The 72,089-nt window shown below is 34.9% G+C and overlaps 2 protein-coding genes across 7 annotated transcripts; one reads left to right on the top strand and one right to left on the bottom strand.

Annotated features, from left to right (window-relative positions):
* Positions 1-24,069: 24,069 nt before the first annotated feature.
* On the top strand, positions 24,070-32,224 carry LOC110093344 (mitogen-activated protein kinase 10). 5 transcript variants are annotated; one of them, XM_020818201.2, is made up of 11 exons: positions 24,071-24,450; positions 24,539-24,653; positions 27,048-27,456; positions 28,297-28,424; positions 28,539-28,598; positions 29,699-29,848; positions 29,934-30,089; positions 30,234-30,445; positions 30,539-30,640; positions 31,413-31,534; positions 31,610-32,224. In XM_020818201.2, exons 2-11 carry the CDS (start codon positions 24,594-24,596, stop codon positions 31,936-31,938), a joined length of 1,728 nt encoding a protein of 575 aa, XP_020673860.1. In that variant the 5' UTR covers positions 24,071-24,450; positions 24,539-24,593; the 3' UTR covers positions 31,939-32,224. The 5 variants fall into 5 exon arrangements, with proteins under 5 accessions (XP_020673872.1, XP_020673866.1, XP_020673860.1 ...); XM_020818213.2 differs by lacking the exon at positions 24,539-24,653 and having other exon boundaries at positions 24,070-24,357; XM_020818207.2 differs by lacking the exon at positions 24,539-24,653 and having other exon boundaries at positions 24,070-24,450.
* Positions 32,225-33,372: 1,148 nt separating this feature from the next.
* Positions 33,373-69,134, bottom strand: LOC110093368. Of its 2 annotated transcripts, XM_028697398.1 has the most exons (10): positions 68,907-69,133; positions 68,654-68,817; positions 68,445-68,579; positions 65,170-65,280; positions 63,523-63,813; positions 56,347-56,546; positions 53,478-53,739; positions 45,667-45,780; positions 41,226-41,408; positions 33,373-33,966 (listed from the first exon to the last, which is right to left on the bottom strand). In XM_028697398.1, the coding sequence occupies exons 1-10, from the start codon at positions 69,067-69,069 to the stop codon at positions 33,622-33,624; spliced, it is 1,968 nt and encodes a 655-aa protein (XP_028553231.1). In that variant the 5' UTR covers positions 69,070-69,133; the 3' UTR covers positions 33,373-33,621. The 2 variants fall into 2 exon arrangements, with proteins under 2 accessions (XP_028553231.1, XP_020673910.2); XM_020818251.2 differs by lacking the exon at positions 65,170-65,280 and having other exon boundaries at positions 68,907-69,134.
* Between the last annotated feature and the right edge of the window lie 2,955 nt (positions 69,135-72,089).

Genomic DNA, 72,089 nt, shown 5'->3' with positions numbered 1-72,089 from the left:
TAGAAGAAAATTATAATTGAATAAATTATAAAACTTCGGCTAGAAGAACTTGAAGTCCTTAAAGAGCATTGTCTTCATGCTCATTAGAGTCTAGAGTTGTATAAAGCCTTAATGGTTCAAGCTTACGATAAGTTAGTGCAACCTAGAACCTTCCAAGAAGAAGACATGGTCTTGGTTCTTTGGAGGCCTATCTTAGCTCTCCAAAAGATCAGTGGGAAGTTTAAACCAACATAGGAAGGACCCTTTGTCATGGAAACAGTTTACAAAGGGAGCTTATATCAGCTAGTGGATTGTAAAGGAAATCACCCAATGTTACATATCAATGGGAATTTCCTTAAGAACTATTCTGCTTGATGTAGCTCAAATTTTTAATTAATGAAATATTTTGATGTCCTGAATTAACTTTGGTTAATCATGTTTTCACTACCAAAGCAATTTTTGAAAAGATCAATATCATCAATCAATCATTTTGTGTTCTCTTTTCCTTAAGGTTAGATGCTACTTTCCCTTAAGATTTGATCCTTTGTGATGAGCATATTCAACCCCATCATATAGTTATCTAGCCTCGATCCTCTATGATGAGCATATTTCGACCCCATCATATGATCATTCAATCTTGATTCTCTATGATAGGCATATTTCAACCCCATTAAAATATCATTCAACCTCAATCCTCTATGATGGGAATATTTTGACCCCATCATACAATCATTTAACCTTGATCATCTGTGATTGGTAAATCTAGACCCCATCATATGATTTTTCAACCTCGATCCTCTATGATGGGCATATTTCGACCCCATCATATGATCATTCAATCTTGGTTCTTAGTGTTTGTCATATTTTAACCCCATCACATGATCATTCAACCTCAATCCTTTGTGATGGGCATATCTTGACCCCATCATATGATCATCTAGACTCAATCCTCTATGATGGGCATATTTTGACCCCATCATAAAATCATTCAACCTCAATCCTCTATATTGGTCATATTTTGAACCACCACATGATCATTCAACCTCAATCCTCTATGTTGGACATATTTTGATCCCACCACATGATCATTCAACCTCGATCCTCTGAGTTTGGCATATCTCGACCCCACCACATGATCACTCAGCTTCAATCCTTTGTGTTAGTAATATTTCGACCCCACCACGATCATATACTAGTGGTAGATAATTCCCTTTGTGGCACTGCCCTAGTACCAACTCAGCTTTAATTCTCTAAGATTTGGTCCTCCCATTCCTTAGAATCAAAGTCCCAAATTTCACCTTTTTATTCGATCAATGCCAATATATGCACTAGAAATTCGTTCTTCTACACAAATTGGGGGTAAATTTGTTGATCTCATTTATGTGTGAGGTCACTAAGACCTACCTGGATATTTTTTTTGGTGACCAAATGATTGGCATGTGCCCACTTGTCAATCACATAGGTCTCAATCAAATCGTAATTCAACTCTTAATTAAATCCTAGTCCATCTTCCAATCCAACCTTTAGTCTAATGTTCATACTTCTAAGCTCTAGTCTGACTTTCAACCAACTTTCAATCAACCATCAAATCATATATAATTAATTTCAATCATTCATTTGACTGTTATTGATGTGGATAATTCAAAATCAACCATTCAAATCCAAAATCAATTCCAAACCCAAGATTCTAAACCAAACCTTATGATTAAGGACCTAGGTCCTGAAACCCTTTCTATGTGATTTTTCTATCACCTTGAAATCCATTTAAATAAACTCTGATTTAGGGTCTATCAATTTGAGATCATTCTGAGGCTTCTAGCTCCAAAAACTTAATTGATTCCTAAAGGCTACAAAACTTTCAAATATTTATAGTCTATGCCACTAAACTTGCCATTTAATGGAACTTAACTTTGGGAATCTTCTCAAAACTTCTAATCACATCCATGACCTTTTTTATGAATTGTTGATCAGTAATCCACACTTTGTTGGACTCAGTTTGACCCAATGTTAACCAAGAGTCAAAATAACCAAAATGCTCTTTTAAGGGGATTTTTTATCTTTTCCCCAAAATTCAACATGGCCTAGCCTTATCTGTCACGACCCGACCCGATCCGGGACGGACCCCGCTCGCACCGGGCCGCGACAAAACCTTTTTATCCAGGATCTGGCTTTGGAAATTGGTTACTGAACTGATTCTTCCAAATAATTAAACTCAACAGACACACAAACACAGAGCTACTATGAATCATCAAACACAGCGGAACAAAACATCTATCTTTTTTAGAGTCTCACGATGTCCTCAATCGGCCTGGACGATACGTACAGAAAATCACCTGGAGCAATTCTGGGCACATTCTGGAGCAGAATTTCCACTGATCGTCCCAGGACGATCCAGATCGTCCTGGACGATCCTGGAGCAGATTTTTGATATTACATTATCAACCTTCAAAATGTATCCCAGTTAATTCAAAATATCACTAGGAACACATTAGACCTAAACTTACCTTTTGGTTTGACTTGGTTAACAAAGTCAACCATGGTTGAAAAAAATACCCTTTAAGGATTTAAATGGTCATTTTCAACCAAATGGATTCCTTTTGACTTGAAACCTCTTCCATTGTGTTTATATGATCAAATTAAACTCAATGGTCCCAACACTAGACCCTAGGTCAACTTGGTTGACCAAATCAATTAAGTTTGACCAAACTTTTCACACACTTTTATACATTAAATCCTTTGACGAAGTCTACCCAAACCCATGGGGTGACCCATTAAGTCTCTTGTGAAGTCCCCTTAAGACCCTAAAGCTTTGGCCCCACTTGGGTTAGCTGTTTGGCTTGACCCAAGTGTCCAAAGAGGGTCTCCTATGAGCCCAATCTCAACTATGGATAAATTAAATCAAACAAATGATTGCATTGTGTCCCTCTTGACCCAATACACTTACCCTAGTTAACCCAACCCTTAGGTCAGCTCAAGCTGGGAACTAGGCTAACCCAAAGTGGTCAAAACCACTATAGATTGAGCCATTTCTTAACTTAGGCCCCACCAGCCCAATTTATCACTTGCATTGGGTGACCCTAGACCCAAGGCACCTACCATAATCAGCCCAGCCCTTAGGTTGACTTGGGTTAACCTATAGACTAGCCTAAAGTGATCAAAACCACTTTGACCCAAGCTAACTTTCACCACAGACCAAACTAGACCCAATTATGCCTACATTAGATGCTCATTGGCTCAACACACCTACCTCATCAATGCCATAACTTGACTTAACCTAGGTTGTACCCAAGTTAACCCAAATTGTATAGGTTTGAGTAAACTCAAGCCTTTCCATTGATCTAGGCTTTCCTATGCCCAATTCACTCTTCAATCGAGCTCACCAGACCTCCAAACATCTTTCCACCTTAGCATGAACCGGCCCCTGCCGGCGGTAGCCAGGACGAATGAAAAACCAGTTCTGATGGTCCCCCCATCCTCAAGCTCTGCAAGCAATGCTTGAATAGGGAAACTTGATCCACCACACCTCACTCGATTCTAGCTCTTCAAAATCATTCCCCAGAGCTCTCCAGTCTTCCTCTTTCATCCCCAGCATCCAAGCCTCTTCCAGCCATTTGTTCAAGCGAACTCCAGTGAAACCTCTTCACCCTCAGCTCGAAGTCATACTTTCGATGATCCTCCAGCTGAGAAGTTTGAAGGAAAACTGCTCACCTTCATCCCCTGTAGCTTCTCAATAGAAAAACTCATCCATTGGGGCTTTCTGCATTATGAGAACCCTTTCTTTAGCTCCTAGCTAGGTAGTGGTGGTCAAGTGTGAAGTAAACTGTCAATCCACCAAAATCCAACCATTGGATTGACAGTTTATGTTGTCCTAATCCTTCCCATGAATTTTAGTTGAGTTTTGCCGACGGGATCCCTCATATCACATTGAAATAGCCATATAATTTTGGGCACCTATGCGAAGTTAAGGATGTAATCCCAACCGTTTATCCCGATCGATGCTCGTCTTAGTTCCCACAATTTTGAAGGGCATTTAATTGTATATCTTTGATTGATGATCCAATTGCTATGGTTAATTTCACGTTTACACAGTCAGCGCTAATGATTGGCTGCCCAATCAGATGTGTCTACATGTAAAAGAGTCCCTGACTGTGTAATTCCAATTTAATTAATTCTAAATATCATGGGAAGCTTCAAAAATTCATATCTCCCAATCTACTTAATCAATTTAAGTGTTCTTAGGCTCATTGAAAAAATCTAAAGGAGAACTTTAAAAGCCCTATGGTATCAAGCTCTGATTCTAGATGAAACATAGTTAATTTTAGTAACTATCCTAGGGGTATTTTAGGCATTTATCTTAGGATTGAGCTCCTTATAGCTTGAGGCTGTGGGGGACTGAATTTGTGCATGTCTCTCTCATGTCCAAATTTTATCCATTTTGTTTGAATTGTTTAATGGCATAATTTAGCCAATTTAAGATCAAGGATCATGGTTCTGCCCTTGATTTCAAATTGCTCTAATGAACTTTTCAATGGGATTTAGGATCTAAGTTTTGGTGTATTAATTATGTTTAGTCTAAGGAGTTTAGAGACACATATTTCATCCTCCTACAACCCTATGATAGTGACTTAAGAATTTTCTAAGGTAACATAATGGTTACCTTTAGTTGTTTGGTTAACCACCTTAGGGGATTCAACTTGGGCCCAAATTTAGTGTGCTTGGGCCTTGAAATCAAGTGATATCATGACCCATGTTTCACTGGAATTGGTGCCTATTTGGTCTACCACCTAGAAATAAAAAATCTCCTAGAATTGACTCATTATCCGAATTAATTAATGATTAATTCATATTAAATCCTAAAAATCAATATATAGTCTCTAATTTTTTATAATTGGACCCTTAATCCATAAAAAATAAAAGCCCTATGATCAGACCTTTAAATTTAATATTAATTTAATTTTTAAGAAAAATGGATAATTAAATAGATTAATTAATAAAAAATATTTAAAAATCTAAAAAACTTCAAGACACTTGGAAACATCCCCTTAAGTCACTTCTAACCTTTTGTGGTGGTTTTAAGGAGTGTGAGAATGATTTGGATCAAAATATGAAAATCTCTTTAATTAGGCAAATTTAAAAAAAATCCTAATAATTTCGTAACTTTAAGAAATCATTAATTATTCTAGAAAATTCCAATATTATCAAACTCAAAGCCATTCAACTATATTTAAAATTTAGTATTTTCCAAAAATATCAAAGCTCCAAAATTAAGTTAGAGCCAAAAAGTCAACTCTCGGGTCAATCATAGTCCAAAACTAGGTCAAAACTTTAAAAATTCATAATTTAATGTAGAAATTTTAAATTAAGCAAATTTGGAGTCTAATTATTCATCTTATGGTTTGTTATTTAGGAAAAATATTAAGATTCTTAAATTCATTTTAATTTTAAAAGACAACTTTTGACCCCGTTAATTAATGTAATTAAATAATCTTAAAATTTCTAAAAAATACTCTAATTTAATTATTCAAACAAACAATCAACACATTTAATTTATTTTTATCAGCATTTAATCTTTAACCAACTAAATCAAATTAATCAACCCCAATTACTGCTAGGTAACTCGAGCCTACGAGGCTATTAAATTAGCTTCAATGAAGGTGAAATAAATTTCACGACCCTAGTGAAACAAAGGTAGTAACCATTTAACCACTAAAATATGCTTAAATTAAGATTTAAAATATTAATACTTAAATTCAAAAATAAATTTTTTCATCTACCTTTAACCAATACAGGAAAGTCCCCTATTACTGGTAGATTTCTGACGAACTATTATTTGGTGGATTTTCTGGCAGAGTTCCAACGGATCATGTTGAAATCTTTTCGACTAAATTTAGATTGATTTCCCAGCGGGTTCCGCGGGTGTGTGGGCTGTCAGGCCACTGCGGGCTTGCAGTTAGCAGCGCAGGCGAGTTTGCTTGAGTTCGGGCAACTGCGGGCGAGCAGTCATGCGCTTTCAGGCTGCCACGAGTGGCCCGACGTGCCATTTGGGCATCCACAGGAGGGTTGGCTTACGCAATATACTAAGGGGGCTGTCAGCGGGGGGGGGGGGGGGGGGGGGGGGGGGGGGGGGGGGGATGCGAGTTTAACAACCATGAGCAGGTTTTTTTTCGACTTTTTTTTTCCATACAACCGCCAAGAAATTCTTTTATGAAAAAATTAACAAAAAAAAATTTCCGACGAATTTTTTCACTGGAAAAAAATTTTATGCTCATTTTACCTTCAAAAAACTTTTCGCCAAAAATTTTAAAATTCATTGGAAAATTCATAAATTTCTGCCATAAAATCCGCCGATAATACATGATTTTTTTGTAATGGACAAACTCAAACACTTGATTATTGCGACTCGAGCTCACGAGTTTTATGTTTTTGATGATAACAAACATCTTTATATCTCATAGTCTTTTTCATTCTATATTTATTTGTGTGTATATTAACATTTCAAGAATATCATGCAACATCAAACAAAGAATCAGAGCACAAGATTGGGTTAAATAATATTATATTGTAAATGATTTGCAATATTCATTGATATAATTTTGATTTCTTGAGTCAAGTCCTATAAGGGAGTATGCTTGCTTGGGGACCATGTACACACACACTCAGAGGAGTGAGATATAGTCAAAACCAAAAGTTCAAATATTGAACTAATCGTACTAGATGATTTTAGATCGTCTAGGATGATCCTTTATGATCTTAAAAAATAGCTGCTAATGATAATTTAGTCAAGATTTTAAGATTCAATTTTTGTTCTTATCATTTTAGATGATCTCGATCATCCTGGATGATCAATACAAATCATGCCTAAATTAATCATGTGATTAGGGGATTAATTATGGTTAAGTTTTTCAATCAGATCATCCTGTACGATATGTATATCATACAGGACGATGTTTGCCGATATACTTGATTTTTCTAAATCGTGCAAGATGAAATATCATAATTTTTCTTCTAATCATCCAAGACGATCCACAATATCATCCCAGATGATCTGTACAAATTTGTACTGATCGTCCTAGACTATCCTTATATCATTCGGGACTATCAAGTCAAATTATGCACATCGTACTGGACGATTTTTGGCATCGAAATTGAGTTCTTAGGATTTTTAGAAGCTCTCTTTTTAAGCACATAGTACGGGATGATCTAGCGATCGACCTGGATGATATTTGGCATCAGAATTAAGTTTTAGGGTTTTCTGAAGCTCACTTTTAAGCACATCGTACGAGACGATCCTGCGATTATCCTGAATGATTTTTTCTGCCAAGATTAATTTTTAGGATTTTTCAAAGCCTTCTATTTAAGCTTAGTCAAGGCACTTTGTAAGAGCATTTGGCAACCATTGAAGCTTTGTTCTTCTAGAGAAAACTTTAAAAGAGAACTTGAAAGAGAGAGAGGAAAGGGTGGTGTTTGAGAGAGGGAGAAGATCCTTGGAGGGAGTTTCAAGGGAGTGTGGAGGGGGTTTCACACAGTTACTTTGGCAAACTTGTACCTTAGTACCATCGGATTCAAGGTTCATCTTGAGAAAAGTTTTGGGAAGAAGAAGATCTCTTTGGTGTTAAAGGACCTGGCTACTCCGCCACACCGGGGAGGATGGAAGTAATTTTATAAGGGCTTCTCTGCCTAGCTGTGACAGCTAAATGAGACTCACTAAAGGTTTAGTGTAATACTCGGAGGGTGCCTCTAAGAAGTGGACGTATGTCAAGTTAGATCGAACTACTATAAATCTGGTGTGTTCTTTTATTTATTATTTATGTACTTTATTTTTATTATGATTAAGTGCTTAGGTGAAATCTTTGATTAATCTTTTATTAGTGATTTTTTATTTATGCTATAAGATATAAAAAGATTTTTTCTTTTAGTTAAAGAAAATTTAAAACCAATTCACTCCCTCTTGGTTAGCCTCGAGACTAGTTCACAAGGGCTTAACATCCCTGACGAACTTTCAAGTGGCATTAGAGCACTTTCAAGTGGTATCAGAGTGGGATTCATAAAATTAAGTTTGAAAACTTTTTGAATTTTGATCTATAGCCAATTTTTGTAATCATCATATCGTGGAAGGTTATTCAATCACTAGAATACCTTTATTTGAAAATATTACTTTTGATTTTTGGAAATTTTTCATGTCTACTTTCTTGCAATCAATTGATTATCGAATGTGGCATATGATTCTTACTAGTTTTTCTATACCATCATGTGTTATTGATGGAATTAAAATTGATGTTCCTTTCAATCAATGGAGTAAAATAATATTTAAAGTACTATTTGTGTGTTTATTTATTTTGTGTATGCATGTTTTTGTTCATTGTGTTTTTGTTTATTTTTTGTATTTTCTCTAGGTTTATTTTTTCTTCTTACTGTTGTTTTTTTAATTTTTTTATATTTTTTTGCTTTTTATTTCATTAAAATTTTAAATTAGTCTTTTTTTTTTGAAGTTTTCTCTGATCAACAAATACATATCACCTTTTTTGTTTCGTTTAAACTTTAGATAATTAAATCTTTTTTAAAGATCATGTTTTCAAAAAAATGAGAAATTTATATCTTGTTTTTTCATGAATTCTTATGTAAGTTGTGGTTGACTTCTCTAAAAATAGTCGAAGGAAGAAAACTTATAATTTTGTCTCTCTATCTATTTTCTTAAAGAGATTATTTTACTTTTGATTCAAAATATTCATCATATTATAAATTGGATTTTGAAATTGAATTTTTTCATCTCCCTATATTTTTTTATCGTATAGAGATCTTTTGCAAGTTGTTGAATCCACCTCATAATTTTCTTAATCAAGTAGTTCATTTTCGTTAATAGAATGAGTTTACTTTAGTTTTTTAAAAATTATATAAATGAAGCATATTTGTTGGAAAAAAGTGGCCAAAGATGCCAAATTTGGAAAGATACACAAAGTGTATTAAAAATCAAAAGATGCGTAATGATGCTAAATTTAGAAATATATACAAAGTTTATCAAAAATCAAAAGATGTGTAAAGTGCACCAAACAACTAACAAGAGACATAAAATGAGCCCACAAAAAGTAAGCTTACCTTTCTTATATTTCTTAAATCTTAAGAAAACCTTTTTATCTATTGATATTTTTTATACTAGAGCTTGAAAATTATGATTCTTAATTCACTATTTTTTGCATTAATCTTCTATTAAATATATTTCATGAAAGAAGTTTTGAAAAAATTAGTGTTTTATTTTCTAATTTATTCCTTGATTTAGATATTGGCTTAAAAAGTTTTTTAGTATTTAAAAGAACTTGAGCTTGGATTAACAATTTCTGAATTTCTAACCTTTTTAGGTTATGCGTTGTCAATACATTCCTTACTAAGTTTTTGAATAAATTAAAGATGTAACTTTCTCATTTTAAAAAAATTTGAAAATTTAAACTAATAATTCTAAAAATATCATCTTCACCGGATCAGGGATCATTTGATATTATGTTAATCAATTTTTACTATTTTGGTTTTATGTGCTCCTCTTTTTTTTAATAATGTCAAAGGGGAAGAATTTTTGTTTATCTATTTTAGTTTATCTTTAACTAGTTATTTATTTTATTTTTACTTATTTTATTTTCAAAAAATAATAAAAACTAAAAAAGAAAGAAAATTTTTATTTCCCTATTTTTAAATTTTTTATCTTAGTGAGGGGGAGCTTAAGAGAAAATTCTTTTAGTTTGCAACTTTGGAAGTAATGTTTGTCATCATAAAAAATGGAGAGATTGTTTCTACTCGAGCTTACGAGTTTTATGTTTTTTATGATAACAAACATCTTTATATCTCATAGTATTTTTCATTCTATATTTGTTTGTGTATACTAACATTTTAGAAATATCATGCAACATCAAACAAAGAATCAGAGCATAAGATTGGGTTGAATAATATTATGTTGTAAATGGTCTGTAATATTCATTGATATAATTTTGATTTCTTGAGTCATGTCCTGTAAGGGAGTATGCTTGTTTGGTGGCCATGCACACACACACACACTCAAGGGAGTGAGATATAATCAAAACTAGAAGTTCAAGTTTTGAACTAATCATACTGGATGATCCTTTATGATCTTAAAAAATAGCCACCAATGATAATTTAAGCAAGATTTTAAGATTCAATTTTTATTCTAATCATTTCAGATGATCTCAATCGTCCTAGACGATCAATACAAATCATGACTAAATTGATCATGTGATTAGGAGATTAATTATGGTTAAATTTTTTAATCAGATCATCATGGACGATCTATATATCATATAGGACGATGTTTGCCGACATATTTGATTTTCCTAAATTGTGCAAGATGAAATATCATAATTTTTTTCTAATCATCCAGGATGATCCACAATATTGTCCCAGAAGATATGTATAAATTTGTACTAATCATCCTGGATTATCCTGATATCATCCGGGAGTATTAGGTCAAATTCGACACATCATACTGGATGATCCTGTGATCATCCATGATGATTTTTAGCACTAGAATTGAGTTTTTAGGATTTTTAGATGCCCTTTTTTTAAGCACATCCTACGGGACGATCTGATGATCATCTTGGACAATATTTGGCTATGAAATTGAGTTTTATAGTTTTTTTAAGCCCTCTTTGTAAGCACATCGTACGGGACAATCATGCGATAGTCCTGAATCATTTTTACCGCTAAGATTAATTTTTAGGGTTTTTCAAAGCCCTCTATTTAAGCTTTGTCAAGGCACTTAGTAAGAGTCTTTGGAAGTCATTGAAGCCTCATTCTTCTAGAGAAAACTTAAAGAGAAAACTTGAAAGGGAGAGAAGAAAGGGTGGAGTTTTAGAGAGAGACAAGATCCTTGGAGGGGGTTTCAAGGGAGTGTGGATGGGTTTTCACATGGTTTCTCCAACAAGCGTGCACCTTAGTACCATCGGATTCAAGGTTCATCTTGAGGGAAGTTTTGGGAAGAAGAAGATCTCTTTTGTGTGAGAGGGCTCGGCTACTCCGCCGCACTGGGGAAGATGGAAGTGATTTTATAAGGGCTTCTTTACCTAGCTGTAGGGGCTAAAGAGAGTCACTAAAATTTTAGTGCAATACTCGGAGGGTGCCTCCGGTGAGTGGACATAGGTTAAAGTTTGACCGAACCACTATAAATCTGGTGTGTTCTTTCTAATTATTTTTCACACTTTATTTTTACTACGATTAACTACTTGGGTGAAATCTCTGATTAATCTTTTTATTATTGATTTAATTCATTTTTGCTGTAAGATTTAAAAATATTTTTCTTTTAGTTAAAGAAGTTTTAAATATCCAATTTACCCCCTATTGGTTAGCCTTGAGACTAGTTCATAAGGGCTTAACATCCCTGTCGAACTTTCATAGATAACTTCAATAAATTGCCTAATTCAGGACATACCCAAGTTATACGGCATACCTTATGTTACAACTTGAGCTCCCGAGTTTATGATTTTTATGATAACAAACATTATTGGATTACCTCTCTATTTCTCCTAGTATTTGTAATGCATATTTATTTATGTGTTAACAAATATTTTAGGTACAACATGCACTATTATTTGAATATTCATGGCTCAAGATAAGGTAAAATAGGTTATGCTGAAAGAGTCTATAATTTTCATTGATTTATTTTTTTTATTTCCTGAGTCAAATCTTATAAGGGTTTATGCCAGCCTAGAGATCGTGCACATACACAAGAGGAGAAAAAGTAATTTTAAATATTTTAATTTTTATGTACATCGTACTATACGATATGATTCATACTGTATAATCTGGTGTTATAGAAATTAGTTAAAATATTTATTTTTCTAAAAAAAATAATTTTAAAATATAACTATTTGTACATTACAAATGCCACAAAGTACTTAAATTAGTCAAAATTTTGAATTTGAAAAATTATTCTATTCGTATTATATGAACCTAAGCATATTGTATGATGTTTAAAATATTACTTAATTTAATCCTATGATTAATTAATTAAATCTGTTTAATTTTGATGTCTTAATTATACTGTATGAACTATATTGTATTATACAATCAATATAGACAATATATGATCATCCAATAGTTCATCCTGAATAAACTATATTTTGGTTGAACAAATCGTACTGTATGATTGGTCATTCGTACTAATGATCGTATAGTACTAACATGTCAAATTTTGCACATCATATTAAACGATCATGCGATCATACTGTATGAGTTTTAACGACTGAATTGAATTATTAGGGTTTTTGAATCCCTCTATTTAAGCTTTCTCATAAGACTTTATAAGTGTCTTTTTGTCATTCATTGAGTTAATTTTTTATGGAGAAATCTTAAAGAGTGAGCATTGAGCCAGAGAGAGACAGGGTGAGGTTTGTGAGAAAGGGAGAATATCATTGTGGGTTTCAAGGGATTGTGAGAGAGAGTTCTATATAGTTGTTACATTAAACTTGCACGAGAGTTCCTCCATGTGTCAAGGTTTTCCTAGACAGAAGTTTTGGGAAGAAAATCTCTTTGGTGTCAAAGGACCTAGCTACTCTGTCATACCGGGAAGGGTGAAAGGGATTAAAGGTTCTCTGTCTATGAAGGATTCTGGTTCTTTGCCATCTCCAGGAGGGAGAAAAAGGATTCAAGGTTCTTTACCTATGAAAGGATTTTGGTTCTTTGTCATATCCACGAGGGAGAAAAAAGATTCAATATTCTCTACTTGTGAAATGATTACGGTCCTCTACCTCATCAGGTTGGTGGAAAAGATTTTTAATGTCTTTTCTACCTAGCTGTGGAGGCTAAAGGAGAGACACTATAGTGATAGTGTAATATCCAAAGAGAAGGACTTCGGGGAGTGGACGTAGACCGAACCACAATAAATCTAGTGTGCTCATTCTAATTTTTACTATTTGTACTTTATTTTTTCACATTTTATTTTATGTTATAACTGCTTGATGAAAATTTGTTATTGATATTGTGTTGTATTGATTAGACTATCATTACCATATTTATAACTTTTGATAAGTGTACTAGCTTCTATATCAAGTGATAGTATTGCTTTCATCTTTGTGTGCCTTAGGGATAGTTCATTAAGGTCTTACAACCTTATCAAACTTTTATCTCACATACTTTAGATGGTTTGCTAGGACAACCAACTCTAGTCTAGTTTAGACCAGTGTTTACTTTTTACCACTATATGCCAAGTTTTCCAAATTTTCATTGTATATTGTGATTAAAAATAGATTGATGTGAGTGTTTACTTATTTTAAATTATAATCTATGAACTGATGTGATGGGTGATAGAATACTCTTATATTAGAATGATCTGGTTACTCACTAAGTTTTCTACATGTGGCCACTCTCATATAGGGCTATGAATCAATGGGAAAAAGTTAATGATTTAACTGGTGAATTCTTATGCAGGGGATAAAATTACTCAAGTCCCCATTGAAAATAAAAGAGTGTAGCTAAGTGTGGTTGAGTTTTCAATTTAATGCATATATATAAACTGCTTGGGATTTATTTGATTTTAAATATTTAGGATAACCTTGCATGAGCATCTAGATTTTTTATTTTAATATTGATGCAATTTATTTAAAGTTAAGAGTTGTGAAAGTTAGGCATTTGAGTTAGGATATATAGATCCAAACTTGAATTCCATAGAGAAAAGAACATCCCTCAAGGGAGGGTCCTTTTTAATTTAGAAGCCCAAATTTAGATCATTTCAATACCTAAAATGAAAAGAATAACCTCCCCTTCAGGGGAAGAGTTTTCTTTTTCATTTTGGTATTCAAAATGTCGAATCCAAGAAGCCCGAAGAAGAGGAGGATGAGGAGTTAATGATAAAGAGTATCACACTCAAAGTCAACTTCCATATGACCCTAGCACTCTATCTTAAAAATGATCAGACTATTGAATTTTAAACGACTAGGTGGTTAATTGGCTCCCTAATCCAGCTCAGGGTAAGTCCATATTTTACACTACATTACATAGGTTCGGGCTACAATGGTTCAATGCCAAATTTAGATTTTGGATCTTGAATAGATTTGGAATCATAAGACCCCAACCTCCAGGAATATAGTCCCAACTTTCTAATAAAATGATTAACTCAAATTAAAAAATTTCTCAGTCCAAAACTTAAAGCCCAACACATAGCTTAGGTTGAGGCACTTCTGAATTATTTTAGAATCCTGAAAGTGCCTCTTACCCCTTATCTGTTGGCCCCTAGGTGCTTCCTTCTTTTTTGCCCCCCCCCCCCCCCCCCCCATAAATAAGTGTTCAAAATTTGATTTAATTCACGTTAAAACTCCAAATTCACCTCTTTTTGATACCACTCCTAAAAAATATCTAAATAGAATTTCTATTATTATTTTAATCGAGTGTATTCGTAGACAATTCAACCTTCCTACGATGTAATTAATTACAAGGGTTTGCACTCATTGAAGATTTATAACCCACACCCACCTTTTCAAAAAAAAAAAAAGATTTTCAAAACTAAATTAGTCTTCTTTGAGAAAGTTAAATCTATAGTGATCATTATCATCATATTTAGATGATCGATTAGTAAATAGTATTTTCTTTTCTTGAAAAGATATATTATTTCTTATCAAGACCCTTGATATGAAATTAATGATCTCTCATCAAGACTATTATAGTTAGATACTTAATAAAACGTCATGTTAACCCCTCGGGGTTATATGTCATACTTCCTTGAATTTAACTATTATATCCCAGATGAAATTTTTAGCTTCATTATCTGAACCCATTGAGGAATAATATCGTAACCTTCCGAGGCTATATATCATTCATAATGACGTGTTCAATTTTGAGACTGAAATTTTAGTTAAAATTCTCAAAGAAAATTAAAATTTTCAAAATCCTCTCTTCAAAACACTTACAACCCAAACACTTCATTATTTTATATTTTTTTCATTATTTAATAATTTTACTAACAAACTCAGATAGATGAAAATGTATAAGAGATGTCAAATTAACATATATATTTTAATATACACTAAGATAATTCATAGTAGCAGGAAAATACTCGATCTCCAAAAAATATCTCTAACAAAATGCTTAACATTTCATAAGCTCTATGAATTGTAATAAATAAATATTCAATACATGACACTGTTCATTACTTAATACAACAACATACACAGTAACTCCTAGTTCCTACAACCAAGCCTAATTAGACATGTTGCTCGATTATGTCTGGCATGATGACAAGCTTCACAAATTCTTCTACTCCTTGGCCGTGAATCATCCATTGTATTATGATAGCGAGCAGTCCTTGGTCTACCAGACCGCCTTTTATAGTTTGGAGGGAGAAGAGGATAAAGGCCCAAGGTGGGGTCATGTTGTCCCCATTCTTCCTTGTTGGGGATGTAGAGGAATTCGGCGTGATAAGTCAATTTATAATTTGTAATGGTATAGTACGGAAAAACATAATCTAAGTGGCTTCTTCTTAGCATTACAATATAAGATATGACATGTGCACAAGGCATGTGATATAATAATGGTTTACCACAACTGCACATGCATCCTCTTCAATCAACAAAGTCGACATGATACAATCTGGAGGATATGTCAAGAACTTGGAATTCATGTATGTTAAATTGTATTGGTTCTAGTAACCTTCTTGCCTCTTCCTCAATCCTTTTAAGTGAAGTTTGAACATGTGGGGCTAAACAGCTTCTATATTGTTACTCATCACTTGTAATGAATTCCAAATGCCTTATGAACATTATAACAATGTTATAGTAGATGGCCGTGATCAATGTTTGAATTATTAATCCTTGAGCTCTTTTAATACACCATTAAAGGACTCAGTCGTATTTTTTATCATTACACTGTATCTAAATCCACCAACATGTGTTAAATACCATCGGGTCTCATCTAGGTCCATAAGCCACTGGTGGATATCAACCTTTATTTTTTTTAATATATGTCATGCATCTATTATAAACACGTAGATTATCAGTATTGCTAGCTGCATACATTTCTGACACAAAAACTCAACATCACCTAACCCCATCTATCATATTGCTTTCTTAAAGTTCTCACATAGATGCCTTAAGCAATGCCTGTGAGCTACACCAATAAAAATTTTCCTACATCCTCGGACTAAACTGGCATGCCTGTTAAAGATTATACATAAATTTTGCCTATTTGTAACAATTGGATTTCTATAGTTGCTTGAAGAACCAAACCCATGATTCAGTATAATATGACTAAACAATAGTGAAGGCAAATATATAAACCATTATTAGCATCCAATCCAATCACAATTAATAATGTCCCTCGATATTTATCAAGTAAGAATGTCTCATCAAGATTAAAAATAGGCTGACAATATATCCACTAGTAACAGAAGGACCAAATGCCCAAAAAACTCTTTGAAACCAATTACTCTGATTACTTTGAATCCTATATATAATTTGTGGCATTATAGAGGCTACAACATCCATGAACAAATTCAAGGTCTGGTAAGACTCCTCCCAACTCCTAAAAGTAACCTTAATAGCCTTTCGTCGAGCATCCCAAGCATTTATGTATGAAACTTTAATGTTAAACTTAGCCTCCATGCGACCAATTATCTCTCTAGGCTTCAAGTCCATCTATTTTTTAATTATGGGTAGAATGAAGAAACTTATAAACTGTGAGTTACACTAACGGCGGTCACTATCAAGAATTCGAGTGACACAAATATGTTGGTATTTTATTGATGATATATTTCATATATCACCTGAGAGTTTGCTCTGAGACACAAGGCAATCATGTTTGGGTAATACTAGGCAATCATGTTTTGCACATGCAACTGTAAATTTCCTAGTATTATATGTGAGGATTATATATTGAACATTATTCTAGATTGACCATCCTTGCAATGCAAATTGCATATCAGCCTTGCTTGTGAAGCACACCCCTTCAATTAATTTAGTAGAAATCGAAAAGTCATCATCCACTATCACCTCATCGGATATTATCAAACTCAATTTCTTGATCCCATTGTTGTGTAGTCCTACGGGTATCGATATAAATATTATTTGCCACCATTGCATCCTCATTGGCAATAGATCTAGAGCAATAATCTTGGATGGCATTTCAAATATCTTCATTACTAATTGCAACTCCATCATTAAACACTTGTGAAAGAACATCAACATCATCATCAGAGCACTGCTGGCTAGAATCGCTACTCATAGTCTCATAACCAAAAAGATCAAAAGGGATTGATTGTGTAGAAGGGCCTAGAGGTTCCGACATATGTTGGTTCTCTATATCACTACATTGAAAATATTATTCTTTATTTATTAATCAATAAGAAAATATTATGTTAGATAATTACTAATATATAATATAGGAAACTCATTAGTCATAAGGTTCTTCTACTGGTTCAAGCCTTGAAGGACCAACAATCACATCAACCCTCTCCGTTTGGGTTTAAGTTTTGTATCTTTGTGAATTTGGAGGTTCACTATTGTCTCCAGCCAAACTAATTTCTTCGACTTCAACGTACACTATAAGAAATTCTATTGTAACTTGGCATAATATAACTTCACAAACATCATGTGAAGCGACAAAGTCATTCCCCACAGGCCTTCGACATACTAAATTTAATGAAAACTTTGAAGTATCATACTTCAGGGCTTTGAGAACCTTTAACTTAAGTTGTTCTAAGTTGATATTTCTTAGCACTTCCATGGGATGATTCCTACCTCCATAATAAGTTGGGGCAAAATTGGCATCTACTTGTAATTCACCTCCTTACATTAGAATGAACATTGTACCACGTCCACTCATTATTGAAATCGCTCATTTCGCTATATAAGATCGACATATCACATATAATTAATATACGTTAATTATTAATTAACACGACCATAATTCAACTCATAACACGACCATAATTCAACTCATTATAAAATATCATAATTACAATACATACTATTTCTATGAAAAATAAATTTATAAATTAACAAAAAAATTATTTTAATACAATATAAAAAATTACCCTCTTAATATTATATATAACTTGATAATACCAAAAATTAAATTCAAATTAATGCATTATATATAAAAAACTTCAAACCAAAAATTAACAAAAACAACACCATAAAAAAAAAATTAAACTAACTCTAAATGTTTCCAAAAAAATTAGTTTTAACCAAATTTACTCTAAAAAATACAACACAAAAAATACTCTTATATTTATTTCAGGGTTTTTATCAAAAAGTTGTTATCAGATTTTCCACAAAATTTTGAAAGTTAATAAGATTAGAAAATATAAACTTATAAGTAAGATTTTTTAATAGTTCTAAGAAAATGTGATTAAAAAAAGTGTGTTTATAGCTGAAATGCATTGTGGATTTTTGAAAATATAGAAGGCAAGTTAAGACATCTTTCAAAAGTAGTAAGAAACATTGAATAACTCGAATTGATTTAATTCAATTTTCGTCTTACTTATTTCTTCCTAAAATTAATAATATATATAGATATCTCTAATCTTGCAATTGATCTAAGATAAGATTTTATAGAAAGTTTCAAATTTTAATTCAGTTTTGAAGAAATCTAAGTGCAACAAAAACAAAAAATACAAATCATCCCAACGGAAAAAAAAAAATACACAAAAAAAATGAAAAAATATATATATGAACAAGATAAACACAAAAGTGCATATTTCTCCAAATTTTTTAAATGTAAACATTTTCCCCTAACTAAAACACAAAATATATCAAAAAGTTTTGACAAAAAATCCCAAAATATTTAAATCTACACTTCTCTCTTAAACTTTAACTTATTTAAGTAAAAAAAAATGTTATACATGAATCATCTAACTTAAATCACACTAAAAATTAAAAGATCATTTACCTCAAGACTCCAAATAGCGGCGAGAAGCAGATATCAGCGACGAGAAGTGGAGATCGGCGGCGTAGGGCTCGGGAAAGGAAAGTTTTCCGACTTTGTGAGGGAGATGTCACAAAAGAGAAAGTCGTTTTCTTATTAAGACCAAAGTCACCCGTTTGACGGGCAACTTATGTCACTCCCTATTTACGTCCTATTTTGTCTATAGATAATGGCTAGCTGACTCATCTATGCCAACTCAGCATAAGACGCCATGATAATGGGCGACTTTGACTTAATCAAAGTTATCAACCATCAAATTATTATAATTAACATCATGTAATAAAGTATTATCTTGCTTTTAACTTTTCGAAGTTTACAATTTAGTGAATTAAAGTGTTATAATCATAAGTGTATTGAAATTACTTGAGGACAAGCAATGACTCAAGTTTGGGGGAATTTGTTAGTAAAAATTTTTATTATAGTTTTTTGTATCTATTTTCCTATAAAAATTCTTGTTATGATTATTGTTGTGCAGGAAATTTTAATAAAAAAGGATAAAAAATGTGGAAAAGTACCAAACATCGCGCGCTATTTTGTCAAGTGTTGCAGTGTTGCATGCACCACTCATGCACTGCAACACCAATCCAGAGCGTCGGAGAACCTATATGCTCTTGGATTTTTTTTCCAATTTAATTTAGCACCCTGACACCATAACCCCAAGTGTCGCCATGCTACCAGCGCCCTAGCGCCTAGAATTTAGTGCTGCAATGGATATGCTCTCAAAAAAATTTAGAATTAATTTAGCACCCTAATGTCGTATCTTGGAGCGCCCTAGTGCCTGTGAGCACTATAGCTCCAACTATGCCACACCGCAACGCTAAATTGCCATTATGTCGCACGAAGAAGTTAGAATAGTCCTTGGTGAAACATTGCTTTAGGCTAGACCAGTCGTGATGGAGACATGCAAACTATGCCACTACACTAAGCGCCATGACACCAACTTTTATAGAGCTTTTACGCTAGTAATAGCTTATGTACTTAGTACGAATAGATTTTTGGTCAAATTTGTGAGTGTTGGCTATTTATTTCATAAAAAATAGTGTGAGTGCTAAGGGAGTGTGCAGAGATGGAGTGCTTAAGGGTGAATGATCTATAGTGTAAAAAGTGTTTGCAATTTATTGTAAAAGTGCTTCCTAGTGACATCCCACACAACTCCTTTATTGTATTTTGTTTTAAATTGTATCAATGGAAATTGTTTTGTGTATTTTTAATTATATGGCCAACTAAATTATTTGTTTTGAATTTGTGATATGCAAGATAGTATGATATACTCAAATAGACTCTACTTCTTGCAAAGTTTTAATGTTGTTTTCAAATTCTCTCGTTCTTCATTTAATTACTACATCAGTCGTGCTCTAATTTAGAATCTAGAGTGACTTATTATCTCGAAGGAGCAATGGAACAATTAGAATAATTGAAATACTATACTTCCATACCTAGACATAAGATGGCTACGGTTTTAAATTCCAAGGAAATAGAATAACTATTGTGAAGTGAAAAGTTTACATTAAACCCTTACATGCTTGATAGAAATCTAAGAGTGCATGCTCTAATTCACATCATACATTAGAGGGTCAAACTTAGGTAAATATGCCTTTCATCACCATCATATATTTAAAGCACTTTCATGTATTAAATATTTCATTTCAACAAATTGCAGTAGAATTTATTAAAAAAAAAACACTTTTTCAAACAGGTTGGTCGAAGAAACTTGCAATTCATATAGACAGTACAAGGGTACTTTTAGAATAATTTAGTTCTCTATGGGATCGACACTCAACTCTAAACTTTATTACTTGAACGATACATGCACTTGTGTTTAATTTAGTCTTTACTTCACTCCGAGCCTAGCATATCTTTTATTGCATGCAAAGAGATTGTGTGTGCTTGTATGTATCATGCATGCATCCATCCATGTGTGTATAAGAGGCTTTTCATTGATTTTCTATTTGTGGTTATCTTTTATTTGTCCGATCTTTATATTCTAATTAAGCCATTTCTATTCAGCTTTTAATTTCTAGACAACACTCACCCACCCTAGCTCACTCGACTGACCAGCTCTTATGATCTCTGTAAATATTCTCCTATGATAATAAAAGAAGGCATTTAATCTATTCACCTTCATAATTAAAATTTATTAGTATTTGTTCACCCTTTTGAATTTTCATCATAAATAAGCAAATAAATAAATAAATAAATATTGATATAAATGTAAATTTTCTTAGAAACCAAGTGGCCAAATGGCCCAATTACTTGGTCTTGTTGCATGGAATGAAAGCCACAACTTGCTTAACGCAGAGGATAAGCAATAAGTGGTTAGTAAATAGGGATAGAACCAATCAATATTTTGCAGTGTGGTCCATTGCATTCAGCGAGCTGAGCCACCACCATCTTTGTATATATAAATGGCTTTAAATATGCATGTCTTATCAAGATGCTTATGATATGAGGCCACAAATTGGGATCCATTATTTCATTTCGTAGTATGATTTGATTATTTATCCTTTATAATAATTTTATATTTTCACTTTGGAATATTTGTTGTTTTTTTTAAATAATAATTATTTTTGTTTTAAGAATGCCAAAAAAATAAAAAATAAAACTACTTAGTTTTTTAACTAATGCATGCTCTGATATCTAATATGTCAAACTCTTGGATGACTCTTGCCTAAAATCTAATTCATTACTTTTTCCTTCTCGTCCCTTTTTTATTTCTCCGAAGTAACAACAACAAGTTATGTAATATAAAAAATTGACCGTAATAAAAGGCTCTTATTTTGGTCTAATCATAGTGAATGTAGATCAAGATGATCAAATTACTCTGAAATTAATGATTCTCAATTCTCTACTCTTTTTACTTTTGTTTCTTATGTTCTCTCTCTCTCTCTCTCTCTCTCTCTCTCTCAATATTGGGCAATTAATTATAATTAAAGTGAGTTCTTCTCATCCCTATCTTGAGCTATTGTTTATCTCTTTCCCTATCTTGTAGGGCAAGGTCATTTTTTTATGTTAACAGATGGGGTGAGGTATTAATAAGAGAGACAAATGTGATTATGAGAGAGAAGTAGCCAAGGAAAGCATCATAAATACAATCATTAACCAATAAGTATGACTTGTCCTTCAACTAAATCATTATTGAGTTTAATACAACCTATTTCTATCCATTACAATGCCCTTTAAATCTTATTTACATAGCATCTTTAAATGAAGTGATGACCACAATGAATTAAAGATATGCCATTTTAATGAGAAATGAGTAAGATAAGCTCAACTTATTAAGGTCAGGATTTTGTAATTTGGGTTTTGAGCTTAATTTCTTTCAAATTTTGATAGGAGAGAGAAGGGTGATGCTATGTCAATGATATAATGGATCAAGTGAGGTATTAAAGAACGAGATAAATAGGATCATGAGAGAAAAGTAGTCAAACAAAGCATCAAGCATAATCTTTAACCATTAAATTTGAAATTCTCATTCAACCAAACCATTATTGATACTGAGGGCATAGTTATATTGGTAAAATATTGCCCCTTAAATCCTAATTACATGTCATACTTGTTTAACTAATTTTGATTTAAAAATAGGTTGAAATTCAAATAAAGTAATATAAATTAAATAACGTAATAGTTTTATTCCTAAATCCAATACTTTTAGGGCTCTATTTTTCTTATTTGATCATGCCTAAAATGGAGACTGCTATAATATTAGTAATGCATTATGTTTATATGGTTTCAATGTTTATGACTATGATATTTATATTATTTACACGATTCTCAAATTATAATGCTACATTATATTATAATTATGATGTTATGTGAATTATTGTTCTATAACACTAATCATTAGTCACTAATGATCTGATTATTATGCCATATGATTTATTATGATAAGAATATTATGATTGTGATGGAATATTCTCCTTATCAACTTAGCAACTTTCTTGTTGCTATGATATAGATAAACACGATTTTGTTGGTTTTAATGATTTAGACAGCGACATTTTCACTATTGTTAATATATTTATGTTTGACATATCTCTCTCAAAGAGAGATCTTTAGAGAATATTAATCCATAAGCAAAATTAGTCTTTTATTTTTTTTGATTGTGTATTATAATATTAATTATGATTTAATTAAGTATGTTACAAATTATATAAATATTAAATAATTATAGAAAGTCAAGACATGTAGGATGATTGAAGTTGGTCACTAAAAGCTCATGGGTTTTGAACAACGTCTAAGCTTCAAAATTGTGAATATTTTATTAATATACTTATCCAAAGTACATTTTATGACTTTTCTCAATTATTGAAACTAACTTGTATTACCCATATTCTCTTCCAATAGACGATTAGCCTTTAAATACATATTAAAATTTTGATTTTACGCTCTTATTAAGATTTTATTTAGGACGGATTTCTTACTATTTTTTAAAGCAGGTTTCTAATGCAAAACTATTTAGTTCTAAAATTTTTTGACCTTAAAAGATCACCTACTCTGCCCTAAAATTTTTTGACCTTAAAAGATCTACGTTCAAGTTTCATTTCTATAGTCTCAAGAGCTGGTATAACACTTTCATTGTTTTCTCGCCTATGAATTCAATCATGACAATAACAAGAAAGCTTGAGAGTTTAAGGCATCGTTTGGGATGTTTTTTTTTTTTTGCTTCTGAAAGCAGAGTTTTAGTACAAAAAATTTAGTACTAAAACTCTGTTTTAAATAGTAATAAAAAAGTCATCCCAAACGAAGTCTAGATTTCAAGTTAAATTTGGGTCCATGTAAGATTTAAAAAATTTCAAATTTAAATAAGTAGAATAAGAAAAAAAAATAGGTCAAATTTTTTAGAATAGTAATAAATAATTAATATTATAATTATCCCAAAATAAATAATTTTGAAAAAAAATTGAGACCCATTCTATAACTTTTTAGCATATATCTTTCTGAAAAAAAAAAATTAAGAAAAATTTAGAAAGTATAAAATTTAAAAATGCCATTTAAAGAATTTAAATCGAATTCTGACTAAAGCCTATCTAAATCTTTACGAGACTGAAATTCCGTATGCGGACTTCCATACATTTTCCAGGCTTTCAAATGCAAGTGAAGGATCCCCAAAAATTGCGTGTTATATTTCAAAAATATTACCGAATATGCCACTGTCGTATTAACAACGGAGACCGACAGAGGAACGGGGTTCCATTATAAAATCTGCTGAATTCACCCGACGAGGTTCTCCGTCTCTCTCTCTCTCTCTCTCCGGCTTCCGTTTAGGTTTTGATCGGTTCTCTCTGCTTTCTCACGTACCTCAGCGGCGGATCCTGGTTAATATCTGGGGGGACCGGTGGTCGGCGTGATCGGATTACGGCGGTGGCGATGCAGGAGGCTAGAGGGATGCTTGTCTGCTGCTTTTCTTATCTATGATCGTGTGGAGCGGTGCTTTCGTGAGAAGTGGGTGCAAAGCTTGGAGTTTGGGTGAGTGCATGAGGGATCTGTTTGCTTCTTTGTGCCCCTTGGTGGTCTGGAGGAGCGGAGGAAGGGAGAGCGAGCTTGTGATTAGAAGCCGAGGTAGATGGGGCAAATGTGGATGATTTCTCTTTAGGTCGATCTTGGTTTTGTCTGATCTTGATTTGGGTTTGTAACGATTTTTGTGAAGGAGGGAGGTTTGAGGGTTGGGAATCTGGAGCTTCGTGTACGAGTTCATATTGTGCATGCTTTGGATGCTGAGATCTGCGAAAATAATCGAAGTTCAGCAGGATCAGCGGAAGAAGGTGTGCTATTCCTTGATCCGTGCATGTCATCGCTTTGCTATGATCCTTTATTTTGCGTTAGAATGGACTCGTTTGACGCTCTCATTTGGTTAGGAAATTGTCGCCGATTTAATTTCTGACTGCGGTATAGGATATTTAGATTTCATGATTAGGGGCTGTTTGGTTGCAAGATTTAGGCTGAATGTTATCGAACAGTGTTTTTGAGTCACCTAACTTTTATGATCATATTAAAGTCCTTTTTTCGTTTAAGAGTAAATTTAGGATTTAGAAAATCCTAAGAAAGTAAGATTTAAGAGTTTAAATCACTTATCTTCATTGCGCCTCTTATTCTCTTTTATTTGAATCTTAAATATCAAAAATATCTGCAAAAAATATTAAATTTAATATCTATTTTTTGTCATACGGCCTAATTGGATTTTTGTGATTGCTTCAAAAAACGGACTCATACCGTTTTTTAAGATTTTAAGCTTTCAGGATTATTTACTGAATCTGTAAGTAGAAGATTTACTAAATTCTACTAGAAGCCAAACGGCCTAATTGGACTTTTGTGATTGCTTTTGGCCTGCATCCCCTTCTTCATCTTGGATTATTCTATTTCTCTTTTTGAAGTTTGGACTTAATACAGTTTAGCTTTGATACATCATCTTCAAAATGATGGCACAAAATCTCGAGGTAAAATCAAGTTGGAAACTTCCGAAATTAAAATTGGGACCATCCGAACTTCGATTTCAGTAAACTTATAGTCTAATTGAACGTCTCGTAAATACGAACCCAACGACACCAAATTTGACTCAATTTGAGCCCAAATGGGTCCAAATCAAGGACCCGAAATGCTTTGGAAGCTTCAAACCACAATTTGGATTACCAAACGATTTCCAAACATGACATGCTTATAGTCGAATCGAGCGGCTCGACGAGACGAATCCAATGAGCCCAAGATCACATAATTCCGACATCATTAAGACCTTCAAATGTCTAACGAACGATCCACGATCAAAGGATTCAACATCGGCTGTCCATCCAAACCACTCCTCATTTAACTTTGACCTTCCTCTTATTTACGGGCCACACCACTCTAGGAAATTTATAAATAGACCCCTCCTTCCTCTTCAAAATAGACCCATAAGCCTAAGGAGAAAAGAGAGAGATTAGATATCGCTCTTGCCTCCTCGCCCACCCCCTGGAGTTTCGTCGGACCACCACCTGAGCCCCGGAGTTTCGCTGGACCACCACTTGAGGCCTTGAGCTCTACCTCACCACCACCTGAGGCTCAGAGTTCCGCCGGACCATCACTTGATACTCTGAGCTCCGCCAAATCACGACCAGAGGCCCAGAGTCTGCTAGACCACCACTTGAGGCCCTGAGCTCTGCTGATTCACCACCTAACGTCCGGAGTTTTGTCGGACTACCACCTGAGGCTCGGACTTCTGTCGGACCACCACCTAAGGCCCGGACTTCTGCCGAACCACCACCTAAGGCCCGGATTTTTGCTGGACCACCACCTGAGGCCCGAAGGCTTGGATTTTTACTGGATCACCACCTGAGACTCGAACTTTTTCCGAACCACCGCCAAAAGCCATAGTTCTGTCCGACGTTGAAGTACTGCCAAACCACTTCCAGGCTACCAAATGACGCCCGAATTTTCAAGTAACGTTGGACTTCCACCAGACCATCAAGTGATACCAGACTTTCATCCCCATTTTTCGCTAGATTTCAACCATACGGTTGATATTTGTAATCTGATCACCCTCAGTGACGAGTCAGCCCATTGTAATCTACCCAAACACTAGTGGAATCATTTAGACTAGGCTAGGCCCCTTAATTTTTCTCCTTTCTAGGGTTCTTCACTCAAAAAATCTCGTGTTCTCTATGTGTAAGCTGGATATCCGTGCAAATGCTAAGACATAGGATTTTAACTCTATTTCCGCGTATATTCTAGCCCGCAACAAGCTTATTGCTTTCTTCGGTGTTTCCGACCCATCATGATGCGTGGGTTGTTTTGAGACTTCTCAAACCAAATTTGCACCACATAATTTCTTCATTTCTGCTTTCCACGCTCTTTTTCTCAATGTTCTTGTAATCTACATCAAAACAAAAATAATATGATTGCTTTCATTATCCGTCTATGAAGCGCTTTCTCCACCGAAAACTTCAAATTTTGTTCATTATTCTTCTACCATCACTATCACCATAGAAGCCCACTTTATATGCATATTGACCATTCTTACTCGACCTGGAAAACATTTCATGGCAATGAGTTTTGTTCTTAATCTGTAAGGTTTTAATAGGCTTATAAAGTTTTAATAGGCTATTATATCTTCAATAATTTGTTTCTGCGCTTATTCAATTTAATCATGTACTGTAATAACAATGGTTTTTGTTTATACAATTCAGAGTGCACCTGAGATGGACTTCTTCTCTGAATATGGGGATGCCAACAGATTCAAAATTCTTGAGGTCATTGGAAAAGGAAGTTATGGAGTTGTATGCTCTGCCATTGACACACTTACAGGAGAAAAAGTGGCTATCAAGAAGATACATGATATTTTTGAGCACATCTCCGATGCTGCTAGAATTCTTCGTGAGATCAAGCTTCTTAGGCTTCTTAGACATCCTGACATTGTAGATATAAAGCACATCATGCTGCCCCCATCAAGAAAGGATTTTAAAGATATTTATGTTGTTTTTGAACTTATGGAGTCTGATCTTCATCAAGTTATTAAGGCTAATGATGACTTAACAAAAGAGCATTACCAGTTCTTTCTTTATCAACTTCTACGTGCTTTGAAATATATCCATACTGGTTAGTTCTACTTTTATATGATATATGGTTGAATTTGACCAGTAAGGGCATTGATGTAATTTTTTTCTTGGTGCTTTAAAATATGATGTGTTTAATTTGTTTATTGCTTTTTAAATCCCCCGAAGTAGTTTTTTTGATTCAGTAATTATCAGTTTAGGATTCATGATGCTAATATGACTGTAGGTTTGACTTACTAGTCATTTTTTCTTCAAACAAACATTTGTTGCATGATTTCATGCATTGAATAATAACAATAGTTAGAATTTCGATAGTCTTTTAGTTTGTTGGTTTTTCATATTTGATGCTGGTATTCTTGTTTATCATTGTCATCTTCTACATCATCCTTATTCTAGCAATCTTCACTTACCATTCACCTAATGATTAAAAAGGAACTTCTGTGTTGTACACGCATTTGCATGATAACAGAATGAGGCCTTTTTGCCTTCCAACCTTTTAGGCCTTTTTAAATATGAAAAAAATTGTTCTGTATGCTGTGATTCATAGAATTTTGATAGATTGAAGCCTTTTTACTTTCAACCTTTTAGGCATTTTTAAATATTTTAAAAAAAATCTGTATGCTGTGATTCATAGAATTTTTATAGATTTTTTTTTTACTTTTTATTCAGTTATATGTTATTTAGCAATCTTTTTGGTTAAAATTTTATAATCTAAACCCAGTTTTTTTTTTCTGTTATATTGATTCAGGTTTCTTTTTTCTTAATTTTGGATTACTCATTATGCTGCACAATCTGTACTTTTGATTCATACAAAATGACCATTTTGATTATTGCAAAGCTTTTTATTCTTTGTGTATACTGAAGTTGGGCAATGCTAACGCAGCTAATGTTTATCATCGAGATTTGAAGCCAAAGAATATATTAGCAAATGCAAATTGCAAGCTCAAAATTTGTGATTTTGGATTAGCCAGGGTTGCATTTAGTGATACACCCATGACAATATTTTGGACGGTATGTTTTTACTTGTTTAGTTATTATCTTGGATTCTTGGTTACTTATTTTTTTTTAAATTTTTTAATATGTGACTAAGAGACTTATTATTTTCTTTGAAAATGTGATATGTAGGATTATGTTGCTACAAGATGGTATCGAGCACCTGAGCTATGTGGCTCATTCTTCTCTAAGGTAATCTTTTCGACCATGAAAATTATCGGACAAGTTCTAATCATGAATGCTATTGCGAAATAAATTTGGATTGTTTTAGGGTTTGTTATATTGGATGTTTTCAAAGTATATGCATTTTAGAAATACGAAGTAACTAGAATGCTTACATTTTAGAAATGCAATGATTTGGTTGGATACAATTTCATTGTGTTGATTTTTTATTTTTTTAATATTTGTTATGATACATTTCAAATGTGTTGAAATGCTGAGCGAGTGGGCATGGGCAAAGGGAGGGAGGCTGAGGGGGTCATGTCCAGGGGGAATCTCAAGCGAAATTTTGCCCAATTTGGATGATTTCTAAATATAGTGTAAATTCAAATTCTGGGGTATTTCAAATCGTCCTAATTTTTACTTTATATTTCATTTGCTTCAACGGAAGACCAAAAATGTTGAAATGCAAGAAAATTGAATCAATGCACCAGTAATGCTGGCAACCAAATAACCTCTTAAGCATTTGACTTCACTTTTGTTCTTTATAATAAACCGACAAGATAAAATCATAATTTCTTGTCATGTTTGATTATTTGTTCCGCTACTGAGATATGGGCATTGTTTGGTAGTTGTAATTTATGCGTATAGGTTCTTGTTGTGCCATTGATAAGTGCCTCATAGATTTAGTACGTAAATCATAATAGCCTAATTTTCTTAATTGAGGAGGCATCTAATCTCTTGTTGAAAGGAAGCCTTCCTCTCTTTGCTTTATTTAACTAGTGTCCTCCCTTATGTTTTATTTGCTCTGCTAAAGATCCGGCTGTAGCCATGTTAGATGTTTGGGTGTTGATAAACCTTCTGATGATTTAGGCTTAAACGTAGTACTAATTGTACATTATGATGATGGAACTTAGCACGTTATCTGATTGCTTTTCTAAACTATCATTGCACGGTCATTTCTAGTGATTAAAAAACTGCTTGGTCAGGAATTATTTTGAACCCCATGCAAGCTGAAATTTTGCACCTCAGGTACCTTTATATTGATTTCATTTACATAAACCTGTTTGCAACCATCTTTCTTTTAAAATCCTGATCAGAATATAATCAAATGATTTATTCTGCATTTGCAGTACACGCCTGCCATTGACATTTGGAGCATAGGTTGCATTTTTGCCGAGGTTTTAACGGGGAAGCCCTTATTTCCTGGGAAAAATGTGGTCCATCAACTGGATTTGATGACCGATCTTCTTGGAACACCTTCTATGGATACCATTTCTCGGGTATGGTGATTTAGGGTTTTGGTGCAATAGTTCCAAGCTTATTAATCTAAAAGCAAGATCTTATGAATTTCTTGTTTGAGTCTAGGTACGAAATGAGAAGGCAAGGCGGTATCTGAGCAGCATGAGGAAAAAGCAACACATACCATTTTCACGTAAGTTTCCAAATGCAGATCCTTCAGCTCTCAAACTTTTGGAAAGGCTTCTAGCATTTGATCCGAAGGACAGGCCAACAGCTGAAGAGGTATGAATCTGATTATTTGAGGATTTTATGTGATTTCTCTGTTGATTAATGCAATTATGCCTTTTGAGCTTTCACGGGAAAATAAATAAATTTACATGGGACTTGTTGGGAGATGACTTTACTGTTGATATCGTCTGCTTTTAGGCATTGGCGGATCCTTACTTCAAGGGCTTAGCTAAAGTGGAAAGAGAGCCCTCATGCCAACCAATCACAAAAATGGAGTTTGAATTTGAGAGACGAAGAGTGTCGAAAGAGGATATCAGGGAGCTCATCTTTTGTGAGATTTTGGAGTATCACCCTCAACTTTTCAAAGATTACGTGAATGGAACCGAGAGAACAAATTTCCTTTATCCAAGGTTGATTTTGCTATTTTGTTTGATTATTTTACTCTCCAGTTAAATGATTTATTCCATGCTTATCACTGTTGGTACGTTCTCTCATTTGCGCAGTGCTGTTGATCAATTTAGAAGGCAATTTGCTCACCTTGAAGAAAATGGAGGTAAAAGTGCTCCTGTAACGCCACTTGAGAGGAAGCACGTTTCTCTTCCCAGGTATTTTGGAAATTACTGTAAATTGTTGCAGCTAATTCATAAATAAAATATCTTGACATAATGTGATGCGGGCTAGCCTTCATGATATTTTGGGTTTATTGAACACTTTTTGAGAAAGAGAAGTGAGGAATAATGTTAGGTTCCAATGGCATCAGAGGTTGTTAACCTTAAGAGCTGATATCATAAATAACCAGATTTGTAAGGACTTACGGGCATGGAGTTGTTAATGAATTGAGCTAAACGGTCAAGTTGAAACAAGATAGTGTTGTCCTTTTAAGTAGTGAGTGTGAATAACTTACACCTCTAGGCTTTCCTCCCACTTTTTTTTGTTTATGCACCTATTAAACATAACTATTGAAGGTTGCATTTGATTTTATGAATTTAAGCTAGTGATTTTATATAAAGCAGAGTGCTGATGGTAAAACGGTCATTTATATAAATAAGTTGAATTTGGCAGAATGAGAATGTCAAGATAGATAGGTTTTATTTGAGTAGTCGGAGCTACCCTTAGAGATAGGATACGAAATGAGCATATACGTGAAAAGGTTGGAGTAGCTCCAGTAGAGGATAAGATTAAAATGATTTATGAAGAATATGTTTGATACCTTAGAAAATACATAGTAGGATCGAATGGAAAATAAGGATTGTAAAAGCAACTCCAGATAAATTATTGGGATAAATGATGGAGGATGTATTTACCATTTGAGTTGTAGAGTTCGGGTCTGCAGATTTGTAGGATTCTAAAGCGCATTTTTTGTTGTATTTTTGGCAGAGCAACAATGATCCACTCAACCACAGTACCTCCCAAGGATTCTAATGCTAGTCCTCAACATGCTCAGCGTTTTCCTGGACAAATGGCAAGGTTTTCACAGGCCTCTCAAAAGATCCCACTTGGTTTGTTCTTTTTTCCTTCAGACTCCAGCTTTTCATTTTAGTCCATTCTTATAAAGATGAAAGTTACCTTTTCAGCAAAGCCTGGAAAAGATATAGGACCAGTAATGCCGTTAGAGAACGGAATCATAAAACACCCCTATGACCCTCGACGGCTGATCCGTAATTTGCCGCCTCCACCGCAACCTGGTCCTCCTCCTTCCGGCGGCTTTCACAGAAGACCCACTTTGTCAGAAAACCAGAGAGTAGCTGAGGAAGAACAATCCTCCCATCACTATAAACCACTTAAGTCTTCTTGTATTCCTTTGGGAAACAAGCCAGACATCGCCGCCACCACCGCCACCGTCATCTCAAGTGATCACCGGAAAGTTGTGGCGACCGAGTTTGGCATGCAGAGGATTTGCTAGCTATTTATTAGGCCTTCAGGTTTTACTTTTTTTTGTCTCAATTGACTTATACCGGTTGGTTTGTGTTTAAGACTAATTTTATTTTCCCAGTGGGTGGAATGTTGAAAAGAAGCAAAGCTGGAGAATGGGTGTTTGGTTGGGATGATGGGAACGCTGCCTCAGTCATGTAAATAAAGGGTGATGTCTAGTTGAAAATATTAGAGATGAAAAATGATAAGAATACATTCTGATGTTGGGTTTTAATTTAAATTGATGCAAAATAACGATATATAAGTAGTTTTAAATACATTCTATATTTTTTTTTCTTGATGCATTTCAAATTCATTCAAATCGCATACTATTGTCTGTATTTTTATTTTAAATTATAATTTATTGGCAATGATAATTTTGAAATTCAATATAATTTGTATAAATTTTTAATTTTTTATATGAAAGAAAAGTGTAGCTATTTTTGCATTTATTATAAATTTTAAATTATGAAAAAATTAATTAAACATATCAATTCAATTTTTAAACATCATTTATTACTTTATATGTACCTTTATAAAAATAATTTTGACTTAATTTAAATTTAATTATATAAATTTGAGCTTGCTCGTGAGTTGATTTATTTATTATAAAATAAAATAATTTTCATTCAAATAATTATTATAATAATTTTTTTTTTTAACATTTAAGCCATTTAAAGTAAACTCGCACATACTCTAATCCTAAACCTCTTAATTGGAAGTCATATTGAGTACATCCAACTTTCACTCAAAATAATTTTATAATTTTTAATTTAAACGATCTATTTTTTTTTATAAGAAAATAATCGGTGTTTTACTATACTCTTTTCTTAAACAAGGTATTAATAATTACAAAATTATAACCTAAATAAAAATTGAATATAATCTTACAACATTTATTAGTCACTCCAAAGATATAGCCACCATAAATGATTTTAAAATCATCTATCTATTTACCAACATATTCATTTATATTTTTTCCAATAAAAACTCTTTGTTCGGAAAGTATCTTTTGTATTAATTCTTCTAAGTCATTTCAATATTTTAATTTTAAACACATATCCAAAGCTACTTGAGCAGCATAAACACTTATAATATTAATAATCTTAGCATCAACAATAATCTTTAAAACTATAATTATATATCCAGTTCTATAATTTTTTGCAATATTAACCTTCAATATCTTATTTATAAGCACTCCAACACCATTTCTAATACGACTCATACAAGAATATCATAGTTTAAATCATAAACTATTAATCTTCTTAGCCTTCGCTCCAATCCATTTAGTTTCCTGAATGCATTGAATATTTATCTTCATATAGATCATAATATTTATTAATTTGCCTGTAAGAAAATCTATATCCTAAGTTCATATGCTAATTTTAATTTCAATTCGTAAAAACAAAATATAAATTCATGAAAATATGTACTACACAATCTGATTAAATAATAAAATATTAAGACAAACAACTCTTTTTATGATAACCCACATCAAATGTGAAATGTTTTCACATCACTTAAAAATGCATTACCCTTTTTAGAGCTCATCCTAACTATCAAAAATTGGGTAAAAATTGTTGACCCGAAATTTCCCCTAATAAAAATAAAATTTAATATACAAACCTTAATTTACTTGACAAGGAAAGGTCAACATTAAAAATAAAATAAAACCTTATTCCAGTACCTGCATAACACATACCTCATCCACACTACAGAGCTTCAATGCGCTATATATGGAACAGTGAAGCCTGAAGGAGTTGAAAGAGCTTGGTTTAACTTTTGTCCATTCTCCATCAACCTGTTCAACATATTCATGTTGTTCTGGAATAGCCTGGAACGAGAGTGCTTCGATTTGTTTGCAGATCATTCGCAATTTCTCTGCGGAGAAAATGATATCGTAATTATCTTCTTCCTTTGTGTTCATAGGGATTTTGAGTGCCATTTTTGCCTCACAGGAGCTTGCCCAACCAAAAAATAATGGGCTGCCGAAGGCACTTCTTTCACTGAGAGAGCATACCTGTAAAACGGAATGTAGAAAGAAACGAAGTCAGAAATGATTTTTATTAGCGAAGTTTTAAATGTAAAAGAATTTTGATGTATCTATAAACATATACATATATAATATCTTTTTTTATATTTATTTATATAATATATTAATGTGTAAATAAAGACAAAATAGATGGTTTGGTCACATAAAACATCAGCCTTCTGATGATCTAGTTCGGAGAGTAAATGCAATGATGCACAGACACGGACACGGCAACACGGATATGCACGACACGGACACATCAGTTATTGAAAATATAGGACATGAACACTAGTTGGACATGCTATTATAATTTTTATATTTTAAAAATAGTGTAAAAAAATTGAATAATTATAATATTAAAAAATAATTTAGAAATAATAGTCATTTAATTAGAATTTTTTCTTAAAATAATTAATATTAGGATGTCGAGAGTCGGGCATCGATGTCATGTATCAACCATCGAGAGAGGAGACATCAATACTGTCGATACTCAGGCATCAATGTCAAGAGGACATCTATCGTTGACGTTGAGATGATATTAGTCATCGATGTTAAAAAGACGTAGAAAAAAGATGAATTGTCAAGCTTTTGGTGTAGAAATTGCTTGCATTAAGTATCAATGTCAAGACAGTGTCGGACATTAACGTTGAGATGGTTTTAAAATGTCGATGTTGTAATGACACAAAATATCGATGAGATGACATCAGACATTGTTGTGAAACAAAAGTCGCAATCCACAAAAGAGAAATGAAAATGACAATATTCAATGAATGAAGTATTGAGTGCGGGCGATTAATTTAGTGTTGTGGATAGTAAATAAGAAATTTAGTATTTATTATTTAAAAACAAGAAATTATATTTTTTAAAAAATCATAAAACATTTAAAACACACATGTCTAATTTGTATTTTATATTTTTTAATCTAACACATTTTAGACGTGTCTGTATGAATTAGAGGAATGTCAGATGCGTGTCATGTCGAATACTGCATGTCACTTTGAGGAGAAGTGTTGGTTGCATCATAGAGTAGATATTAGATTCGGTCTATGCTAAGACATGATTAGAAAATATTAGAAATGATATTTTTTTTATTAGATTTAAATGAGAATTTGACTCTTAACATGACACAATAGAGAAAAAAAATTCATATACCCGACCTCACATAGTGGGATAAATGTTTAATATTGTTATTTTTTTTTCTGAAATTTTGAAGAACCCCATGTTTAATATTTGTTGTTGTTATATAATCTTACTCTCTAAATAACATAATATTAACTTATCTGCAGCCAAATATAGATATGCATGCATATATTTTGATCTTTTTTTAGAAGTTAAAGTGTTATATAAGTAAATGTAAAAATTTAGATATTATATATGAAAATTCATCAAAATTCAGTGCTATGCATGTAAGTTTCACTTTACAGTAACGTGTAGAATGGATGAAAGCAAGCTGAGAAGTAATTTGAAAACTCAGATGTCTGCGACTTTTCCCTTTTGCTCTCTGGGGTGTGCTAGGGCATATCGCCCTAGCCGCCCGTTCCGGCATCTCCTCCCTTGTGGTGCTGGCTGCTTTTCCTCGCCTGTTCAGGGAAGTTTGTTTTTCCTTTTTCTCTTTCTTCGCACTGCGTTTTATGGCGCCTCCACGTTTTCGTGACCCTATTTTTTTGGATGCTTCGTCTTCTCTTTCGTTTAAAAATGCACTTTTTGGTTCTTCCCCTCTTTCTGGTGGTTTTCCCGAGCTCAAGGTTTCTTCTCATCGGGACTTGCCGGCGTTGTGGATTTCCGAGGCGGAAATCGCGTCGCTGGCTGCCCCGTTTGAACTTGCTCTAGTGGGTAAGTTTCCAGTCCGTAGACCTTGTCTTGAAGCTATTAGGAGTTTCTTCTTCAAGCTTAAGCTTAATGGAGAGGTTTCCGTCACTATTTTAAACTAGTGAAATGTCTTGATCAAACTTTTTAATGACTTAGATTACTGTCAGGTTTTTGCTCATAGATCTTATTTTGTACGTAATTGCTTTATGAAAGTGATTAAATGGTCACCTACTTTGGATGTTGAGGTTGAATCACCTATTATCCCCATCTGGATTTCCTTCCCTAACTTACGGCCTCATTTGTTAGCTACGCGTATTATGCACGGATTACGTCAGATTTTTGGCAAACCCTTGAAGACGGACAATGCGACCTCCTCTAGGTCTCGTCCATCTGTTGCTCGCGTTTTAGTTGAACTGGATGTGTCCAAACAGTATCCGAACAAAATTTGGATCGGCTCGAATAGTCTTGGGTATGTTCAATCTGTTATTTTTGAAGACTTTCCTAAGTATTGTGCGCACTATTTAGCTTTGGGTCATTCAAAAACGAGTTGTAAAATTCTTAATCCTAACCTTGATTCCTCTGCATTGCCTCCCCCTTCTCAATCGTTGGGGGTTGTTTGTCGGGTTGGTAAGGATTTGGTTGTGAATGGCTCTGTTGAGCCTTCTTCTGACCCAGTTATTGTCTCTTTTGCTAAGGAGGGGGTTTTAGGTGTTGACTATGTTGTCACGGGTAGAGTCTCTCCTAACTCTCTCTAGGTCCCGGATTTGGCTGAAGTTGGGCCTGCTGATGCTTTTGTTGGTGAGCCTTTGAGTCCGGTTGTGGCTCAGGTTGGGATTCCCCTTGATAATGCTGTTGTAAATCATGGTGTTGCTCCTAATGTGGTTGGTGCACCTGTTGTTAACCTTACGAGTATGGTGTCTGTGGATGCCCTGGCTATTGCTGAGCAGGGCGTTCGGGGATGTTCTAGTGATGGCGGTTTGCTGGGTTGTGAAGTTAATTCTTTGTCGGTTTTAAGTGACCCATGCGTTTTGACTAAAAATATTGATCATTTAATGGCTGTTGAGCGATCTGATTCCTCTGGATCCATTAAGAAATTGTCCCCTGGTTATCAGGTTGGTTGCTCTTCGGTTAATTTAGAAGTGGACACTTCAGTTAATCTTGATGTTGTTCATAATGCTTGTGTTGATGTGCCGGTGAACTTTATTGAACCTCAAGCCTTGGTTTCTCATGTGGGGAATAATTTCGGTATGGATGTGAGAAAGCATATCGATTGGCTTCATGGTTCGTTTGATTCCGAGTTCGTTTCATCTTTTGAGTCTAGTGGGGCTAACGATCCCGGTAATCCTTTTGCTTTGTTGCATGATACATCAGTTGTTTCTGTTGCTTCTCGTGGTAAGGCGTGGTTGGTAATGGCCATGGATTTTGTGGTGGTTGCCTTTTGGTTGCTATTTTCTGGGTTGCAATTTTCTGGGTTTGTGTTTTGGCTGGTCTGGTTGGTTCTTTGGTGAGGGTGGTTGCCTTTATTTGTTGTTGCTTGATGCCATTGCATAAGTTGGAGCTCTCCGATTTTTTTTCGTTTGGCAGGGCAATGATGTAGCTGGGGCTCGCTTGTCCTTCGGCTGGCTCATGGTAACCTTTGATCATGGCTTGGGTTTTTTTTTTTTTTTTTTTTGAAAAATGCAAATAGCATTAATGAAAGGAAACTAATTACAAGAAATAGAAACCTCACATTCCTTTAACAAGCTAGACAATTTAGAAGGAATGTCGGCAAAAGAGAAACTATCAAAGCAAAAATCATTGCTTAAAGCTAAAGTAACACAACCATCCGCTACTTTATTACAATCTCTATGAACATGATTAAAGAAAACCTTATTAAAATCATTGAGAAATAAGAGATCTTTATCATACCATGTGTTTAAGTGCCATTTAAACTTATTCAAAGAATTTTGAATGAAGTTGATGATATTTTTGTTGTCACCTTCAATGATAACTCCTTTAGCATCAAGCATCCAAGGTTGTATAAATTCCTTTATAGTTAGAACAGCATCTAATTCAAGTTGAGAAATATCCCAACGAATTTTCTTTTTTTCGAAAGCCAACAAAAGCCTTCCTTTGTGGTCTCTAAATACACCTCCAATTGCGGCTTGATTTGTCTTCAATAAAGATGCATCAACATTTATTTTGATCCAATCTAGCGGTGGGGGGTGCCAAGCATTAGTAAACTCCCTTAGGAGATTAGCACCCCAGTTATCTAGATTAGGGAATAAATTCTGCTTTGCCAAAAATTGCACATTAGCTGCTACAAAGGAGCTAGAAGAAACGGAGTTACCATGAACCAAGTCATTTCTATTTTTCCAAGATAGAAAGACTGCTGTAAGATAAATTTTCACCATGTTTGGGAAACGAGAGGAATGTCTTCTTAGTTCTTCAAGGCAATTATCAAGAGATTGGAATAAAGGAATGAAGAAACCCCATTCTCTTAATCTAAGAATGATTTCTTTTATAAATTTGCAATGAACTATTATATGCTCATAGTTCTCAACCATCAGACAATCTCTTGGAAATTGTTCATTTTGGCTTAAATTTCTATATTTGAGAAATTCAAAAGTTGGGATAGCAAATTTGCTCATCCTCCACCAGAAAAGTTCGACTCTCAGGTTCAGTTTTAAGCCTCTAATCCAATCAGTAAAATCACAGTCTTGCTCCTTAGAATGATACTTTAATGATTCTTCATAAGCCATAGCAGTTATAGTCTTACCCTTGTGACTATAAATGGTTTCCAAATAGTCTTCTTCAGCTTCATGATCAATTTTGACTTGTAGAATCAGCTTAATGAGATCTAAGTTGAAGAAATTCTGCAGCAAAATTTTATTCCAAAAGCCATCAGCCAGAATAAACATATGCAGATTAACATTATTTAATTCTACACAAGCAGCAAGTGTTGGCCAAGAGTTGAGGCATTTATCCAAGAGCCAAATGTCATTCATAACATTTATTTTCTTTCCATTAGCAGCTATCCATTTAACAATGGGCCTGAGATGCTTTCCACCATTCAGCAAAATTTTCCATGCTAATGAGCCGGCTTTCTTCCCTTCAAAAATATTATCATCATATTTAGTAATAATGTTCCTATGTAGAAGATTGTCTAGATATTGAATGAATCTCCAAGCAAGCCTTGATCTAAGGGGTCCTATCTGTTGGACAGCTGAATGTAATCCCAAGCCACCTTCAGATTTTGGTTTACATTAAACATCCCATGCAACATAGTGTAATCCCTTTTTGCCCATTCCTTTATGCCATATGAATTCTTTACATAATTGATCAACTTGATGCAAAATTTTCTTTGGAATCAAAGAATGAGTTGATAAAAAACTTGGTAAGGTTAGGAGAGAAGATTTAACCAAAGTGATCTTACCAACCATGAAAAGTTGCTTGCTTCCCCAAGCATTTAGCCTTTGTAAAATAAGGTCTATCATTCGTTGGAAATCAAATGTTCTAAGTCTTCTTAGAGCCATTTTAACACCCAGATAAATCATTTCTTTCACCACATTGAAACCCAACTTCTTCTTTATGTGTTTCTTCATTGGAAGCTTCACCATCTTCCCAAATAAAATCTGAGATTTGGAAGCATTGATTCTCTGTCCAGACCAAGTGCAAAAATCTGAAACAATAGTTTTCAGTTCTTGGGCCGCTGTTGAAGAAGCTTGGGAAAAAATTAATACATCATCTGCAAACAAGAGATGTGTAATTCTCTGGTTTTGGAGTGTTAAATTAACTCCCAAATGCTGGCCTCTTGATCATGGCTTGGATAGGCTGGTGCGTTTCTTCATTAAATTGGATGATCATAGCTTGGCTTAAAGGAAGCTAGAAGTCTCAGCCTTTAACTGAGCCCTCTTACCTTGTATTTTTACTCGCTCTCTTGTCGTGTTGTTTCTTTGAATGATGTATCCTATCCTGTTTTTTTTTTTTTTTTGGAATAAAATTTTTTTTTATAAAAAAATTTGGGTTTTTTTTTTTTTTGAGTAATTTGAAACCAAGGCTGGACTTCTTAAAGGAGATGGTCCTTTGTAGATATCAAGAATTCCAAAGAACAAAATATGCTTAGATGTTCAAGGAAATTTATTTGATAAAAGTGAGTGCTGATGACTACTTCTCATGTATAAACACGGAAACACAAAATGAAATGTATTTTGCCCTCCTAGGAAGACGAGTATTATTTTTTTCTACTAAAAGGAAAGATCTTAAGCCAACACCTTGCAATAGTGACATTTTATGTTGGACACGTAATTTACAACACCTACATCATTTACATGTTTGATTAAAAAAAGTAAAAAAAAAGTGGACGTAGTTGTCCGACAAATGCATCCTCGAAATAAAAAATTTTAATTCTAAAAATTTATTATATGAATAATTAGTCATCTATTTTATTTTATTTTAAAATATATTACTTATATAACTTGATAACTACTTCATACTTATTTTATTTTCTTTATCTAGCTACATCTACCTATGATTTTTTTATAATGTCTCATTTTATTTTTTTTCAAAAGTAATCAATTTTCAAAGTTTCAATATAGCAGTTTATAATACCATGTTTCTATTTTTTTTTTATAATGTCTCTTTTTCTTTTTTTTATCATGCCGCTTTTTTTAGTTTTTTTATAATGTCTCTTTTTTTTTATAATGTAAGTCTTTTTTTTATAATGTCTCTTTTTTTTCAACAGTAATCAATTTTCTAAGTTTGAATATAACAGTTTATAATATCATGTATCTATTTCTTCCTAAATTGAGTTAAAATATTTAATAAATTTAAATATTTTTATTTGATGACAAATTGAAAGAAAATTATTGTTTTATTAACTTACTTCATATTTATTTAATTCATATAAATATTTATTTTTTATTTTGGTTTCTTTCTCCATGCTTAGGTGTTAATGGGTGAGGCATTGAATAAATACTTCTGTTTATGGTAACTGGACTAGGACAAGTTGATAAGGACCCTATAAGGGCTGCTTTAAATCCTGATGTTAATAATCCATCACTTAAATGCCAATGCCTAGCCCTTAAACTAAATATCATTTAGCTCCCAGTGTGAAACTCGACCTATAAATAATCAGAACCCTCTTTATTTGCAACTGATCTCTATTATTTATTTATCTTAATTGGACTTATACCCTGCTTTCAATTCATAAAATATTAAAAAGAATGCTAAATGTACAAGTCATGTCATACAGTTCTAAGTACATGCGTTGATAGGACCTCTATAAACCTAGCTAGGGAGAACAATTCATTTTAAGGTCAAAACATTACACAATGGAAACTGCCCTCAGAAGACAAAAGGCAATACCCAATGTTATGTAAACAATCACTTGGAAATTCTTTGATTGAAATAAAACTTAATAGAAATTCTTAGTATGATAGATGCAATTTGATTCTTACCTGAACATATTCCACGCCCATTTCCTGAAGAAAATCAACACCTTTTTGGGACAAAAGAGAAGCAAAAGTTCCTCCAGATCCTGTTGGTGCAAGTAGTATCTCCCACGATGATTTTAATAATATTTTCTTGCTGTCTACTGATTTGCTTACTATCGGGAGCCTTGTTTCCTCTAAAAGCAAAACCTGAAATCAAGGAAATATGTTGCAATTAATGCAAAATAATGGGGAAAAATTATAATAAGCAAATAATTTTACACCGCCAAAATTGGCAGTTCGGTTGTGGCCATGTAATGATTTAAAACATGGTGACTGACATTACTTATGTAAAGCTGATAATTCGGTCAAGAAATTTTTTTTTGTTTTTGTCCATCTTTTTGTCATCAATTTTTCATGAGAAGAAATATCAATTCATCTCAATACGTTTAGTTCAATCATGATGAACAAAGTTTTTTGCAATATTTATGACACTCAGATTGTCACAATACAGTTAGATTTTTTTCACTTGATAGTTTACTTTCTTTTAACAAACTTTTTAACCACGTTGTTTCACAATACAAAGTGTCACAGTCCTGTAATCAGCTTCAATATTTATTTTTTGAGACCATAAACCACTTCTAACTCCTTCAAGTAACCAAGCTTCTACATAAATAATTAACATAGCCAGAGGTGAATCTTCGATCTGATGAGTCTCTATTCCAGTTAGCATATATGAAAATTTTAATTTTCTTGTTAATTGAATTTTTAATAGGCAATTTCATATTGTCACCTTGAGGTAATTTGGAATGTTGTTCACAACTTTCACTTGAACTGCAGTAGGGTTATCATGTATCGTCTTACAACACTAATAGGGAACTCAATATAAAGGCAAATGAATTTGCTTACAACTTTCATACATCCTTTTATCAACAACTATGTTGTTAATGGTGATCCCAATTTTCTTTGTTGGGTCCATTTGAGCTAATTCAAGCTTTCATCAAAGCATTTCTATTTCTTTAAGTAGATCATGAACGTGTATCCTTTGAGAAATAATTGAATCTTGTTTTGATCTTGCCACTTCCATTCTCAAATATTTTACCTCTACCATAAATATCTTTAGTCTGTTTAGCTCTTCATCAAAGTCGCTTAACAATATAATATTGTCAACATGCAATATCAAAATCATCATTTTTTTTTCCTTTAGGTGAGGTCTTAACAAATATTGTGTGATTAACTAGCACTGAGTGTAACCACAATGTTCAACAAATTTTGGAGCATCTATCAAACCATAAACAGGAAGATTATTTGAAATCATAAGAACTTTTCTGAATCTACATACCTACCTTATTAGTGCTTCTTTGAATTTCTTATCAATGTGGGATGTCCATGCATACTTCCTCCTTAAGATATCCATCAATAAAACCATTCTTAATATTAAGTTACTGTAAAGGTAAGTAGTCTAAATTTACAACTACAGAGAGCAAAACTCAAATTGTGTTGAGTTCAACAATGGAAAAGAAAATATCTTAATAGTCAATATCATATGATTGGGTGTACACTTTTGCAAAAAGTCAAGCTTTAAAATCTACGATGTCATTTACTTTATATTTGACTGTAAAGATCTATTTTCATCCCATCAATATTTTTTCCAAATGTAGGTTCAAAAAGTTCACACATACCATTTTTGTTTAAGACTTAAAATTCTTCCATTATAGCTTTCCTCCAATTAGGAGATTTGAGAGCATCATGAACAATATTTGGAATATATATTTTATCAAGAAAAGTAAAAAATAAAGTGGGAAATCCAAGTAAAAGCCTTCTATAAGCCTGAAATCATAGATTTGGTGGTTAATGCATGACATTACCCATTTCTTTAAGTCAACAAGATAGCAGAAACTAGCATAATGCTATGGATTGATTCTCACTAGTTCACAGTGCATTGTCCTTGAGCCCAATGAAGTTATTACGTGTACTAGAGATTTGTTGATAGCTCCAATTCTTGATTTTTCTTTCCCTTCTTAGTATAGACATAAAGCTCATCCTGCCAATTTGGGTACATTAACAACATGATGAGCGAGTTTGTGATTCTAATGAGGCTTCATTAGGTTCCATATACTAATAGGGTGATGCAAGAGTTTGTGGTTCTAATTAGGTTAGTAAGTTAAATGAGGGCAATGGGAAACGTTCACTGTCTATGGATTTGATAAGAGAGAATGGTGGATGATCAAATATATTTCAAACTTGAAACTCTTATTCTTAAACTTTCTATCCTTGAATTTCAAGGTCAAAGTAGTAATGTTGGTGTTCAAGAAAGGTTAAATCCATATTTAGGTCAAATTTGCTCCGATGTTGAGAATAAATATGAATAAAGATTAAACACCGAAAAATTTTGTTGGAACAAAATAATGATTTTGGTCTTGAAACAAGAATAGAGAAGATTTTGAATAGGATTTTAAATTTGAAAATTTTTTAGGGCATTATACTAAAAAAATATCCACCTTTAAGAGGTGTCTATTTTTTCTTTCAATCATTCCATTTTGTTGAGATGCCTACATAAAAGTTTTGGTAGATAATCCCATGATGTAGGAGATAATTTTCTAAGACATTCAAAATATTTTTTGACATTGTTCATTCATGGAACTTGAATTTTTAATTTTAGTGTAGACAAGGTATTTAAATGTTTAAAAAATTAAGTTAAGTGTTGTAGAGATGAGGATGCTCAAGTATGAGTAGTTTTATGCTTAGAGATAAAATGCAAAACGAGTATACACATGAAAAGGTTGGAGTAGCTCAAGTGGCAGATAAGATTAGAAATAGTGGTCTTAGATGGCTTGGTCATATAAAATATCAACCTTCCAATGACCCTACTAGGAAAGCAGATGTATTATATTAAGTATATTTAAAGAAAGATAAAGGTAGACCTTAAAAGGCTTATTTAGAAAGTATTAAAAATAATTTTTTAATTAAATTTTAATGTGAATTTGACACTTAATAAGATGCAATGGAGAAAAATGATTCATATAGCAGACCCCACAGTGGGATAAAGGCTTACTATTGTTGTTGTTGTAGATCTTTTTCCATTATGAAAACCTAAATGAAATGTGTATCACAACTATGAACATTGTTGAAAGAAATAAATAACCTAGCTCAAAAGTTTTTTTTTTTTTTTTAACTCTAGATGATCCCCACACATCACTATAGACTAAAGCAAAGGTTGGAAAAATAAATTTTATTAAGATAGGAACTATGAGTTTGTTTAGCCAGATGATAAATTTCATATTAAAAGTACTTTGAATTTTATTGGTGAATAGAGAAAGAATTAGTTGTTCAAGATAAGTAGCACTTGGATGTTCTAGGCAATATTGCCAAAACCAAATATCACTATCATTTTTTTAAGTATGTTTAGCATTTAAAATGGGGGTGGGTGGACACAACACCTTATTTGAAGATAGATGCATGAACACATCTCCACACCATCAATCATTCATTCTACCAAAATTGACAAAGACTGCATGAGGAATTAGCAACACAATTTTTTTTTTCTTCTTGAGTGAGCTTGTTCTTTGATATAAAAAGTCTTTAATTCTAAAATCTAGAATTAATTACAAAATATAAATGGAATGTTGTCCACGAATCACTAGATTGCTATAGATAGAAAGTTGATGCTCACAAATTATTTAATTATTGCAAATGAAAATATGAACATGGATTGTTAGGTTTGAAAAAGATGGAAATGAGTCAAACATGGTTCAAAATAATTTAAAACAAAATATTCATATTAAGGGATAAAATATGATGTGAAATGTTTTCTTTTATGTTCATGCCTTCAAGATAAAACTGAATGTTATGATTCCATTATTAGTTATAAACCTGATTATAATATAATATTTATGGTCACAACTATTATTCATTTGAACATGAAATGCCAAATTTATAATATTTATATAATTAATATATGAAGATTGTCATATATATTTTCTTTTCTTCCTTAAGATTATTGCCGCCTAGAACTGTGATTTGCCCACCGGGTTATAACCTTATAATGCACCCAATTAGTTGATAAATATTTTTCAGAAAAATCTCATGTGAGGTAGATGCGTAATAGAACATATTTGATGTACAACATACGTGTGACATCTTTTAATAGGTAAATATAGTTGTCGTAAAAATGTATTTGTTTTGATTTTTACAGTTGCAATAAGTAAAAAATTATATTGAAGTTATCTTAAATGAAAGTTTGACGTCTAGTGGCTCTTGTATATCTTGGATGATAAATTTAATGGATATGTATATTGCAATAAAGGTTCCTATTCAATGAAATATATTTATGTGGTTATCAAAATGAGACAGCAGACAAGGAGGAAAGGAATTAGAGTAGAAAAGTAAGATGTGCTAAAACCAAAAATATTAGTCAAATATTAACCCTGCAAGTCAATAATCATCTGCAAAAAACATGAAACCACACCTTTTCAGCATTGAACCCAAAATAATCATTATCTACGAGAAGTTGTTCAATTGGCTTGGTCTGACCAGTTGATGTCAACATTATAAAGGGTATCTCATTACATTTTTCTCCAAACTGCATTGCAAAAACATAATAATGTAATTTACAGTCAGCAAAAAAATTAAAATAAAGCACTAAATTCAGGGCATGGAGGGAAAAAATATACTTCATCAATGCTTCAAATAAGATACAGGCTACTTGGGCTACTTTCGGATAAAAGAAATGTAGATTCAACGTTCTATTATAATACATGCTGGCCTCCTTTGTTGTGCTTATGCTTCCAATTGACTCCAAAGGCATATTATCCAAGAGAAAGAAATTAAATAATTTCTCTAATTTTTCTTTTCTTTATACTTCGCAATATAATTAATGGTTTAAAAACTACAGAGCAGTAATTTCCTGTTTGAATGATACAACATCACAAGCTACCTAATAAGCCATCTTAATTTGACAACTCCTAACTAGCCATAAGATATCAAGTTCACTGTTTAACTTTCAACTCAAACTAATTTTTTTTTACTGAATACTTCTCTGACTTACAGGAATCTGCCACAGGAAAAACCATTGTGATGAGATGAAAAAGAAAAAAAAATGTTATTGGTATTATTCCATTCTGCCAGCAATACATGATGACAAAGATATGAGACATTAATCTCATAAAATGTTACTGAAATTTTATGTATACAATTGTTATAGCTTTTTAAAATGGAAATGTTACTTGAATTTTCTAATATGAACCATTCAAATTTTGAAATGTACCAGAGTGGTGTATACATTGCGCATACTACAATTTCCGATGTATAGTTATGCAGATTACATATTTTGCAATTGCTCAGATCTTTATAGCAAGCTTCTAATACTTTAGCAGAAAAAAAGCAGCCACTATTAAAACTTTGATTGATACAAAGCTTTAACCCGATAAAAACATTCTGATAGGTAACAAGTGCAGAAATTATCAAATTAGAGGCTGAAATTTGAAATTTCATCAAGAACAAACAGAAATTTGAAGAAACTCTTTCACAAATCAATACGAAAACATAATAATAGATGAAAGGTGAATGAAAATAAGAAAGATACAATAGATCTTCAATTCGAGAGGACTAGAGCCCAAGCAAACTTAGAGAACTCCTAAATTCAGCAAAAAAATACATAATCCTAACCCTAGCAGGAGAATCACAATTAAAAGCAGCTAATACCTAAATCTCCTTGCCTCTCTCTCTCTCTCTCTCTCTCTCTCTCTCTCTCTCTCTCTCTCTTCTTTAAGACTTGGACCCCACCCCAAAGGGGGCAGGATTTGCCTAGTTCCACTTAGGCTTTTGCCTGGTGTATAACACTGGGCAAGTCCCTTCTGGACCGGCCGAAACAGCCTCTCCTGGGCCAATCTGATAACCTCCTCAAAAAGAATCATCTTGTGTGGAAGGATGAAAATTGATGCTTCATTTGCTCATACGGCTCCCAAGTAGCATTGTACTCATGTAGGTTTTTCTAATTAATCAGCACTTGCTTACATTCTCCCTCCCCTTGTTGTACTATTATCAACTCCAGTGGTTCCAAAAACCACCTCCAAATCCTTTATCAGCATCACTGCAATTCTGCAATTGAGGTGTGATCCCCTATAACTCTCCTCAACTGTAACACGTGAAATACTAGGTGTACGATCGCAATTAGAGGTAGCTTTAGTCGATACGCCACTGCTCCGATCCTCTCCACTATCTCGTAGGGGCCAAAGTGCCTCGAAGCCAGCTTCTTATTCATCCTAGTAGCCACTATCCTTTGCCTGTAGAGACAAAGCTTCAAATACATTATATCCCCTATCTCAAACCGAATGTCCTTCCAATGTTCATCAGCCTACATTTTCATAATTTGCTGAGTTCAATTCCTCTAATATCATATCCCGCTCTTCCAAGTACGACTCTACTAAAAAGACTGGTGTACTACTCTGCCAAGAGTGCACCAAGTGAGGCGGATCCCTGACATACAACACTTTGAAATGAGTCATCTGGGACTCTGAATGGTACGAAGTGATATACAAGTATTATGCCCATGTCAGCCACTTAGCCCATAGCCGAGGTGTCTCTGAAGCAAAGCATCGCAGGTATGTCTCCAAGCTCCTATTGACCATCTCCGTCCACCCATCTGTCTGAGGGTGATAAACGGTGCTCCTCTTCAATACAATCCCCTACAACCTGAATAACTCTCTCCAGAAGTGATTGAGGAGCACCTTATATTGATCGGACACTAAAGACTCTGCTATCCCATGTAATATGACCGCCTCTCTAATGAAAGTTGATGACATTATTACTACCGTGTAAGGATGTAGAGGAATAAAATGAGCACATTTGCTTAATTAGTCCACCATCACCAGAATAATTGTAAACCCCTCCGATCGGGGTAGCCCGTCTATATAAAATCCATAAAAACCTCTTCTCACACTCTGCCTGGAAGGGCCAAGAGCTGTAGTAGCCCCCGTGGAGCCATAGCCATATACTTGTTCCTCTGGCAAACCTCACACCTTGCCACCATCTCCTCTACATCCTTGTACATCTCCTTCCAATATAATTTAGCAGTCAATCTCATGTATGTTTTCTATACCCCAAAGTGACCTCCAATAGCGTTCCCGTGGAACTTCTATAGAGAACACGAAATATGAATTGAGGTTCGTGGCAGCACCAACCTCCCATTATGTATAAGTCTCTCACCATCTATGGAATAATCAGGGTGGCTATTCTTATCCTTCAGCATATCCTCTTTGATATTTCTCAGCTCCTCATTCTGCGTACTTTCTTCCTTAATAGCCACCTAATTTAAAATTAGTAGTATCGAAATGACCAACTCTTTGAGCTCCCTCACACACCTAGATAAGGCATATGCTTCCTTATTTTCAAGACCTGACTTATGCTGGATCTCAAAATCATATCCTAGCAACTTTGACGGTCATCTCTGATGCTCCTTGGTCACCATCCTCTACTTTAGTAAGCACTTCAAGCTCCACTAGTCGGTCCTGACGATGAAATGCTGGCCCAACAAATATGGCCACCACTTCTAAATAGCCAATACAATGGCAATCAATTCTCTCTCATAAAATGACTTCAATCTAGCTCTGGTTGTCAACACCTGACTGAAGTAGGCTATGGGTCTATGATTTTGCATGAGCATTTCCCCCAACCCATATCATAAGGTATCAGTCTCCACCACGAATATTTGGCTGAAAATGGTAGTGCCAGGACCAAAACCGTGATCATGGAAATCTTCAATCTCTCAAAGGCCTGAGTAGTTGCCTCTCACCAAAAGAAGCTATCCTTCAACTGCTCTGTCAAAGCCCAAGCAATAGTGTTGTTCCCCTCACAAACCTCTTATAAAATCCCGTCAATCCTAGGAATAACATAAGCTCTCTCAAGTTATAAGAAGAGATCGTTTTAACATTTCCTCGATCTTGGCCTGATCAGCGACCACCACTTCCTAGGATACTACGTGCCCCAAGTACTCCACACTCCTGCGCAAAATAGCACTTCTTCATATTGACCCTCAGCTGATATTCATGCAACACTTCTAAGACCGCCCTTAGATGCTCCAAATGCTCCTCGCTGGACTTGTTATACACTAAGATGTCATTAAAAAATCCAGAACAAACTTCCTGAGATAAGGTAAAAAAACTTTGTTCATGAGGGACCAAAAGGTAGTAGGGGAGTTAGTAAGACGAAACAACATCACTAAGAACTAATAGTATCCCTCGTATGTCATGAAAGTTGTCTTCAAAACATCTTCCTCTCATTCGTATCTGATGGTATCCAAACTTCATGTCCACCTTCGTGAATATCGTCGCTCCTCAAAGCTCATCTAGCAGCACATCAATTACTGGAATAGGCAATTTGTCTGGCATAGTCTCCTTATTCACAAAATCGCCAACTTCCATCCTTCTTTTTAACCAGTATGACTGAGCTATATAAAGGGCTCACGACAGGCCTGATGATCCTTGCCTCCATCTCCCAGATCAGCTTCTCAATCTCATCCTTCTAGATTTGGGGGTAGCGGTAAGGCCTGACAATGATCGGTGATACCCCTTCCCTCAACATTATGGCATGCTCATGTCCCCTTTGTGGTGGCAATCTCTGAGGTAGTTGAAAAACCTCACAGAACTGATGTATAATCGGATGTATTGAAAGAGGGATATCCCCCCTTCCTCCCCTCTGATCCCCTCCAATCCTTTCTTAGAGAACCTCCTCAGTCTCCCTGACAGCAGCTCAAACTTCTCAAGATACTCCATAATTGTCCTTTCCTAGGTTAGGGCATAGAACTATTTGTGGAGGTCTCCTTCCCAGATGACTCGGAAATATTCCAATAAGCAATTCTTAAATTCTCTCCATGAGTAGATCGAATACCTCCCCTCCCTCCATTGGAACCAGGTTAGGACTTTCTCTTCCAAACATAGGCCCGTGATCATGAGTTTTTCCCCTTCAGTCAACCCATTGATGGAAAAGCAATTTTCCACCCTGTAAACCCAACCCTAAGCATCCTCCCCTTCGAAGACCGGCATGTTTATCTTTCTTGCTCTCACATCCATACCCCAATGGTTTCTTCCCCCGTTGGTTCCCCCCAAGTAGCGGTGGTGTGATTTCCTTCCTTCCCCCCTTCATTGATTTTGACCACATGGCTCCTCCCGACCATGCCCTTTTCCATTCCACCTCTCCCCATACCCGGGTAGTCTCCCAAAAGGGTTGGCTTCCTTCCTCATTGTTGTCCTCCCTTCGGAATACCTCGATCAGCCCACCAACGAGGCTCCACATGGCATTCCTTGATGGAAAGTACTCTCCAATTCATCGCCATCCTACTAGATCTTCTTTCCTCATGGTTCCAACCTCGGAATTGTCGGTGATACTTTCGATTGCATCTCAAGCATCTTTTCATCATCTCTTCGAAGTTCAAGCATCTTTTCATCATCTCTTCGAAGTTTCCAAAATGATCCTCGATGGTCGAGAGTCTTCCCTCCACCCCTAAATATTTTTCCTCTACTCCGGCTTTGAGTTGTTCCATCTCACCCTCCAAAGCCTCCATTGTCAGCATCTCCCAATTCACCTTGCTATCCCCCAAGGTTTGCAATCATCTCATCCCTAAAATGACATTAGTGCTCCCCAAGTCTAATGGGAGAAAATTCTCCCTCACCTGGATCCCCTATATGGTCAAGACCACTCCCCTACACACTCCTCTACCTATCTCCATCTTTCTTGTCCCCATCATCACCCCATAGCACAATGTGTCCACCAGTTTTTGCCTCAATTGGTCTACGACCTGGTCGGAGATGAAATTGTGGGTGGCCCCACTATCTATCAACACCACTACCTCCTTAAATGTTATTTCTTCTCACCTTCATAGTGTGATTCGGAGTGAACCCCACCACCAAGTTCAATGAGACCTCAGCCATATCTAATTGCAATTTTTCCTCCTCCACTGATGCCTCACTCTCACCCCCCCCCCCCCCCCCCCCCCCCCCCCCCCCCCCTCATCAGCTTCCTCTTCATCACAGACGATGAGAACCTGAAGAGTTCGGTCCTTACACCTATGCCCCAATGTTTACTTCTCATCACATCTAAAGCATAATCCCATTGCCCGCTTATCCTACACCTCCGCTTTTGTGAGTCGCTTGAAATTCCCCCAGGCAAACTCCATTGCTCTTCTCCATAGGAGCCTCTATCTGGATGGATACTATTTGGGTTTTGGGAGGTAGAGGTACTCTGATAGCCTCCTTCCATGTTGCTGCTTTTGATGGCCTTCTTCCTCTTATATATTTTCCTCCACCCTCTGAGCAAGCTCCATCTTTCTCAGCCCCCTGGACCTCAACACCCTAAGTTCCACCTGTCTATCATCCTCCCTAAGCCCCTTCATGAAATTCTTATGATGGAATCACAAGGAGGACAGTCACTTCCAAACCCTAGACGTCGCTAGGATTCCTCACAAAAATAGTAGACAATAAACACTTACAAAATTCTACATACAAAATATAACATAAACCCTACTACTTATAACAAATAAAAAATAACAAATTTCAAAACAGCTCTCCCCCAATTCCTTCTCAAATTAGCCCCCAAATATGCTCTTTTTAACTAGGAAACATCTACTAATTAATTCTCTCCAAATCAGAATTCAAATTAGATTTCTTGCCCTAAATAATTCCTTCCTAATTGTAATTAAATTTTCTTAAATAATTATCATTTGATTAAGAACCTTCTTAAATAGCCTCCTCTTGATTAGAAAACTTCATAATTTCCCCCAATCAAATTGGCCGGTCCATTAATACCCCCCTCCCAAAGTGCCACCTTGTTCTCAAGGTGGAATGAAAGAAACTACTGCTAAAGCACTGGACTGAAAAATAGACTGTCACTGGGTAGAATGATCCCTTCCTCCAACATCTCCTTAATCAATCTCTCAATCTCATCCTTTTGGAGTTGAGGAGAACGGTGCGGATGAACGTTGATATATGAGACTCATTCCTTCAAAATAATAGCATGCTCGTGTTCCCGTAGAGAAGGCAGCCCCTAAACTGGCTGGAACACCTCTCGATATTATTGTAGAAGTGGTTAAACTATGTTTGTTGCTTCTATCTTCTCCCCATCTTCTTCTCCTTCCAAACTCTGCAACTCCACCAAAAATCCCACTCCTTCACCCTTTCCCTCCTTGGAATTAGCTCCAAAGGTGGCATCTCCTCTTCTTCCCCAAAAATTTTCACCTCCTAATCCTCCCTCATCGAACTCCTCCCGATCTCCTTTCCCTTAGATTCGTTAGATTCGGCCAAGGAAATTCCAGTCAAATCTTGATTAGGTTTAGCAATCGGAACCGCCAGCAGAGTTTCAGATTGCATCACCATGAGCTTCCTTAATATCTCCACTCTTCTCAATCAGTTTTCCATAGACGTAAACCATACTTCCATGGTTGAGAACTTCTTCTCCACATTGGATTTGCTTTGCTCCATCTTCCTTTCCAACAACTCCACCTTCTTTGCTGTCATAGGTCCCAAAAAAGTTCTCTAATATCAATTTGATAGGTAACAAGTGTAGAAATTACCAAATTAGTGGCTGAAACTTGGAATTTCAGGAAGAACAAGCAGAAATTTGAAGAATTGAAACTTGAAAAAATTCTTGGGCAAATCAATAGGAAAACTTAATAATAGATGAAAGGTGAATGAAAAAAAGCAAGATACAATGGATCTTTGATTCGAGAGGAAGAGCCGGCTCTCCCAATCTCTAGCCGGCGGCTAGAGCCCAAGCAAAACTACAAAACTCCTAAATTCAGTAAAAACACACAAAACCCTAACCCTAGCATGAAAATAACTATTACAAGCAAATAATACAATATACAAGGTCCAAATAGCCCTTTAAATTCAAATCTCCCATACATCCGCCTCTCTCCCTTTCTTCTTTAAAACGTGGACCCCAAAGGAGGCAGGATTTACTAGGTTTCACCCAGGCTTGTGCCTGGTATAACACTTGGTCGGTCCGTTCTGGACCGGCCAAACAGGCCCCTCCTGAGCCAGTCTAACACATTCATGTTTTCCTTGATATTTAGGTGTATGCATCATCCTCAAAAAATAGATATGTAACATCAAATACAGACACTACAACTATATGTTCGAATTTAAAACAATAGAAGCCATGGGCAATCTTATGCAAGCATGGAATAACAAGGCAGTAACCTCATAAAGAACAAGCATATTGCATGACATCTCATTATGCATAATTTATCCATAGAATAAAGGGGTGTAAGATATGAACAAGATGTACCTTCAAGAAGCTCTGGTAATCAGCAAGTAATTGCTGCAATTTATGGAGCACGAGTTCATTAGAAACCATTCCAAGGCTGCTATCATCATTAATAACAAGAATAATAGCAGCTTTCGAATTATTAAGAAGTCGTAGTCCCTCTTTGAACAACTCGTCATTTTTCTCTGGATATACAGAATCACGGAGATATTTGTAAGGTATCATCAAAGCATTCTTCAACAATAAATCTGAGTTGGCATCCACAAAGTCGAAAAGGCTTAATCTGGTTTCAATTTAACCATATCAATTAGAAATTTTAATGGCACCTGCACAAAACCTTTTAGATAGTTCAAACTAAGCAACTATATTAATCCGCATTAAAGAAAAAGGTCTAATAGGGCTCTGAATGAAACTTAAAACAGCAGTAACTGGTCATTGAACTTTAGGCGCTAACCCACAATCAACATTAACACTTAGGTTGATTGATGTGCGCTTTTTAGAATAGAAAAGTAGCATCAAGAATAAAACACAGGGTAGTAGATTGATTTGATACAAAATCTCCTTTTAGATTTAGATTTTATACTTGATAAGTCCGACAGAAACTAAAGGAAACTTAAATGGCAATCACTTACAAGATCTGAAATACTTAATGCATCTCCCTGTAATCTTCCCCAACATTTAGAGACATGCTAGAAAGGGTTGCAACCTTGCAACAGTATGTGAGAGAAGGGGAGATAGATATAAAGAGGGAAAGAGAGAGGGATTATTAGGTTACACAACATGTAATCTCATACTTTGGCATAACTAAGCAATTTAATCCTATTTTCTCTTACAAATATAAAACTCCATCTTATTGACTAGAATCCTCTAGTCACTGGTACTTTTTTCATCATGCAATATTTTTTTGGAACTCTCAACCGATATCCTTAAGCACCTCATGACATCTTACGGACTTCTAATGCTTTTTAATGTCTCCATTTACACTATTATGCTGATAGGTTGTATAAAAGCCAAATTTTATGCTCTAGAGCCGCTACTCAATTCAAAATTTATGCACGTTACCGAGTGGCTTTCACAAAGTTATTTCATATAGAAACCCAAAAAAGGAGGCCGAATTTTAAAACTAATAACGATAGATTTAGTGTAGCTGGGTTGCTTCTTAATGGCAGCACTCTGAAAAAAAAATCTTTCTTTTTATTACTAATTAGGTTTACATTCCAGCTATTTCGCTTAGTACTCATTCATAGACTGAACTACTATCATCAATACTAACCTATTTAGCAGGCCCATATTAGATAGAAATCTTGATGATGCAATGGTGATATGATTGAACGATAGTAGGCAATTTCCAATATTATTAAAGGCCATTTGATTACGGGTTAAATTCAGATTTAACCTCATTCAATCCCTTTCACACCCCAGAGAAGTTTGAAAGTAATACAAACAACAACAACATCATCATCAAGCCTTTATCCCACCATGTGGGGTCAGTTACATGAATCTTTTTTCTCCATTATTGTATTCTTAATAGAGTCAAAATCTCATTTAATTCTGATAAAGAAAGGTCATTTCCAATATTTTCTAAATAAGTCTTTTTTAGGTATATTTCTACCTTTCTTATTGTAAATCCAATACATCTACTTTCATAACGGAATCATCGGAAGGTTGTCGTTTGATGTGACCAAATCATCTAAGGCAACTCTCTCTAATCTTATCTTCCACAGGAGCTACTCCAACCTTTTCATATATATGCTTATTTCGTATCCTATCTATAAGATTAAAGTTACTCATCTACTTGAGCATCCTCATCTCTGCAACACTTAAATGGTCAACATTCTACACAATAAAGCATTGCAAGTTTCACCACCATCTTATAGAATTTTCCCTTAATTTTGAGGGGGACATTCTAACATACAACAAGCTCGATGCAGTCCTCCATTTCAACCATCCAACTTGAATTCTACTCATAATATCCCCATCTATTTCATTATCACTCTGAACAATAGACCCAAGATATCTAAAACATGTACTCTTATTAATGACTTGATCGTCCAAAATCATCATCCCCCACTAAATCTATTACTACTAAATTACACTCCATATATTCGATTTTAGATCTACTCAAACCAAAACCGTTAGGCTCTGCGGTTGATCTCCATAATTGAAGTTTACCTTCAACTCCCTCTTTTAGTCTTATCAACAAAAAGAATATCATCAACAAAAAACATACACCAGGGTACAACCTCTTGCAAATGTCTAGTCAGAACATCCATGACTAAAGAAAAAAGATATGGGCTTAAAGCTGACCTTTAATGTAATCCTACAAAAATAGGAAAATACTTGATGAGACCACCTTGTGTTTGAACGCAAGTAATAGCTCATTCATACATATCCTTAATGACTTCAATATAAGCATTATTAACCCTTTCTTTTTCTAGAACTCTCCATAGCACTTCTCTTGAAACTTTATCATATGATTTCTCTAAACTAATAAATATTATAAGATGATCATCCTTATTATCTCTATACTTCTAAATCAAACCTCTCAATAAATGTATAGCTATTTATGTTTGAAGGTAATAGAAATTTTTTATTTTAAAAATAGACTATATCTGTCAAGCATTAACTCCCCATTCCTATGATTAAGATGTCAAATTATATCTTAGGACAAAAGGAATCTTTCAAGTTTAATTTAAAACAACTTTCATGTCAATTTGCATTTAAAGTTGAGGTAAGCCTAATGATGATGGTGCTCAAGCAGGCATTCGTCTGTGTATGCCAAAACGCATATTATAAATGTTAAAACCCAATAATTACATATCGTTTGATGCTTACTATCCATTTACCCTGCATAATTTATTGTCAAAAGGCAAAGAAGACAGCACAGTACCTCCTTGAAGATGCTTCCACGCATCGCACTGCATGTTGAAATAAACTCAAATTGAGGTCCGCAATATGCCTAGCAAGCATGGCCCTTTGACCTTTATCTCCAATACTAAATCCATCAAAAAGATGACTATGCCCCATCTCCTGCAGTATTTTTTTGGCTGCAGTAAAGCGCTGCTGTAACCTCTTTCTCAGCTTCCATTCCTGCAATATTTAGTAAGACATTATTGTCAAAAATTCCTCATGTTTACTTGCTTCAACTATTCATGAACATACTAAAATTTTACTATTAAATTCCTCTTGAGGACTACACGCATCATTCAAGGATGTTCTCTACTAGCAACGTCATGACTGTAAAATCAATTTATATTATTTAATTAGCAATTCATATGCATGTAAAGGCATCCAATCCAATGACGGGCGTCAATTTATATTCTTTAATTAACATTAATATACACGCAAGGGCATCCACTCCAGTGAAAGTACTGATTCATTGCAACTTGAAACAGAAAAGAAGAAAAAAAAATTCACATGCACGGCTATTCCATATTTAGTTCCAAAAACTAATTAGCATATGATATGTTAGTACTTCATAATAACAAGATATGCAATGTCTGAAACATGACAATTCTAGCTTTGTGCCTAAGAAACTATGGACAAGGTATCCAAAATCTTATTACCCAAAAAAAAAAAGTTTTTTGTTAAAAAATGATCGAATTTAAGATATCTCCAATCATGCCATGTTAAGAGATCAAGTCCCTACTCAACCTTGCTATTATTTTCCAAACAATGCAAGCTTCAATCTTTATGAAAAGACAAGATTTGTGACAACAAATTTGTTGCATGAACTTCTGTAAGGTACTGTTGATCATAAATTTTTTTTCTTGCATTGAAACTAGAGGTGTCAAAACCGGGTTTCGGGTCTGGTTCGGGTCGAACCCGGAACTAATCCGTGTTCAAACGGGTCAACCCTAACCCGACCCGGGTATCTAAAAAGGTCGGAAATGCGGACCCTGACCCGACCCATCGGGTTACCGGGTTGACCCAACCCGACATGGAACGGCGGAACGGCGGGTTGCACGAAGCTAGCGGGCAAGCAAGCGGGCGGCGGGCGGCAGGCTGCAGGCGGCTGTTGGCAGTTTTGGGCATTCGCAGGTGTGCGCAGGCATGCACGGACACGAGCGGAACTCACGCGGGCAAGCTCGGGCGAGCACGGGTAGGTGCGCTGGCAGCCTCGGGTGCTCGGGCGGCGAGCTGGCAGGCGTAGACGACCTTGGCGGGCTGGAAGGTGCAATCACGCGGGCAGCTGCGCGGGCAGCCGGGCAAGTGCGTGCAACTCATTTTAAATGGGTTTCCGAGTTGACCTGGCAACCCGTCGGGTCAACCCGAACCCGACCATTTTTTTAAACGGGTCGAACCCGGGAACCTGAACCCGACCCGTTTTGAAATCAGGTCGGGTCAAACCCGAAATTTTTGGGTCAAGTTCAAGTCGGGTTTTCGTGTCATGTCAAATATTGACACTCCTAATTGAAACTAAACAAGGGATGCTAAGTATATATTATTTTTATTATGTTTTCTTAATATTTTATTAAGATACCTAAGTAAAGAGTGGCTGCAAGAAAATACGGTGTTTTTTCTATAAAAAAATGAAATTTTTTATATGAGAAAAAATTGCTTGAAATACCAATTTTCAAATAAAGAGAATGAATATAGAACTAAAAAAATTCTTTAAATATCTAGATATATATGAGATCAAGAATCTTTGTGTGATATATATAAGATTGATCCAAAGATGTGGAGGTTGATTAATTGTCTACTTCAAGATGTTTCCATAAAATTGTTTGATTTTATTGTCAGAATAATTAGTGTCTAAACTTATTTATAAAGCCAATGAAGAAGAACAAAAACATCTGCATATTGCACTGCAGATTTAATTTATCTCTCCACCTTCTATCAAGAAAGTCTCAAAGATCTGTGAAAGTTGGAAATAAGATATGTGACATTGCTAGAGAGGGATTTTCGTCCTGCAATGATATGAAAAATTTTAGAAAAATGTTTAAAATTACGCAATTGGGTATTGAGGCATTTGTGAGGCAAGGCATAAGCCTCAATGCGTTTTGAGGCGTAGGCCTTAAAATCTAAAAATTGCGTAAAGTAAAAATAAAAATTAAAGTCATTTTTTATATAATACACAAATAATATGTTAAAGGATAACACCTGGTTAAAATAAGCTATGGGCCTATGATTCTGCATGAGCACTGCCCCCAAACCATATCATGATGTGTCAGTCTCTACCATAAAGATCTGGCTGAAATTTAGTATGGCCAATACAGGTATCGTGGTCATGACCTTCTTTAAACTCTTAAAGGCCTGGGTAGCCGCCTCTCCCTGCAAAAAGCTATCGTTCTTCAGCTGCTTTGTCAAGGGCCAGAATATGGTGCTATATTCCCTTACAAATCTCTTGTAATACCAGTCAACCCTAGGAAACCCCTCAACTCGCTCAAATTCCTAGGTAGAGGCCATTTCAACATTGACTCAATCTTGGCCTGATCAACAGCCACCCCCTATCGAGATACATGCCATAAGTACTTCACATTGGCCTATGTAAAATAACACTTCTTCATGTTAGCCTTAAACTGGTACTCCTGTAACACTTCAAGATTACCCTCAAGTGCTCTAAATGCTCCCCCCATATGATTTGTTGTACACCAGAATGTCATCAAAGAAAACTAATACAAACCTCCTGATGTAAGGTCGGAACACACTGTTCATGAGGGATTGGAATGTAGTAGGGGCATTAGTGAGGCCAAAAAACATCACCAGGAACTCATAGTGTCCCTTATGAGTCCTTAATGCAATCTTCGAAACATCCTCCTCTTGTCCTGATCTGATGGTAGCCTAACTTCAGCTTCAGCTTTGTGAACACCATTGTTCCACACAGCACATCTAATAGCTCATCTATCACCGAAATGAAATTTTTCTTGGAACAGTCACCTTGTTCAATGCCCGATAATCAACATAGAATCTCTAGCTCCCACCCTTCTTCTTGACCAGTAAGACTGAGCTAGAAAAAGGACTCACTTTCAGCATGATGATCCTTGCCTCCAACATCTCTTTGATCAATTTCTCAATATCATTCTTCTGAACCTGAGGGTAGAGAAATGGCCTAACACTAATCGGTGACACCCCCTCCCACAAGATGATGGCGTGCTCTTGCTCCCTTGTTGGTGACAATCCTTGAGATAGCTAAAATACCTCACTGAACTATTGTATAAGTGGCTATATTGAAAGAGGTATGTCTCCCCCTCCTGCAATATGATCCCCTTTAAGCTCTACAGCTCTACCAGAAATCCTCTTCCCACCTCCTATAGGGTCCTCGCTACAATATTGAGTGACATCATGGCTTTGGATAACCCAGCATCACCCTTAATTATCACCCTTCTTTCCTCTGCCATCAGTTCCATCATTAGTCCTCCATAATTAACCTTGGCATCCCCCAAAGTATGTAGACATTTCATTCCCAGGATGACATCAGTGCTCCCCAGCTCTAATGAAAAGAACTCATCTCTCACTTGTACCCCTATATGGTCAAAACTACTCCCCTACACACTCCTCTACCCATCTCCACCTTCCTAGTGCCCATCATCACTCCATAACACCCTATATCCACCAGTTGCACCTTCAATTGGTCTACGACATTGTTGGAGATGAAATTGTGGGTAGCTCTACTATCTATCAACACCACCATCTCCATGTATATTATTTCTCCTTCACCTTCATAGTGTGATTTGAAGTAAATCTAACCACTAAATTCAAGGAGACCTTCACTATATCTAGATGCAACTCTTACTCTACCAATGTCTCCCTTTCACCTCCCACCTCAGCTTCCTCATCATCACAAATGTTGAGAACCTGAAGAGTTTAGTCCTTACACTTGTGCCCCAGGGTATAGACACCTCATCACATCTGAAACAAAAGCCAATAGCCCTCTTCTCTTGCAGCTCCTTCTTAGTAACATTCTTGAAGTTTCCCCCTCCTACAAACTTCTCCTTTAGGGTTTCCAAAAGAGCACCTGATGGTGGCCCCTTAGGTGCAAAAAATGTGGTGGTCGTCCAATACAAGCTTCCTGAACTGCTGCTTCTAACCCCCATCTCCAAGTGCTTCTAATACTACACTAACTGCGCTTGTCTCATCACTATAACAACCGCGCATATCTCTGGTTTGAGTCGTTTCATGAAGTTTCCCTCCAGCACAAGTTAGCTAGGTACTCAAACCTCTCACGGTACTCTACCACTGAGCCTCCGTGCATCAAGATGAAAAACCGCTCATAGAAGTCCCCTCCCCTACTGGTTCAAAAACATTCCAACAAGCAGTCCTTGAACTGCCTCCAACTCCGCATTGGTCGTCTCATGTCTCTCTACTAGTAACATGCCAATGCCTTCCCCTCCAAACACAGGTCTGCTATTGTCAATCTCTCCTCCTTTGTCAATCCATTAATAGTAAAAAATATCTCCACCTTATAGATCCACTCATGTGCATCTTCTCCCTCAATGATGGGCATCTTAATCTTCCTTACCCACGGATCTCCTCAGTCCCCCCTGAATCCTTACTAATTTCTCCTTCCCAAAGTGGGTGGTCGCCCAAGTATCCTGATCCTCCCTTAAATGCTCGTACTCAAACCCTTCTTCAAGTTACCCTATCATCCCTTCTAAATAAGCACCTCTCCGGCCATAATCTACCTCCCTTCCAAAATCAGCACCCCTTCACTCATACTCAACATGTTCACGCCTTTCTTCATACCTTCTACCTATCTCCTCCCTATGAATAAGCTCTTGAAGAGGACTTCTTTCTTCTCGAAAACATTAACCTTCTTGGCCTCCATAAGTACCTGAATCTTGGTCAACAATAAAAAAAGAAAATCTACCCAAAAAATCTGCGGTTTGGAGAAAAAAACACAACAGAAATCAGCAAGACTAACCCTCCAATTCAGTCTCGGACACCGCTCTAATACCAATTTGATAGGTTACACTTGTAGAAATAAAAGAAAATTGGGATGAAATTGGAATTTCAGCAAATTGCAAATAGCAATAAAGAAGAAACTTGTAGCCAAACCCTTAAGGAACCCTTGAATTGATGAAAGACAGAAAAAAACAAATATGATATAATGGATCTTCAATTTAAGAGGAAGATCCGTCTCTCCCAAATCTCTAGACGTCGTTAGAGCCCAGAACAACGAAGAACAAACTAAATTCAGGAAACACTCGATGCCTAACCCTAGAAAAAATATCATACTTAAAGCATACAAACATAAAGGAAATCCTTAAATAGCCCCTCTGAATTTTCCCTCCTAAACCACATTAAATCCACTTAATTGATGGTCATTGGATCCCACGCATATGGGGCGGAACCTGTTCGAGCGGAAAAGGAGTTCTGCCTTCGATAAAATAGAGCCAGTCCATCACGGACTAGCTGAATCGGTCCAGTGATTAGTCTAACACATATCTGGCATGAATCAAGTTTTAATTTTAAGAAACATTAGTATCATGTTGCAACCTAGGCTCAATTACTCTCCAATAGTTTTAATGTATGACACATTAACTTAATTTTTTTGTAATTCACACACTTTTGTGCACACGTTTATTTTAAAAATAGTAACCAATACACTCCACTCATCTAGCATCTTTTTAATTTTCAAAATAATATTAAAAAAATTCGTAAGCCAAGAAATTCCTTCATATCCTAAGCATTTTCACACATTTATTAGAATATCATCAGGTCCAATAGCTTTTTAATACTTCATCTCTTTAAATGAAAAACAAAATTCTCTTTTATCATTTAAAGTGCTTAGGTCAATAAAGTCAATCATATTCTCACAATCCTCATTGAAAAGTTTATCGAAATATCATATTCACCTTTATTGACTATCCTCTTTTAATAAAAGCATTTTTTTATCTTCATCATTAATGCACTTCACTTGAACTAAATATTTAGTTATCCTATCTCTTTATTTGGCTAAGTTATACATACATCTTTTGCCTTTTTTAGTATATAATCTATTATACAAATCATTTAAAGAAAAATTCTTTGCATCTCATATTGCTTTGTTAGACTCCTTATAGGCCCCTTTATATTTTTTCAAATTTACCGAGTTTTTATATCAAAACAATTTTTTTTTAATAAAATTCTTATTTTTTATTTTTTCTAACACATTTTAATTTCACCGCCAACTATTTTTACTATTAGGAGTTTTTCATTAGATTATCCAAGTACGTAATGTGCAATATTCTTAATATCAATAGCTTGAACTAGAAAATAGGTAAATATAGAAAAATTACATTAAGAAAGCCTCTAAGCACAACTGTCATAGGATCCTAAAATCCTACTTCAAGAAAATGTCATCAAGTAGCATGGAGAATTGGCCAAGGAAAACACGAGTGAAAAGGGTCAGCATATGGACACATATGGAGGGATCGTTAGTGGCCAAGACACGAACATAAAAGGTTGGGGTTGGTCACCAGAAAAGTGACTGAAAATGTGGAAGAGACTTAACAAGCAACGATAGGCACGGACTAACTACGATCAGCGAGAAAGGAGAGATCAAATAGTGAAATAAAAACTAAGGCTCTTTATCAAATTGTTGGGTTTTATCTTTCTAGCATTTTGAAGTTAAGAGAAATGGTGAGTCATGACTTATATTTATTAGCATGCATGTTCAAAACTTGGTCCCCAAGTATCTAACCAATGTGCCTTTTCTTAATTAAAAAATCATACACATGAATGTCATATCTTACATATATCATGCGTGTGTTTGTATTTGCTACTACAGACTTTGGAATGAAATATTGGTGCAGCATAGCAAATAATAATTGATAAAAAAAGCTATCATGCATCACTAGCATTACACACCAAACAAATTATCTCAAGACTTCTTACTCCATCATATTTTGTGTAAAAAAAGCTAGAGATGAAGTTAAATGACGAAAATTAGCCATATTTGGTATTTTATGCATTTAATTTTATCAATACTGACCTATAAGAACAACCACAATGATGTATAATTCTTGATAATTTTAATTATGAAATTATATAACATATGAATGAGAATTTTATAGTATTTTCAAGCAAATAGTCAAATACATTGCCAAATTATTTGCAACAGTTTGATTTTATATAGACTCACCATCTGGCGCCTTTCCTTTTTAGATCTCATGTCACTGCGCAAGTTGAGCTCTAAAAGCCCCTTTGGAGGAGTGATGATCATTTCTCTCCTCTCCATATCAATATCTGGAACTATTGCTTTAACAAAGGGAATCCACAAAAATTGACCAGAAACATCTGTTTCTGACAAATGTGAATCAGAAAGATTCACTTTTCCTTTACTTGGCTCACATGAATAACGCTTAACATGCAAAAGATCATTAGCCCCAGTGTTCAGAACATTAGCGACCTTTCCAACCAGAATGCCTGTGTCCTGAGATGATCGAAATGTTGTGTCAAATTAGAAAATCTGATCCTTCTATCAAAATAAGCAATCTTGAAAGAAAAAAAAAAGTTTATCATGTTAGGAATAGAGAAAACAAATTTTATTTAACAAAAAAAAAAATCCTTACTACCACCTATGGCATTATGTTCGTGATAGATCATGTTCCACCCAAATTGGAAAGCAAACTAACTAAACTTGAACATCGCCTAAGAGCTAAATTCACAAATAAGCTACAAATAAAGAGGGTATTATTTGCTCATGTTTGACTTGATTATGCCTTAATTCTGAAACTGTGTGGACTTATATATATTCTAAATAAGAGGGTCAGAGATTCTTGTAATTTATACATGATAAGAGGACTCTTTTTATATAAGTTTTTTAAGAAAGCCAAACTTTCATAGTACATTTTATACACTGTATGTGTAGCAGAAGCTTTTTTCACAAGTTAACGAAAAGGATGAAATTACATAGCCAGCAGCATCCTTCCCAACTTCCACAAAATAAATAACACTATGAATATCCTCTAAAATTCCATTCTTGGTTTTTCATGGGAACTCTACGACTTCCACCACTCAGTTTTCCCCCTTACGTTCTTCACAATGGCATTTACCACATAATAATCCTCCTACAAAACTAGCTCAGGACAACTAGCTCACCATTTTGATCGTACTATGACACCCCCACTTCCATCGTCCTCTGCATCCTCGTCAGTAGCTTGTCTCTTTACCAAACAACTTGCTAACACAATTGCCCCCCATAGACAGAACTGGGAAGCCGCTCAGCAATGACTAGCATTTGATGTCCTGCAGCATTGAGAGATCAACTGGGGTGCACCAAACGAGTTTCTAACAAGATGCAATAGTGCCTTGTCAATCTCTTTCCATTCCCACATCCTATAATTGAAAAAACTCAATTTTTCCCCTCCCCCCTTCTAGGCATTGGATGCGAGTGAGCTCAAGCATTGCTGAAATCAAGAAAGCTAGGCCCAAGTAAGGCATGATCAAGTAATGTTAACCTCTTCAAATAGTTTGAAAAGACAATCACCCACAAACACCATCGCTCACCTAAGCCCTGCTTTTTTTACGCCAAGAGGAAGTACAAATAAACTTCAAAAAATTTCAAAGGACCTCAAATCTAAACTAAAAATATGTTTGATCATTAAATAACTTTGTATTAATAATTAACATCACATTCCACCTTTGAAAAAAATTAGTTCATGGCTTCTTGATAAACTAGGAAAGTACACTACAGAAAGAGCAAGAACAATAACCAATGCCATGAGCAGCCCCTTTACCATAATTAGATAATAATCATGTATTAGGGAACTAAAAGAAGAGGATGGACCTTATGAAGGACCCTCATTCCAACAAGGTCATGAGAGTAGAACTCATCTTCCTCCAATTCTGGCTTATCTTCTTCCCGTACAAGTATGGTGGAGCCAACAACCTGTTTAGCCTGGGAAAGAAAATAGCATGGATAGTAAAGGTTGCCCACAAACATAATTGTTATGCACAATATAATCATCACCGTTATCATAATGTTAATCCTTATCTCAACTTTTTGGTGTTAGCATTTATGTTAATCCTTATCTCAACTTTTTGGTGTTAGCATTTATGAATCCTTATTTTCCATTCAACCCTATTGTGTAGTGCATAAAATGTTAAATAACTTTTGCACAAATCTTTATGCGCAACTTTTTGTTCATATTACCTTAGGTTTATCACATTTTCTTCATAATCCTTCAATATTAATTTTAACTACTCATCTTATTGGTGCATCTTCTACCATTTTGTCTTTAATGTACAAACCATTGCAATCTATTTTCTATTACTCTATCTGCAATTGACACTACTACTACCATACTTCTATTAGTCATTTCTCAACAATTTTTATACATTCCATGGTTTAAAATTGCGCAATAAGAGGCGCGCCTCGCCTCACCGCAATTTCGTCCATTTAACCCTCAAAGCCTACGCAATGAGTTCAAGATTTGAGGCGTACGCTTCAAGTTTACTGAGGCTCGCCTCGCCTCATGGTTGAGAGGCGTCCGCCTCTAAAAATTATGCTCGGTACTGAGCAGTACATGCTCGGTACTGAGCAGTACATGCTCAGTACCACTAGGTAAATGCTCGGTACCGAGCCAGTACCGCTTGGTACCGAGCAGGTATATGCTCGGTACTGAGCAGTACATGATCGGTACCACTAGGTACATGCTCGGTACCGAGCCAGTACCGCTCGGTACCGCTCAAAATAACTCTTACAATAAAATTTTGTTCTGGTACCGCTCAAAATAACTCTTATATGTTAATGAAAAGAATACTGTGATTTGGGAAAGATGGAGTTTGAGTTGAACTATATTCCATGTTCTTTTACTATTGGGATATTTTGATTTCACTTAATATCTTGTGTATTTTTATGTTTTATATATTATTTACTCATTACTATATACAAAATTTATCATTTTATGTTTACGCAATTTTTTTATTTTGAGGCTTATGCCTCAAAACGCCTTGAGGCTTACGCCTCGCCTCACGAACGAAAAACGCTTCAATACTCGAATACGCAATTTTAAACATTGATACATTCAACTTAAAAGTGTTATTTCTACCATGATTAACTTGACTATCAGTGATTTCTTTACTGTCTAACACTCAAGTCAATGAAGAATAGATGGCCTGATCATAATTTTATAAAATTCAATATTAACTCTGCATGATATTCTCTTGTCCATAGCAATAATAAATAACTTCTCCATTTTAATCACCCAACTTGGCCTTTATAAGCTTTACAAATTGTTATGCAAAATAAAAGGAGCAATTTTCTTCCCCAAACTATCCCTTCCTTTCTCACTTATAACTAGCATGTTCAAATTAATGCACATAGGTTTAAAAATTATTGTGTTAAACTCTTCTACATCAATTTTTCTTCTGCACATAATAATTCCATGTTTATCAATTCATACCTGCACTGAATTTTTTACTACAACGGTGTTAAGTGTCAAAAACACCAACAAGGATCTAAAATAGAGCGTTTCCGTATTTAATAATTATTAATGCACCACCAGATTTAAAAAATGGACGAAACAGAATCATTGACCAATTTTCTTGCCAAATTCATTTATCTTATGATTTAGTACATTCTTGCAAATTCCATCAGTATTATCTATTTTGAATAGGTTTGTATCTAGGTTCCATGCTAAGAAATTCTGTCACCTCACAAGTCACAACTATGCTTGCATAATATCATATAATATACTAAACAGAATAATAAAAAAATTAGCTTTACTGGTCAAACTTTCTTTCTGTGAGAATTTAGAAATAGTAAAATAAAATCATTTCTATTTGAAATTTGAAAACTAAGACCAAGTTTTGATTATGCAACTATTGTAAGAAACTTCAATAAAAATTGTGCAACAAAACAAATGCAATCAATTTTTCTTGTTAAAAACTATAGAAATAGTTTGTATAGAAAATATAGTGAAAAATACACTAACTTATAATCAAAATAACTCCTAATAACAGAAAACCCACTTTGTAGCCCCAAAAGAAAACTTGCAAGTAACAGTAAAATTTAAGGGTACATATATATCTTAATTGTAAAATTAGCAGTTATATATGTCATCACCATATATATCATCCCCTCCCACTCCTATAGAATTTATTTATTTGTTTATTTTATGATAGGAAAAAGTGAAGGGTCATTTATAAATAAATATATAATCATAAATAATCAATCATATCATGGTAGAGACTAAAAGAAGAGTCTTAACATATTCAGGTAGATTGATAGGTTAATCATCATCACAAGGGCAGATTTATCAACAACAGTTATATCTATGGGTTTGGTATTTATTTTTTTAGTGGCAGTTCTTTTGTTTAGACTCTGGTGTTGGTTATTGGTTTAACTTTAAAGAATTAATTGATTCCTTTTTTCTTCTCTATTAATTTGATAGTTTAGTTTCCCATGATGATGGATTCTTAAAAATTTTATTAATTTAATAAAATTTCATTTCAAAAAAATTATAATTACAAAGTTTTGCTTGCATATATTTATATAAGAAAAATCTTCTCTTTAATAAAATAATGTTTTACTTGATTTTGGCTCTTTGAGTTTAGCTCGCAAGCTAAAGTTAAATCCCTTCATCATGTACTGCAATGGGTATACCAACTTTTTGATTACAATATAAAGCTCCTCACTATGAATCACTAGATGCAACCCATTTTATAAGATTGTATGAATGATCTTCACAAGCAAAGAAAAAAAAATTTGTAATGAGTGTTTCTTTGGCCATTTAGCGAGTTAGGTGAAACTTTCATGGCTATCTATTTTAAAACCACGATGCTCCTTGCATAATGCTCTTTTATAATCCAATTCGAAATTGATGTAAAGTACTTTATTCTTTTTTTTTCAATTTGATCCAAAATGCTGTTAACCGCTTACCAGAGCACGAATAAAATGACAAACAAATCGATATTTAAAATTCAACTCAAATGTTTAATAGGAACTGTATAGCAGACAATAGTTAACTAAAAAGCATGAATGCTTATGGCTATCACACAAGTACAACGCAGTCTGCAAAGTTAATTAAAAAAAAAAAAGCCAGACCACATAAAACAAACCTTATCCACAGTGTCAATCGCCTCAAAACTGATGATCCAACACTTCTGTCCTGGATGGCTTCTGCCCCTAGTAAGCTCCATTTCAGAAATTGTTTCCTTGCCTAAAATTCGTGCTTTAAGCCACCTTCTCCCAGGCTGCAGGAGCATAAATCCACTGATAAGAAACAAAATAAGAAATGGAGTAACGGTTATATTGGAAACGCGGGCACCTTGCAAAACCTAAGCTCTGGAAAACCTGTATTGGGTTTCACTCGCAACTCCCCTTTAAGCCCGTGCACGCCAGTAATGTAGCCCACTTCTATGAAGTTCAAACCACCCACCTCTTTTTCCTCTTCGACATCTTCCCCGACAGCTTTGGCGATGGCCCGATACCCTAATCAGTAAAGGTCAGGAAGGCAACAGCGAGAATAGATTGAACGCAATCGGGGGAGAAAATGTAGAACAGGAAGGAAAAATATCTACCAGTAGCACAAATAGGAGGTGCAAGATAACTCAGAGAACAGGAGTGGTCGGAAAGCGTTCCGGAGAAGTTACGAACGGAAGCTGCGGGCTTCGGCAAGAAGCTCCAGCGGCATGAGAGGAAGGAATACGGTGCGGAAGGAGAAGCTACAGAAGAGCGGAGCATTGGATTTCTAGCCGAACTGGAGATGCGAGGCTTGTAAAATGTAAATCGTGGGTGGAGAAATTATTGTGTACTTAATCCGAACACGTTCGGATGCTGCGTATTTACTGCTTATTTGTTGTGTATTTTTTTATATAAAATTTTTTTGTGCAAAAAAATAACAAATAAATAATACTCACTAAATACTCACTAAATACACAATAAATACGCAAAAAATACGTAGAAAAGATTAAATACACAAAAAATACGCAACAAATAAGCAGTAAATACGCAGCATCCGAACCTATCCCTGCGTTCGGACTGCGTACACAATAATTTATCGACTCCCACATGGGCAGTGGAGAAATTATTTGGTTTGACGAGTGAATTATATCCATTTGATTTTATTTTTTATTTGTTTTTTTTTTATTTTTTATCTAATCAGCCTGGCTGAACCGACCCAATGCACTATTTTCAATCCCATTTAAAATTTAGACTTAGGATTGACGCTTCATTTTTAAAAAAAATTAAGAAATGATCTAAATATTTAAGACTTTTGCGGAACTTGTGATATCTATTGAAAAAGAAAAAAAATGAGGAACAATCGATGAAGATTAAGGAGAACGCATAGTCTTCGCAAAGATGACATGCTCACAAAACGTGGAGGCTGAAACGAGGTGTGCAGACATCCGGGAAGCGGAAGTTAATTTAGCTGGAATTGTTGTAGGTTTCAACTTTTCGGTAAATTTCTAACTCATTACAAGTTGTTATAAGGGTTTACTATAAATGTATTGTTCTTTTTTAATTTGTAGATAGAATTTTAACGAAGTGAATTTTGCTAGTATGTTATCTGTTCCTTATGCGCATCGTGCATTGACCATGTAATGACTCGTATTGGCTACTTATTGAATGTTATATTGACTATGTATTTACCGTTTATTCACTATATATATACTGCGTATTTACTATATGGTTTATGTGTATTTATTGTGTATCTACTATGTATTTACTGCCTATTTATTGCGTCTCGAATGTTCATTAAGATAACATTTATTATAAACTGTCAAGATAACATTACTACATATTCATTGTAATTTATTGCGCTTTTATTGCCTATTCATTGCATTTTTGTTGTACTTTTGCTACGCTTTTACTGTATATTGATGCACTTTCGTTGTGCTTTCATTATGCTTTTACTAAACCTTTATCGCGCTATGTTTATGCTTTCAATGTTTATATTGATATATCATCAAAAAATTATCTTAATTGGGCACGAATCTCAAGGCAAAAGCAAGCCAGAAACTTCAAAAATTAAATTCGGGATCACCTTAACTCCGATTTCAGCAAACTTCTAGTCAAACTGAGCGTCTCAGAAATATGAACCCAACGACACCAAATTCGACTCAATCCGAGCCCAAATCAAGGACCTGAAGCACTGTTAAAAAGTTTAAACCATAATTTTAGTTACCAAACAGTTTCCAAATATGATGTTCGTATAGTCGAATCGAGCGGCCTGACGAGACGAATCCAACGAGCTCAAGATCGTCAAATTTTGACATCATTAAGACCTTCAAATGTCTGATGAATGGTACACGATCAAGGGATTCAATATCGGCCATCCATCCGACCACTCCCTATTTACCCCTGATCTCTCACATATTTACAAGCCATACCACTCCATAATATCTATAAATAGACCCCTCATTTCTCACGAGAGGGACCCAAGCAAGAAGAAGAGAAGAAGAAGAGAAGGATAGGAGGGAAGAACTCATCCTCAACCACCGCTAGAGTTCTGCCCGACGTGGAAATTCTACCCGACTTCCGAACGACGTCGAAATTCTGCATAACTTTCGAACGACGCCTGAGTTCTGCGTGACGCCCAAGTGACACCAGAGTTCTGCCTGATGCTAAAATTTTGCCCGACTTCCAAACGACACCAGAATTTTGACCAACTTCCGAATGACACCCAAATTCTGCCTGATCTCCGAAGGACGCCGGAATTCTGCTCGATCTCCAAGTGACGTTAGAACTCTGCCTGATGTTGTAATTGGATCTCAATTTGGAAGTGAAGCATTGTAAACTGATCGTCCTAAATTTTAAGGACGAATCAACTTCTTGTACTTCAAACAAACACTAACATAATTATTTCAACTAGACATGGCCCCATGATTTTTTCCCTTTCCAGGGTTTTCAACATAAAAATTTTGGTGTTTCTATTTCTCTCAAGTTTGTGTGCAAGCTATCTGTACAACACTAAGATTGAAAATCAGATGTTTTTTGGGTCCCGGGGAATATTTTTTGACTTTCCGATTCAATTTCGGCACTTTCAAAGCTATTTGGGGCTCTTACATGCAAGATCGGATTTCCAATTACATAAAAAATTCTCTAAAGTCTGTGACACATATTTTCGAATTCCTAAAACTTTGATGTCCGAAAATAGGGGGGCAAATGATATATCATCAAAAAATTATCTTGATCGGACATGAATCTTAAGGCAAAATCAAGCTGGAAACTTCAAAAATAAAATCTGGGATCACCTTAATTTTGATTTCAGCAAACTTATAGTCAAACTGAGCGTCTCAAAAATACAAACCCAACGATACCAAATTCGACTCAATCCGAGCCCAAATGAGTCCAAATCAAGAACTTGAAGCGCTGTTGGAAAGTTTGAACCACAATTTTAGTTACCAAAAGGTTTCTAAATATGACATTATTATGGTTGAATCGAGCGGCCCGACGAGACGAATCCAACTAGCCCAAAATCGTCGAATTCCGACATCATTAAGACCTTTAAATGTCTGATGAACGGTACATGATCAAGGGATTCAATATCGGCCGTCCATCCGACGACTCCCTATTTACCACTGATCTCTCACCTATTACATGCCATGCCACTCAAGAATATCTATAAATAGACCCCTCATTTTTCATGAGAAGGGAACCAAGCAAGAAGAAGAGAAGAAGAAGGGAATGATAGGAGGGAAGAACTCCTCCTCGACTACCGCCAGAGTTCTGCCTGATGCTGAAATTCTGCCCGACTTCCG

This window comes from Dendrobium catenatum, unplaced genomic scaffold, assembly GCF_001605985.2.
Source record: "Dendrobium catenatum unplaced genomic scaffold, ASM160598v2 fragScaff_scaffold_923, whole genome shotgun sequence".
Taxonomy (NCBI): domain Eukaryota; kingdom Viridiplantae; phylum Streptophyta; class Magnoliopsida; order Asparagales; family Orchidaceae; genus Dendrobium; species Dendrobium catenatum.
This window is presented reverse-complemented; position numbering and strand designations above follow the sequence as displayed.

Excerpts from the sequence above, each read along its gene's own strand:
- LOC110093344 (XM_020818201.2), top strand. The coding sequence starts at position 24,594 with ATGCTTTGGATGCTGAGATCTGCGAAAATAATCGAAGTTCAGCAGGAT. Across the intron at positions 24,654-27,047 it reads AGCAGGATCAGCGGAAGAAG|AGTGCACCTGAGATGGACTT; the intron begins GTGTGCTATTCC and ends TATACAATTCAG. Across the intron at positions 31,535-31,609 it reads CTCTCAAAAGATCCCACTTG|CAAAGCCTGGAAAAGATATA; the intron begins GTTTGTTCTTTT and ends TTACCTTTTCAG.
- LOC110093368 (XM_028697398.1), bottom strand. The coding sequence starts at position 69,069 with ATGCTCCGCTCTTCTGTAGCTTCTCCTTCCGCACCGTATTCCTTCCTC. Across the intron at positions 68,580-68,653 it reads CAGAGCTTAGGTTTTGCAAG|CCTGGGAGAAGGTGGCTTAA; the intron begins GTGCCCGCGTTT and ends ATGCTCCTGCAG. Across the intron at positions 41,409-45,666 it reads TTGGGTTCAATGCTGAAAAG|GTTTTGCTTTTAGAGGAAAC; the intron begins GTGTGGTTTCAT and ends CCTTGATTTCAG.